Raw genomic sequence first — 70,470 nt, 5'->3', positions numbered from 1 at the left:
AGATTTTTGTGTGCAAACCATTTAGATTTTTACCCTCCAGATTTTCTGCCTTTCCTTCTGTCCTGAGACCTGAAACCTGGTTGGACAGCTACCAGCTATTAATAACCTGAGTGCAATGGTTACCTTAGACAAGGATACAGGTGTGATCAGAGGGCCCCTTTCCCAGCCTCTCCCCCTTCCCGGCATGCTTTGTACAATCCAAAAATGTTCCGAGAACACATGCAGTTCATTGTCTCCGGGGGGCCTGAGTAGCAAAAACCACAGAGAATAGCTCCAATGTAATTGACTGCTTACTTTGGGCTTGATCCCCCAGTCCAGCACACTTGCTTGTTTCCTCCTTTGATCTTTGGAGGGGCCTAGGAAGTGGGTTTGAACTTGGAGGCTTGGAAGAGCCATGTGAATCTGAAATACCTCCCACCCCCAACTCCAGAACCTCAGTCTCATCTGTGCCAACCCCTGCTCCTGGCCTCAGCCCCACATGGGCTGCCTGCAGTTGTGAATTTTCACTTTGGGATCTTTTTTTCTGTTTTTGTTTTGTTTTCCTCTCCCTCCAAAAAAGCTCAGTCACAGAACAGGCCAGGAGTCTTGCTCTTCGTGCTACCAATTCAATTACATCCCTCAGCTCCGGCGCCAGCTCTATTGTTCCCAGGACCTTTCTAGCTTTAATTAGAATATTTTTATTTTCCCTAGGAGAGAGAGGACTTGGCCAGGCTCAGGTTCAATAACCTTGCCAACGGCTAGAACCTGGAAGTACGCGCAGGGCTTATGAGGCCATTGGATGGAGTAGCCAGTGGGAGTCTGGGCAGAGGACACCGACTCAGGGTTCACACAGGGCCCCCCGTCTGCCTTTCCTACTCTCAGCCTGTCATGATGTTAAAAACATGAAAGCAGAAGCCCAGTAGGCAATGCCTTTGAAGAGGACATGCAAGCAAGCGCGTGCACACTGAAAGGCTTGAGGGACAAAGGAGTCATCACTCAGCCACAGGGATGGGTGTTCAAATGCACCCACATAAGAAGCACTGACAGGGAGAGCCTGGTGGGCAAGCCTGGCAGCCCAGGCACACAGTGGTTAGGCCAATAAAAGTATTGTGCCCATTCTGTGTGTAACTTCATCTTTCTTGAAGCCACATATTTAAAAGTGTCTGGTGGCTCATGCCCATAATCCTGACCCATCTCAACCCGTGGCTGGGTGGAGTGGTATCTGTCTGCCATTTCAATGATACTGGAAAGCACACAGGGAAGGAACTCAGTCCAAGCCAGGCTAGGCATAAAGTGAGAAGACGGACAAGGGTGGCTGGGCGCATAACACAAGCATAACTTGCTAGTCAAGTGCCATAGCCCCGAGTTCAAGCCCTAGTACTCCCAAAAAGTACAAGAATTGTCTGTCTGTTGGTGGCAAGTTCTGGAGCTTGAACTCCAGGTCCAGGTGCTGTTCCTGAGCTTTTAAACTCAAGTTCTGCCACTTGAGCCACAACTCCATGTCTAGCTTTTCTGGTGGTTAAGTGAAGACGGGAGTCTCATGGCCTCTTCTGCCTGGCCTGGCTTCCAACCACGATCCTCAGATCTCAGCCCCTGAGAAGTTAGGATGACAGGCGTGAGCCACTGGTGCCAGATTTACATTGCTTTGCTTTTTTTATTTTTAAATTATTGCTTCTCCTCTCCATATAGTTTTTCTCTGAGGTTGGATAAATGCTCGTGCCCAGGCTGGTTAGCAGGGAGGGAAAAGCGAGTATTCCATCCCACACTGCACAAGAGGGCTTCACCTTGAAGCCTCCCTTCCTTACGGACTCCTTTGGGGCTTCCTGCTCTGCAAAGCTTTTCAAAGAGCTGGTTATTTGCACACCTTGAGACTAGACAGGGCAGGTGACAAGAGCCCCTAGGAAACACGGCTGCTGGCACCTAGGAGAAGCGTATTCAGGGTCACCCTCAGGCTGGGAGCCCTCCTCCCTGCCTGGAAATGAACTCCCAGGCTGCCCTGCATCCAGCAGACAGAGCCCGGGAGTTTCAGGCTGCTGTAATTAAGCTCAAGTAAGGCCTGCCTGTTCCCAGGGCCCTAGATGCACTTGTCAAAACCACTTGGGTTTGAAACCTCCATATAAATTCCAAGCCTTGAAAGAAAAGCCTGGTGGTCTTTGAAGGCTCAAAGCTTCTGGGCATTTCTCATTTGTGTAATTCCTCTAGTGTTCTTGATCTAGATTTCAAAAGACCCAGTGGCTCAGAGTCTCAGACACACATTGGTTAGACACTGTTTATGCGGGTAATCGTTGACATGTCAGCACCTCTCCCCCACCCCACTCTGAGTCTCAGGTTCCTCATCTGGAAAGCGAGATTCTTGTGTCAAAGACCATGAGAGTCTTCCTTCTATCCAAGGACCCTGATTCTATTTGCTTCTCGATGGCGTGCACGTACATACACACACACACACACACACACACACACACACACACACACACACGTGTGCCAGTTCTTCATGCCAGTCCTGTCTCTGAGATGTTTTTTTTCTGCTCAAGGCTAATACTCCACCATTTGAGTCACAGCTCTACTTTCACGTTTTTGGTGGTTAATTGGAGATAAGCATCCCATAGGTTTCTCCACCTGTTCTGGTTCTGAGATCTCAGTTGTTGTGCTGGCACCCAGCTCTTCCTGACTTTTAACTGGCCCCTGACCATGTGGAGTAGAAACCCTTTTTAGTGAGCCTGCAGAGGGTGGGTCACGCGACCACTCAAGAAGGTCACCTTGCTACAGGTTTTGACAAAGTTTCAGTGTGTCCCCCCCCCACCGCGCCCCCTCCACACATGCACTCCTCGCTCCAGAGTTTCAGGAGGCTTTATAATTGGAAAGTGGTATGGGCCTTTAAGAGGTGGAGCCTATGGTGAGGTAATTACAACACTGGGCATGGCCTCAGAAAGGATTATGGGAGCCAAGACTCTATGGCTTCCCATCTACTTGTTAGCCCCCACTTGACAGTATCTACTTGTCAGCCCCTCATGAGAAACCAGAATGTATGACCTTCATCTTGACCTTGGGCTTTGAGCCCCTATAACTTTGAGCTAAGTAAAACCTTTTTGTGATAAAGTTAGGCTGCCTTGGACATTTGGTTCAAGTGACAAAAAAGCTGGCTCACAGGGATCCTAAAAGAGAGGCATAAGCCTATTATTGTTCCTTCCTCCTTCCTGCCACCTGGGAAGTAGTTGTGATGAAGGAGCTCCAGCAGCCCTATGGGACCATGGTGGAGGAGTTCACACATGTAGAGTGGCAGAGTCTCAGGAGAGAAATGAGCTCAACTCACTGACTGCTGCCTGGGAGCTTGCTTAATGTTAGAGGGAAATAAACTTCCTTCCTTAGGCTACTGCTGTTTGATGCCCTGTTTCTTTCTTTTTTTTTTTCTAGTCCTAATTGGTACCTGCTGCTGGATTAAATAAACCCATTCCCTTACAGGCCATGTGCCCAGAACATGCTAATCTCCCTGTAGGCATAAATAGCATGTTAATTTAAAGGCAACATGAAGAGATGGAGAATTTTTTAGCTGAGCAATCTGGTGCCTTGTTTAGGACAGGACTTAGAAGGCAGAAGAAGCTCCTTAATGGAGCTTCACCGAACTCCAGGTTGGCATATGATCCTGGGAAAGGTTTTTCCTTGGTTTTTCCTCTGTTTACAGGCCTGTGGAATGGGCACAGTCCATGGCATGTTGTGGCAGCCACATACAGCACCCACAGTGTTCATCGGGTGTCCATTTGATGAGTGCCTCTGGCCTCAGCCCTCAAAGCAACTCCTAGTCCTTATTTATTTATTTATTTATTTATTTTGCCAGTCTTGAGGTTTGAACTCTGAGCCTGAGCCCTGTCTCTAAGCTGCTTTCTTTCAAGACAAGCTCTCTACTACTTGAGCTACAGCACCACTTCCAGATTTTTTGTGTGTGGTTAATTGGAGATAAGAGTCTCACAGACTTTCCTGCCCAGGCTGGCTTTGAACCTCAGTCCTCAGATCTCAGCCTCCTGAGTTAGCTAGGACTATTAGCATGAGCCACCAGCGCAGGGCAGCAATTCTTCATCTTTCCACCAGCACACAGAACACTCCTCTGGTGAAAATGGCCCCAGTGATGCTTTACTGTCATTTTTGTAAATCTAGGCATTAAGGCTGGGCTGGCAGGGGCCAGGGACGCCAAGGGAAGTGACAGGACTGGCTGCTGCAACTCTGGTTCCTTAAAGGAAGATATCAGACTGCAGCGGGACCCATGATGCCCCCTCCTGCATCTCTGCCCCTGCAGCCTCATGGGTATTTTGGAGGGGTTCTTTGGACCCCCCCCAAGAAAACAGCAGCTGTCTTGGCCCTGACACGAGACAACAGAATCCCAGTGTGGGCAGAATCCCCAATATTTTCCTTCCCAGAAGAAAAGACTTCTTGGTTCTCTTTGCTCCTAAAAGTTCATTGCACTTTTCTGAAGATGCAAGCGGTGCAGAACTAGATGCAGAGGGGGAATGCCCAAGACGGAGTGGTGTGTGCATGCGTAAGCCCAAGTGCTACTGTCCTCCAGGGCCGCCTTCCCAGGAGGGGATGTTTGGGGTGTAGACTCCCCTGGGACAGCTGAAAGCAAAATAGCTCTGGGTTGGGACAGTCTGGGTGAGTGCCCGGCTCCTGGCTTAAGGACCTTCACATTATTGCCTGCTAAAGTTCCTGGTGGGTCGTGTGCATTGATCACCTTACTAGTTTGTCATTCATTCACTCTCTCATTCCATCATTCATTCAATTATTTGGTCACTCATTCATTGGTTTGTCCACTCATTCATTCATTTTTTTTCACTCATTTGCTCATTCAATCATTTGGTCACTTGCTGATTTATTCATAAAGTCACTCATTTCTCATGCATTAATGAATTCACTCATTCACTGGTTCATTCACTCATTTGCTCATCAAACCACTCAGTCACTCACGCATTCATTAGTTCACGCATTCATTTGTTTGCTTATTTTCCCATTCAGTCATCTGGTGATTCATTCATTTGTCCAATCATTCATTTGCTCATCCATTGATTGGTCCATTGATTGAGTCATTCATTCATTGTCACTGATGCATGGGTATCGCTCAGCTCTCCCCTGAACAGCAGAGAAGGGCAATGGTGGGAAGCTTCCTAGATGCCCTGTGGCCCCTCAGAGCCTTGTTGTCCTTATGTGTGCCATGTGGGGTAACAGATTAGATCATCTCAAAAATCAGAGGCAAAGAGAAGAAGGCCTTGAGTTCAAGTCCTAGCCCAGCGTTCTCACTGTGAGATGGAGACTTCTGTGTGCGTCTCTCACACATGAGATACACAGACAATGCACCATGCCTGGCATCGTGTGCCGGCCCTCTCACTGTTGGTGATGTGGTGGTTCCGGGAACAGCCGGATGCCAGCAATGTACCTGATCACCTGTATGCGGTCAACTGGCTGGCAGCCTTTTATTTCTGCCCCAACATCTTATTGCCCCAACTTGAGGAGAGTCTAATGTATCAGGATCCCATCAGTATTACCCATCTACCTCTGTCCACATACATGCATTCATCCATGCCTGACCATGCGTATCTGTGCACACCTTTCCATCTACCTACCTCCCTACAGATCCATCCTTCCATAGCCATTCATCCACCCATCCATCCATAGTCATCCATCCATCCATCTGTCCACACATCTCTTTCTATCTGAGCAATGGACAGATCATTTTAAATACCTTCTGCGGCACCTCTTTCTATGGCCTCTGAGCCAAGAATCTTGCTGTTAAATTTCCTTTCTGTGTCTTCTTGCCTTGCCCCTGCCAAGTTTTGGCTGATGAGTTAAACAGCACTTTTGTTGGCACTGTGTCTTCTATGAAGCCTGCCAGGCCTTTAGGTAGAGTGCCATTTTTCTTCTAGTGCAAGTTCTCCCTTTTGGTAATTTGCTGTGTGTCTGACCCTCCATAAGGAGGCAGGGTCTCCCACGTTTATCAAGCATCCTGGCTGCAGATGGGTTTTGCCCTAAATTAGTCTTTCACATACAGTTCTCTTTGTATTACACATGTGAGCAAGCCTGCTCACTTCATGGTTTCTGCCAGCAGAGGAAAGCCTGGGTCCCTAATAAATACTCCCTCCCGGTACAACCCCAGTGATCTCACCTCCGCCTGGTAGGGCACAGCTCCACAGGCTCCCATAATACTCTGAGCTGGCATTCACACAAAAGGCCTGAATACAACATTTAAGATACAAATCACCACAAGGACCTATGATTGTTCTGTTCCATTCCATGTTACGCTCTTCTATTTTAATCATTCTATTCCATTCCATTCCGTTCTGTTCTGTTCTATTTCATTTTGTTCCATTCCATATCCTTCTATTCCATTCCATTCCATCCCATTCCAATACTAACAAACAGAAAACATTAGTATGGAAAGGAGACAGAATGTGAGTGTTGATTTTCTCAACATGTCGCAGTGGAAAGAATTTTTTAAATTACAAGACAGACACTCAAGGTTAAGGGCTGGGAGTTTGGCCTAGTGGTAGCGTGCTTGCCTAGCAAGCACGAAGACCCAGGTTCAATTCTTCAGTACATAGAAAAAAGCTGGAATAGTGCTGAGGCTCAAGTGGTAGAACTCTAGCCTTGAGAACGCCCAAGGACAGTGCTCAGGCCCTGAGCTCAAGGCCAGGACTAGCAAAAAAATATTGTCAAATATTGTTATTTTATTTGTTTCAACTTAAGAACTGGGAAATCTAAGTGCATCTACTCCAGGTACATATGGATCTACGTGTTCAATATCCAACATGGTTTTGGTTGTGTGCTTCCATTTTTGTTTCATTTTGTTTTCTCTTTGGAGTTGACTCCTGTCTTAAAGGTTCCACTGAGCGTTCTGGGCTGTCTTTGGAATGAAGGCTCTTATTGGCTGATATTGGTTGTGCACCCTTCTGTGAACTAATCAAAAAGGCAGAGGCTGGGACTCTCTAACTGGCTATTTCTTGGTTTCATATTCACCACCCCAACAATCAGAAGCCCGGAGTGAGTCCTACCCTGATGGATTGGGTGGAGAATAGAGGATATATGACACCCCAGAGTAAAACTGAAGACCTTGAGTTCTGTTAGTACATGTGGTGGTGGGGGGGGGAGAGAGAGAGAGAGAGAGAGAGAGAGAGAGAGAGAGAGAGAGAGAGAGAGAGAGAGAGAGAGAGAGAGAGAGAGAGAGAGGAGCTATCATGGGAGATATCCAGTGATTTTTGTCTCCCTTGTCTCCATTCATTTATTTTCTTCTGCCTGTCTGCATTTTCGAAATTTCTACAGTGAACACGAATTGCTTGTGAGAAGAATTTTAAAGTTATTAAGAGAGAAACCCTAAGGTATTCAGAATGGAATTTGGACCCAGATGTGTTGTGGCTTTCTTCCAGGCTGATAATGGCTTTCTGTATTATCCCTTCCAGGTACAATTTGCATTTTAACCAGAGTCAAAATGCTGTGACTGCAAGGAGAGTGTAATGAAGGGATTTGAGGCACTGAGCAAGCCCTGGGCCCCCCCTCAGTTGCCCTTCATCTGCCTTTTCAGGGGCCACATGGGCACGAAATCCAGCTTCCCTCTGGGATTAAATCCTTGCTCCTCTGGCTGGAGAGTGCTCACCTGGGAGAGGGGATGAGAGCTGTGTAATCCCTTCCCTTACAGCACCGCCTGGAGAGTCACCAGATTACCCAGAGAAGGCTCAAATCTTTAAACAACGCTCCTACTTGCCTGCCAGGCCCTCTTCCAGTGGCTGCCAGGGGCTGGAACTGGAAACAGGGAAAAGTTGAAGCTGAAACAGTGCTGCCACTTGAACCTGTAAACTCATCACACCTCAGTGTCCCTCATGTGGAAAATGGAATGTGAGTACTTGGCATGCAGTCTACAGAGAGATCTGGCAGGTAACATGCAATAAAACAATTGATGTTTGTTGATCACGCTGCCTGTGTTTGCTCCTTGTCTTTTTTTTTTTTTTTTTTTTTTGCCAGTCCTGGGCTTGAGCTCAGGGCCTGAGCACTGTCCTTGGACTTTCTCAAGGCTAGAGCTCTACCACTTGAGCCTCAGCACCACTTCCGGCTTTTTGCTATGTATGTGGTACTGAGGAATCGAACCCGGGTCTTCGTGCATGCTAGGCAAGCACTTTAACCACTAGGCCAAACTCCCAGCCCCTGCTCCTTGTCTTCTGACGCAAGGCTTCCCAGTGGCAGAAACCACAGCCCTGGGCTCAGAGGCTCCATCTTGTAGACATACATTTACCTACAGAACTGTAATCATTGTGTAGTGCCCTGCAGAGACAGTACATTCACACACAGCAGACAGGTTACAGCCTAGGGTTTTATTTTTTAATTTTTTCATGTATTTTTTATTGTAATTATTAGAAGGGTTACATTATATTCGCCAGATAGACAGTGCATTAATTCACATACATTGATACCCTTTCTCGTGTCTTGGTCCCCATTTCCCTCCCCCCACCCCGCCCCTCATCTTGTTTTCCTCCCTTCCCTATCCGACTTCAAATAACCAAATACTCATATATACAATATATCAGATAACTATAACAGTATGAGATGATAACCAAGGGACAGCAAAAGAGATGAGAGATAACAGTACATTAAGGACAACAATCATTCATTATATGGCTTTTGTTTCTATATCCTGGAGGTCCTTTCATTTAGCATCATTCTATATGGCCTCATGAATCTACATTTAGTTCTATTGTAAATCTCTGCTAGGAGAGCCCAAGGTTTCTACTGATTAGGACAAATGAGGGAAACCACTGAGCCTATGTTCCTTTGAGTCTGGCTTACTTCACTTAATATGATTTTTTTCTAAGTCTTTCCATTTCCTTACAAATGGGGCGATGTCGTTCTTTCTGACAGCAGCATAGAATTCCATTGTGTACAAATACCACATCTTGTTGATCCAGCCTAGGGTTTTAAAGGGCTGTGTTACTTTTCCTATTTAAAAAAGATTGTGATGTCCAGTTATTGGCAATGCGAGGTTGTGAAAGGGACTCACCTAGAAAAGCTTCCCTCTTTTTGGCTGCACTCAGGACCAGGCATTTGCTGGGCAAACACTTTACCACTGAGCCATGGTGCTAGTCATCATTCTCAATCTCCTCCTCCTCCCCTGTTCCTCCTCCTCCTGCTCCTCCTTCTCCTCCTGCTCCTCCTCCTCCTGCTCCTCCCCTTCCTCCTCTTCCTCACTCTTCTGCTTTATTTTTCCATGCAGATCTCATGCTCTTTGCCCAACTTTGGATTGCAATTCTTACACCTAGCCCTCCCAAGTAACAGGTTTACAGACATTCACCACCATGTGAGCCCACTACAAAACTGTCTTCATTTACAGTAGGGGACTGACATGTCTCAGCATGGTTTGTCTGTCCATTGATCCAGCCAGCCATCCAGCCAGCCATCATATGTCCATCCATCTGTCCGTCCATCCATCCATCTATCCATCCATCCATCATTCATCCATCTACCAAGACTGGCACACTCCACTTGAGCTGCACCTCCCCTTCCAGCCCTCCCTGGGGTTGGTTTCAAACCACGATCCTCAGATCTCAGCCTCCTGAGCAACTAGAATGACAAGCCTGAGCCACCAGTGCCTGGCAACCTCACGTGTCCTTTTTATATCCTTTGAAGGGCATCCAAACCATAGATGAGGAACAGCAATCTGTCACCTAATCACAGGCCTGTCTGCTTCTCTGCCTGTGACATGACAACAGGCCAGTCTATCCCTCCCAGCCTCTGATACACCAGCTACTTCCACTGAGTGGACAGGCACTGGAGACCATGAACACTCAGCAATAGAGATTGCATCGGCACATCATTCACAAAGGGACACGTGTGCCCAGGCTCATTATCTATCTTTGTGGGTGGGAAGTGGGTCTAGCGGTGTGATGACACTTCGCTGGTTCGCCCACATTGTAGAGATTAAATCTGAATTTAGATCCCATCCTGTTCCCTAGAGACCATGTGTCACTAGCCACATTCCAACGTGATCCCGGATGGAAAGAATGTGCTGGAGAACCTTGGACTCCCGGGGAGGAAATCAGGGGCAGGCTGGATGGAGAAGGGAACCTGGGTGGGGCCTCCCAGCTGGGGGATGGCACCGAGTGCACACGGGCCATGCACACTGAGGGCTGAGTGAGGCGCGATGGACCAAGGATGGAAGGAGAAAGAATTGGAGAGAAGGCTGGCAGTGGATGGGGAGAAACAGTTTGGCAGTGCGGAGAGATGGGGCCACTGCAAGGAACCCCTTTTTGCTCTCAGCGAGCACTGGTGGCTCATACCTGTACTCCTAGCTTCTCAGGAAGCCTGAGATCCAGAGAATCTTGGTGCCAATGCAGGCAGAGAATTCAGTAAGACTTTGTGGCAATATCCAGCAAGAAGATGGGCTGGGACCAGGAGTTTGGCCTAGTGGTAGAGTGCTTGCCTAGCATGCATGAAGACCCGGATTTGATTCCTTGGTACCACATAGATAGAAAAAAGCCAGAAGTGGTGCCCCAGCCTGCAGGGTAGTCAACTAGAGCTCGAAGAGGAGTAGACCTGAATGAGAGACAAACCAGACACGAGAAAGGAGACCAAGACAGTGTTCTGATCAAGGTCTCAATCTTTATTTTTGTACAGCAGAATATATACGTTTAGCAGAAAGGTGACTGACGCAAGCAGGTTGCCTAGTGATATTGCTTAGTAACCATCTCTATACAACACATACCTGAAACAAACCTGGGGAGGGGGTCAGGAGGTGGTCAAACTGTTCTGCCAAACAGGACACATAAATCAAGTACTTTTTGCTTAACAGAAAATTGCAGTTGGGTCATCGTGGAAGGGGTAGTAGAAACAATAAGTGATTCTTTCAATTTACAGAGTCTAACAGTTACTAAGTTCATTCAGTTTATAGAAACTTATAGTTTCTGGATGTCATGGTAACAGCTATTTGGTTCCCAGCAAAGTGCTGCTGTGGCTCAAGTGGTAACGCTCTGGCCTTGAAAAGGTCCAAGGACAGTGCTCAGGCCCTAAGTTCAAGCCCCAGGACTAGCTAAAAAACAAAGGTTGTGTGGACAATGGGGGGATAGATTAGGTTGAATGCCATAAATGATACCTAACCGCAGGACTTTCATGAGTTTTTGATCCCAAGGCCCCAAATAAAATAAGGAGAGAAACTCAAAGTTCCAGGGGCATTTTAAACAGCTTACTGGGACGGTGGGAAAGCTGGGCGTTCGGTGTATAGACATATCCAATAGATGGGTATTTGTTATACTTGCCCTCTTTAATCCTCACTGATCCTCTTTTTTCCTCCTATTAATCCGTTCTCCCCACCCTGGGCCTCTCTCCCCTGCAGATCCTCGGAGTACAGCTATCTGCCTAGAATCCCCACCCTGCCAGCAGCCCCCATGCCCAGCCCCCAGCAGGACTCCAATCCCATATCTTCTTCCTCACCTGTGTGGGGGCATGATTAGTGAAGTTGAGGCCTTCGGTGTCTTCTTGAAGAAGCTTCTAGACCAGGAGGGACGCAGGAGCTTAGCATCTCTCCTAAATGTCAGCTTTGCCAGAGTTAATCACCTTACAGGGTCTCATGTTCTAGGAGGTAATAGAAGGCCAGCAATGTTTCTGTTTCCAGGATTTTTCCTTCTCCATTGTATTGGGGCTTGGCACAAACCTCCCTTCCTCTGCCGTCTGTTTAATTTGATTATTTATTCATTTATTTTAATACAATCTTCGACAAAATCTTCGACGAGGCCACTCAGCACCCGTGTGACTTTTATCCTTGCTCTGGGGATACCAAGACTGCTGTCATTCCCACTTTGTCCATGAGGACATGAAAGCTTGGATTACAGGGGTCCCCCCAGGCCCCTACCACACAGAGACGATGGAGCTGGGCTCTGACTCATGTCTGTCTAAAGCCCAGAGCCTGTACTTTGAAGCATTATGACTTCATTGTCCACTTGGCTAGCCAAGAATACCCCTTCCCCTGTCCCCAGATCACCCTTGGCAGTGACTTCTGGAATCTGTGTAAACATCCTGGGCCCCACATTAGAGAAATCGGACCCTGGGCAGGTCCTGTGTGCAGCCAACCTCTGATTTCCTCCAACTTCCCTGGTCAGCCCACTGCTGGCTGGTGTAAATAAAACTTTATTGGAACGGGGCCCTGCTCATTCTTTGATGTATTGTGTGTTTGCTGCTTGGAAATTAACAGCTACTCACTGTTCATGGGATGCAGTAAGGCTACCATACGTATCTCAGACCCTTAGAAAATATTTTCTGACTCCTAGAATCTTGGGTAAATATGACAGCCGAGGGTAATTCGTGACAGAGGAGATGGGGGGGGTGGCACATGCCTGGAAGCCCAGTTACCTGGGAGTCCAAGACAGAAGGATCACAGTTCATACAAGGGAATCACGTCTACATCCATGTGTGAGGGATGACGATGGGAATGACGGTTACCTATTCTGCAGTTGTAACACATACACTTATGTCTGAGGAATCATGAGCCATAGGGAACCCCAATAAATCAGAAAAAATAATCCCAACTCAGCCTGTGCCTGTGAATCCCCTTCCCTGGCAATCTCTAACAAAAACACCCTTCCTGCCAGAACCAGACTCACCCCCTCCCCCGCCCAGGATGTGTTCTAGGTCCGGTGGACTCTCTCCTCTCCAGTCTGCTGGAAATGCACCAGCATCCACTTGTCCCAAGTTCTGTCTGCCGCTTAGTGCTATGATGATGCTGCATAACAAACAAGCCCGGTTCCATTAAAGAAGCGTAATGAGCGTTCTAGGACCCAGCTAACACCTGGTTGGCTCGGCTGGTCTCAGCTAACCAGGGTTAGCTCACTGGCAGCTAGATAGCACTACCTCTTCTGCCTGTACCTCTCATCCTCCATCAGGCGGCCCTGTGGTGTGAAACCAGGGCTCAGCGCTTCTCATCTCTTCCAAGTCATGTGTGTGCATGTCTGTGCCCATTTGTAACAGACTGTGCTGTGGAGAGGAGCCCTGAAAGAGGGGCAAGCTCTCATGAGGACAGCTTACCCTCAGTCAAGGCTGAGGTCACTCCTAGGTCACTCTCCCCAGATGTAGAAGAGGCCAGCCAAGGCCACAGTCACCCCTGGTCATCCGATACACTCAGGTAAGGAAGCCCGGTGCAGGCCAGGAGGCTCAACAGCTGCTCACTGACAATGAGTGAAAGAAGACTGTGAGTTTGGGACTGTTTGTTAGGCAGCAAGAGCAGGCAGGTACATTGTGTGTGTGTGTGTGTGTGTGTGTGAAATGTCAACTGTAACAAGACTGTGCTGCTGAGAGGGAGCCGCCGGCAGTGACAACATTGCCGAGAGTGTGCCGAAGGGAGCGTGTACATCCCCGTGTGCAGTTCTCACCTAGACCTGCCAAGTGAGCAGCATTATAACGGGTACTGAGAAACCTCTCTCATCGGGAGGGCTGACACGGGCCCATGAATCAAGAAGAGGAGAAAAGCTCTGCAGCCCTCGTGGGGAAGACATTCTACCAAGGCAAGACAGACCACAAATGAAAGCCCTAAACCCATACATAGTGCAGGATGCTCAGTGGTAGAAGCGTGCATGGATGCACACGCACACGTGCACACACCAACGGTAAGATCCCAGAGAGGCTGGGAGAAGTGTGATTCCATACACAGCATCTTCTTCATGGGGCTCAGATCTCCACAGTCTTGGCTCACAGTCCAGTTTCTCTCCTGACGAAGACAGTTCAAACACAGAAGAGGGAGAGACCAGACCCACTGTGGGGTGGGGTGGGGGTGTCTGGTTATTCTTAGCAGGATGCTGGGGCACACAAAGGTTCTTTGGCGAGGCAGCCAGCTCCTTGGAGCTTCTAGAAGGAGCAGCCAGACCACAGACCTTCCTGTGGCCAAGTCTGGTTGGAAATTCTTTCCGCCTGAGGCATCAGGAATGTGGGGACACTGGGGGGGGGGGCTGGCAGCTCCTTTGTGGTCTGTGATGCTAGAACCGAGGTCAGGAGGAATGAGGGGCTGTTTGGAGCTGTGCAAGCAGAACCCTGGACCAGAGCTCCAGCCCCACTGCCATTGTCTGCCTGCTGGCATTGTCCAGAGAGTTGCTGACAAGGTATATGGACTTCTTTGCTGGAGCCTCCAACCCCTTCAGCTTTGGAAGGTTCTAGAAATGCTCCTCACTCCCTACCATCTAGGAGGGGAGTGAAGGCCCGGGTATGAAAAAAAGTAGGGAGTGAGCAATAGGCACTGTAGTGGGAATCCTGGGTTCAAATCCTGCCTCTGCCCTTCACAAGCTGTGTGGCACTGGATGGGTTAGTGTTGGTCCTGCCTCAATTTCCCCAGCCAATCATAATCCTTACAGGATCAGGGTAAGTGCAGTGAGGTTTAGTGAGTCCACTCATTTTTCTTTTTGGGACAGCCCCAATGATGGAAAGTGCTCATGAAATGTGCTCTTACATTCAGATCTAAGCACCCTCGGGTCCCAAGAAGGCTTTTTGTTCTAGAATTATCCACGCATTTCAGCAGTTGAAGGCCCTTGAGCATTTCAGCATGAAGAAACCCTTTGACCTCTGCTCCACCAAGAGAAACCGTGTAGCCCTTCCCAAGACCAGCCCTGGTCACTAACAAAGGGTCCAGAGGATGCTCATTGGCAGAGGCAGAATTTGAACACTGGAGAGTACTAATTGCCAGGAGAGAAGCCCCTTACTCTCCCTTCACCCACACTCCTGAGGTTTGAACTCAGGAGGCCTCAAGTTCTGTTGCTTGACTTTCTTGCTTATGGTGGGTACTCTACCACTTGAGCCATACCTCTAGTCTAGTTTTTTGCACTGATTAATTGGAGATGTGGTCCCATAGACTGGGCCTACTTTCAGGCCACAATTTTTCAGGTCTCAGCCTTGTGAATAACCAGGATTACAGGCATGAGCCACCTGACTCTTCCCTAGTTTCTCATCTCCTGGCTGTGACCTGAGTGAAGGGGCCTAGGTCTCACCCTCCATCAGCACGGAAGCCAAGGCGTCCTGGAATCATTGTGGAGTCACCGGGATTTTCTGGAGAAAGCGCCATGGAGGGGGGAGGGGGCCCCTTTAGAACCATAGCCCTTTGGCGGTTGGGAGGGAGGGGAATACACAAAGAACTGAAGGAAATCATTTGGAAAATTATTGAGTGCCAGAACCCCCAAACTAGAAACAGGATGTTTGAAATCATTTCAAGCATAAAGGTCACAATCTGCAATTGAAATGGCGCTACTTCGTGGCCTTTTTCCTTCGTTGTGGTTGAATGCTACCAATTAGATATGAGTGTGTGCGTGTGTGTGTGTGTGTGTGTGTGTGCGTGCATGTGTGCGTTGTTTTTCAAATAGCACACTGGGCTTCTCAATCAGGCCCTGAGCCCACAGGAGGGCTAAGCAAACGCTAGACTCCATTACACAGAGAAGCTTTCTTCTCTTTCTGGAAAAACATCAGCCTAAGGGATTGCCCACCTTTGCCAGTGCGCAGTAGTTTTACTGGAAAGAAAGAAATCATTGGGAAAAAAAATCCAACCTGGATGGGATTAAGCCAAACCTCACACCTAACCCAGGGTGTGTGTGTGTGTGTGTGTGTGTGTGTGTGTGTGTGTGTGTGTGTGTGAGAGAGAGAGAGAGAGAGAGAGAGAGAGAGAGAGAGAGAGAGAGAGAGAGAGAGAGAGCGAGCGAGCGAGCGCGTGCATGCACACATTCAGGAACATACCAGTACCCAGTACTAGGTTTTGAATTCAGAACCTGAGGATTGTCCCTGGGGATTTTTAAATTTTTTTTTCAAGGGGAGGGCTCTACCACTTGAACTGCATCTCCACTTCTAGCCTTTGGGTCATTCATTGGAGATAAGAGCCTCACAGACTTTCCTTCCTGGGTTGGCTTTGAACTCCGATCCTCAAATCTCAGCCTCCCGAGTAGCTGGGATGACAGGCGTGAGCCACCAGCACTTGGCTTCCTGCTCCATTTTTAATTAGGTTGTTTGTTTTCTTGATCTGGATTTTAAATTCAACCTAATTATAGTCATCTGAGGCTTAAGTATTCCCACGTGACGGGTGGCTCTGCCCCAGCCCACAGGCGCTGGGTGGGTCCAGACACAGTCCCAGCTTACCCCTGTGTTTCTGACCCTTAGCAGAGAGTCTGGGGCACCCCAGGTATTTAATAAATGTGCACTGGTGGAATTGGGACATACTATAGTTGGAAAAATAAGTCAGGCCTCTGTAATTCAGCCAAAGCCACCTTGAACTTGAGCCTGCTCAAAATACCCCAGCTGCAGAAAGATCATGGAGCATAAATGCATCCAGAAACACATCAGTTCCACTCTCTCCTTCCTTCCCTCTCCATCATCTTCCTCTCTCCCCCCTCTGTCTCCCTCTCCACTTCTCTTCTTCCTCCTCTCTTTTCTCTCCTCTCCTTCCTCTGTCTGCATGGTGGTTCATCTCAGTGGGCTCAAGCTAATCTTACAAGTAGCTCTAAATCTCCAAAGTTAGAACCATAGGACCCTATGAAGGAGAGCTGCCTCTCACCAAGGCCTGTTAGAAAACTCCCAGGGAAGTCCTCTGATTGGCTAAATTTTTGTCCTGTGACCAGTTCCTGGCCCAATCACAGTGTCCAAGGCAAGAGGCTCTAAGCCTGGCCCAGCTTTCCTCCCCATACTCTTCATTCAGACATAACTTGCTCCAGATACACAGGCTGGAAGGGCAGGGAGCAGCTCCTGTGAAAACGAGGTATGTTCTGGGCAAATAAAACAATTTGGGCCGGGCACTGATGGCTCATGCCTGTAACCCTAGCTACACAGGAGGCTGAGAGATAAGAATTGTGGCTCTAAACCAGCCTGGGGAAGGCAAGTTTGAAAGACTTATCTCTAACCATCAAAAAACAACAACAACAACAACAAAAAACATAGAAGTGGAGCTGTGGTTCAAGTGGTAGAGTGCTAACTTTGAGCAAAAGTAAAGCTCAAGGGCAGCACATAGGCCCTTGGACATGCCCCAGGACACGCACACACACACACACACACACACACACACACACGCACCAAGGAGAAGAGTTTTCAGCTCATGTAACAACCATTCAGTTGTTCTTTGAGCCACACCATGGGTATGCCATTGCCTTCTTGGGTCCTGCCAGAAGATAAAATGGGAATGGAAGGTTCCACGGAGTGAATTAGGTTCTCTCTAGACGACTCCTGTGTTAGGGAGACAAGGCAGAACCCAAGTGAGCCGATCCTGGAAGCTTCTACAAGGACAAGACTTGAACAAGCAGGCCGAGCAGCAGGTGTCTGGGCAGTGGCAGGTGGTGACCACGAGGCGAGGGGCCTGTGAGGGAGGAGGGACCATCGTCAGTGGAGATCCCTGGAAACCAAACAGGAAGCGGGCTGGAGGCCAGGCTTACTTCAGAAGGCCCGGACCCTCGAGGGGAGGAGGCTGAGCTGCCAGCCGTGGTGCCAGAAAGCCATGTGGGGCTGGAAGCAGGGGGCGTGATGGATCCTGGGCTGTGTGTGTTCCATGAGATGGTTGTGCGCACCGTCTGGAGGGGTGGCGAGGAGGTGGCAGCACGGTCCCCATATGTCACTGGTAGTTCCTGCTCCCGAGGAAAAGGGGTACACTGCAGCGGAGCTGCATAATCCTGCCCCAGCTGTCTGAGCACTTGCTCCCTTCCCTCCTAGCCCCAATTCCAGAGCCACGCTAGGCCAGGTTTCCGTGGACCCCCTGCTCAGCCCTGGTTCCATTACATAGGTCCTCTAACTTCTCCCCCCCCTGGCCTCAGTTTCCCCAACTGGGAAAAGCAGTTGCTAAAGGCTGTAAGGCTAAAAATGGCTGTGCTAGCCCCTGGCTGGTGAGCCCCACCCCCTCCCCTAAGCTCTGCATGAAGTGGAAAAGGCTTAAGCCAGGAAGAGACCTGGGGAGACGGCATTGAGCAGGACTCCTGGAACCCGATCAGACCAACGTCTGCCAACATCAGGTAAAAATCCTCCACCCCCAGGGCCCAAGGCTTGCTCTCTCTCCTCCTGGGAGACTGTGTTTCTAGACTGGAAAGTGCCAGAAGAAGCTGATTTCTAAGAGCATTTCCCCCAGAGGCCAGCCTGATATCTCCAGAGAAAATGAGGTCACTGAACGGCCTTTTAGGGGTCCAGGTGATTGACCCGTCACCCAGGCCTGACAGCCAAATCTTCCCTGTGGAAAGGACTCTCGTGTGGAGTTCCCAGGCCTGGGAACTTCAAGTTCCACAAGTTTGAGAAAGACTCTTGCTCCTTCTGACCCTTCCTTCCCTTAACCCTCCTACAGAGGCTGAAAAACAAAAAGCCACCCACCCTGAGAGGGACAAGAAGACCCAGATGGGTTGTCAGCAGGTTGTAGCCACATTGTGGCTTCAGATTAAGATAGGCACAAGAAACTCATAGGGGACTTGAATAATAGAAAGCAGTGAAAAGGGAGAAGAGACCTTTAGGAGAGGGTTTGATCTGACTAATAGATGCCCATTGGGTCTTTTATAGGGAGAATGACAGTAATGGTAGGAGGGTGGGTGGGTGGAGAAGCAGGGGGTCCAGGGTTAAATATAACAGTGAACCCTGTTGAAATTGTTTTAAAAAGGACGAGAGAGTGGCACGGATATGGGGGAAAAGGAATCTTGCTATACTGTTGGTGGGAATGTAAACTGGTACAATCACACGGGACAGCAGTCTAGAGGATCCTCAAAAAAAAAACTTCCCTGTGGCCCAGCCATCCCATTCCTGGGGGTCTAATTAGAACATCACAAGCCGGAATACCATAAAGACACCTGCACATCCATGCTCACCGCTGCACCATTCACAGCCGCCAAGTTGTGGAAACAGCCCTGCAATAGATGAGTGGATCCAAAACAGGTGGTACCTATGCACCAGGGAATTTTACACAGACAACGGAAAGCATGATAGCATGCCATTCACAGGGAAATGGACGGACTTAGAACAAATCATGAGACGTGAGGCAAGCCAAGCTCTGAAAGACAACCATCCCGTGTTTTCTCTCAAATGTGGAAGCGAGAGCTAAAATACACGGGGACGTGATAAATTATCCAGGTCTCTAGACATTCACACACAGTGAGACCAAAACGGGATACTCTTAGGAGAGGAACAGAAAGGCACGATGCCTCTGTGCATCTGATCATGCAAGCCAGTATTTCTCAAAATGAACTTCAGGAGGGCTTTTTCCCCCTTTTGTTTGGTGTTCTTTTTGTTCTGTTTATTCATGTATCTGTCTCTGGAGGTGTAAGGAGTGGCACAGAAATGGAGAGACAAAGGGTGAAGAAATGCATCCATGGTACTCACTAGATACTATGTTGCACATGAACTCTACAATTTATGGGTGGGACTGGGAGGGGAAAAGCGGGAGAGAGTGAGGGAAGGGGCGACATTGTCCCCAAAGAAATGTCCTTGTTACCTGACTTATGTAATTATAATCCCTCTGTACCTCACCTTTATAATAACATTTTAAAAAAACATTTAGAAAGTAAGGGAGAAGGGAGAGTGATGGAGGGGTGTGTCTGGTGAGGATACATTATAAGCAGACATGGGTGTCTCCTAATGAGAACCCCCTTGAACAATTAGTAGAAGCTGGCATTTATTTGTGTATTTATTTATTATTCTGTGCCAGTCCTAGAACTTTGAACTCAGGGCCTAGGTACTGTCCCTGTGCTTTTGTGCTCAAGGCTAGCATTCTACTACTTGAACCACAGCTCCAATTCTGGCTTTTTTTTTTGGCTGCTTACTTGGAGATGAGTCTCTTGAACATTCCTGTCCAGGCTGGCTTTGAACTGCGATCTGTAGATCTCAGCCTCTCAAATAGCTGGGATTACAGAAGTGAACCACGGAACCCACCTATCGATGTTGATTTTTGGATATCAGGGCACTGTACTTGAGCAAGAAAATTCAGGGGCAGCAGTCAGACCCTGAGTTCAAGCCCTGCGGTGAGCACCAGCCAGCACACTGCTATCAGACAGTACCTTATTTATGGTCCACGTCGTCACTGCCATTTATATCACAGGGGACCTGGGAAGTACCTGGGTGAAGCCACACTGTTAACTGGGCAGGCAGGCCTGCCTTTAGACAGGCTCTCCCCTCCCCTTTCGGCTCAGAGCTCAGTGGACAGAGGACCAGTCTGTAAACACTTAACGCTAGACACCCTAAAGAGACACCTGCTTCTTGTGCCTCTCATTATTACCACCCTGGCCAGCTCAGAGCACTGTGTATCTTTGCCTTGGGGCAGGGCTGCTAGGACTTGGGGGGTAGGGGCTCTGTGACCCCACCCCGGGGTCTGGGGCCGCCTGGCTTCTCTCACAGAGCTTCCCAGCCCCTCTGGCCACCATCAGACCCCAGAACACAGGCTTGCCTTATTCTCTCTGCCCACCAAGATGGACCCAGTCCAAAGTCTCGCTTGTAGACATTTTGGCTCCAGTGTGGGGTGTCACCACTGTGGCCAGCCAGCCACTCCCAGCGTCCTGTGATCTGGAGAAGCTGCCAAATCTGATCCCTAGTGGGGTTCGCTTATCTCGCAGGATCCCATGTCCTAAGTGCTGGCCCAAGCCCTGGTCCTCACCCGGCCTGGATGGATGGAGACAAACACCTCCTCCGTGAACCTGAAATACAAGAGGGTTTGGGTTCATGTGTTCCAGGCCCCGGCGGGGGAGGAGAGGCCATGGAGAGGCTTACATTTATGCTTGTTGTGGTGTGGCTGGGTCCAGGATGCCACTGTGATGTGGCAGTGTGTATGAGTCCGGGGCTTTTGTACTCAAGGCCAGTACTCTACCTCTTCATCTATGGCTCTGTCTCATAGACTGTGCTGCTCCAGCTGGCTTTGAACCATGAGCCTTAGATCTCAGCTTCCTGAGTAGCAAGGATTACGGGTGTGAGCCACCAGTGCCCAGACCTAAAGGTTTTTGAATACTGCATTATGCCATTTCCTACGTTCAAAGAACATTTTTCACAAATTCTGGCATCTGTGCGAATAGTAACTGCACTCCTCGGTGACTTTTACAAACAGCAGGCTTTCAAAACCAGCCTCCCCCTGTCTACAACGGGGACTTCACAGCCTGCAGCTCAGGCGTGACTGTTCTTCTGACTTAAGTGTGTGACTTTTGAACAGTCTCTCTGTGGCCGAAGCTGCATGAACTGTTTGGAGTCATACTTTTGGGGTTTGTCGTTCCGTGTGTGGCACTTACCTATGTGGTTATAAGAGCTATGGCTCATCCATCTTCACAGCTGTATGGTAGTCCACTGGCTGGATGATTCTTCACAAATGATCATCTCCAGTTTGGTTTTGTTATCCATAGTGTATTCTACTTACAGTGCAGGTAGGGTGGCCATTTATTTCAGCATCAATTTTTTTGCCCATATACATACACTAGTTAGAAAAGGATGCAGGATAATAGACAACCACGCCTATCCTCCATCTCCTTCTGGATGATAAAAATATGCCTATGGAGATGAAAGGCTTCTACAGTTGCAAGACCAGGCTTGGGAGTGCATGCCTATAATCCCGGCTACAAAGAAGATGGAGAAAGCAGGACGAAGGCTGGGGACAGCCACATCGCCCTGGATCCAGCTGACTTCAGAGCCTTTGATCACTAGCAGGCATCTGGCTTCCGACGTGGACTCACCTGCTGACCTCCTGAGAACCCGGCCCTGTAGAGGGGCGCTGTCTTCTGCCCCCCCCACACACACACCGCCTCTCCATCCCCTCCTTTTCCTTCAGCTACTCAGGAAATTAGAGCAAAGCCTATTTCCATATGCCGTGGTCGAATGACAGTGATGTATGGGGAATGATGGCTTTACGAACAGAGTTCCCAGGTGGCGTCCGATCTCAGGCTCCAAAATTCTCCTCCATCGCCCCGGCTTCATCTTTACCATTTGCTTCTGAGATTGTGTTGTTTCTTTTCCTGACTCTATGAGTCTGGTGACAGACTCTGAGCAGGGAATGGACTTGACTTCCGGTTAGCTGGTGGCTAATGAGAGATATGAGCCTCCTGGACTTCCTGCCCTGACTGCCTTTGAACCGGCATCCTCAGATCTCGGCCTTCTGAGTTGCTAGGATGACAGCACTGTAACCATTTCATTCTCTTGTCAATATAGGAAGGATTTTTAACCCTCAAACCCCACTTCACTCACACACACTCCCCCCCCCCATTTTTTGGCAGTACCAGTGTTCAGACTCAGGGTCTTGCATTTGCTAGGCAGGAGCTCTACCACTTGAAACCCAGACCTTTTTTGCTTTAGTTTGTCCTTTGGATAAGAGCTTTCCATCTTTTGCTTATACCAACCTCCAACTGTAGTTCCCCTACCTCTGCCTCTGGGGTAGGGATTACAGGCATATACTACTATACTCAGCTTGCTTTTGAGATATGGTTTCACTTTTTGTCCACCACACCCAGAGGCCCACGGCACACAGCTGATGATACTTGATGAATAGGAAGTTCAAGACGCCCAATTATATTTGAGTGGGTACAGCCCACCGGCAAGACTCAGACTAGTACTGAAAGTAGATGGATGTCCAAGCGCTGGTGATTCACACGTAATCCTCCTCAGGAACCTGAGCTCTGAGGGCTGTGGTTCAAAGCCAGCTGGGACAGTAAAGTCCATGAGACTATCTCCAATTAACTACTGACATTAACTACCAGAAATCGTGGTGCTGTGGCTAAAGTGGAAGAGCGCTAGCCTTGAGCAAATGAAGCTCAGAGACAGCAACCGGGATGGATGGATTGATCTCTCTCTCTCTCTCTCTCTCTCTCTCTCTCTCTCTCTCTCTCTCTCTCTCTCTCTCTCTCTCTCTCTCTCACACACACACACACACACACACACACACACACACACACTCAGTAAGAGTTGGGCTGGGTATCAGTGGCTCACACCTGTAATCCTAGCTACTCAGGAGGCTGAGGTCTGAGGATCTCAGTTCAAAGCCAGCCTAGGCAGGAAAGTCCATGAGACTCTTTTATTATCCACCAGGAAACCAGAAGTGTCGCTGTGGCTCAAGTAGTAGCGCCCTAGCCTTGAGCTGAAGAGCGCAGGGCCAGCGCCCAGGCCCAGAGTTCAAGGCCCAGAACTAAATGAAGAAATAAGTAGATAAAGTTAGCACCCCCCCCCCCCGAAGTTCACGCTCATCTCTCCCAGGGCTTTCTTGTATGTCCTGGAACGTGGTGACGGCAGAACCCAGGCCAGGGGCCTCTCAAGGACCACCCCCGCCGCCAGCATCCCCCTGGGCCCTGGGAAGAGACGCCGAGGCCCCCCGGAGAGTCGCGGGGGCCCAGCTTGAATGCACTTCTGCCTTGCGCAGGGATTGTCGCTCAGAAGCCAGCGTTCCCGGAGGTTGACAGTCGCCGGCCAGAGCGCCTGCCAGGAGCCCCCCCATGGAGACACCTCCACCCCCAGAGACCCGCCAGGGATCCCACGGGGGGAGGAGGACGACACAGGTTCCCAGCCGCCCGTGGTGGGCGCTCGGCCGGGCCGGCCGTCCCGTGTGGGTCCGGAACCCACCGTGCAGACGAGGAGACCGAGGCGCGGCGTCCGCGGCGTCCGCGGCGGGAGAGAGCGAGGGCGGCGGCGCGGAAGGAGTTAAGCGCAGGCAGCGCGGAGCCTGGCGAGGAGCGGAGCGCGCGGGGCCGGGCGCGCTGCTGGCGGCGGCGGCGGAGGCGGCCACGGGGGCGCGGGGGAAGCCGGGGCTGGAGACGCCGAGTCCCGGGCAGCGATCGGGGCAGGCTGCGGGCACCGCGAGCCACAGGCGATCCCGCGCCGAGCCGCGGCGCCGCTCGGGGCCGGGCGTCCCCGGGGCGGGGGCCTCGGTAGCGCGGGCACCGCAGTGTCGCCCGCAGCGCGCCCGGGCTCGCCGATCCCCGCGTCCGCCGCCGGCCCCGGCTCCGCGGCTCCGCGGCCCCGGCCACCCCCGGGGACCACGCGCGTGGTTCTCCCGGGAACTCGCCGCTCCGGGCCCGGCGCCGGCGCGCAGCCAGGGCGGCGGGCGCGATCGCCCGGCTCGGCTCCCGCGTCCCCGGATGGCACTGCAGCTGCCGGCGCGGCGCGCGGACCCCGGCGCCCGCCCGCGCCCGCCCGTGGAGCTCCGAGCGTCCGCCGACCCGCTGGTAAGGACGGGGGGCTCGGGCGGGGGGCTCCGTGCGGAGCTGGGCGGCTGCGAGGGGCCGCGCACCCCCAGATCCGCGCTTCCGGCCCCCGCTCCCATCCTGCAGGGATGTGGGGGCGCGCGATACCCCAGACCCAGCGCCGGAGAGGACCCGGCGTGGCCGCGGCCGCCTCCGGGCCAGCGACAAACTTTCCTCGGGTGCTCCGGGGACGGACACGCCGCTCCTCCCATCCGTGCCTGGGGCTCTGGGCATCCCGTTGTCCCCCAAAAGCAAGTCCTCCGTGACTGGGCCAGGGAGGAGCTGCGGGGGGGGGGAGTCGGGGGTCCCCGTGCTCTTGACTGATGCGGCTCCCCTTGTGGCAGTTCGGAGTTCGGAGGAGCCCCTGAGTTACAAGTTGGCTTTCCGGGGTGCTGGGTGCTGAGTACCGCCGGGCGCCGTGGCATCTGTGCGCTCTGCCGAGGCGCCCAGCCCCGTCCAGGGCATGTGGGGTGAGGAGAGAGACGGGGGGCCGCGCGGAGCCATAGGGCGGGGCCCCTTCCTCCGCGGCCGGACCCCAAGGGCTCCCGAAGCCGTGTAGCTCCCACGGGCTTTGCTCCCGGGCAGAACTAAAGGGGGTGCTGCGCTGCTCAGTGGGGCCATTCAAACTCCCACCCTCAGAGGCTCGATTCCCCCTCCCCTCTCCAGGCCCCAGGAGGTGCGTGGAGCTGGACACACAACTCGGGAGTTTGCTCCAGACCAGACGGGGCCCGCGGGTCCTCAGGTGCTCCCGGAGCACTGGGTGGTGCCACCCTTCCCGCCCCCCTTGTCCTGGGTACGTGGTCCTTAAGTACCTGGAACCCGGGGGGCCATGACTGAGGGCAGAGAGTTATCCCAGGCTCTGGTCCCCACCTTGTGGGGCCCGGGCCAGCCAGTGCCCCTCGGGCTGTGGGGTTCAGAGGCCCTGTCAGCCTTGCTTGCCGTGCGCGTCTGGGGCCAGGTTGGAATCTCTTTCCTAAGATTTCCAAACCTGGGACTCCCTTCCTGGTGTCAGAGGTCCGTGGAGGGGGGGGGGTGTGGAGGTGACTCCAGCTCTGGGTCAAGAGGGTAAACCTCACATCTGCCCTCATTCCTTGCGTGGCTTTGGGCAAAGGTCTTGGCGGTCCTGCGCTCTCGTGGCTGAGTCCATGCAGACTCTGTGCAGGGTGTCAAGGGGCAAGTGTGGACATCTGGGGTGGGATGGGGCGGGGTGATACAGTTTGGTGCTGGAGAGCCCCGCACCTCAGATCCATGAAAGTTTGGCCACAGGCTTCATTCTCTAATCCTCCAGGAAAAGCCAGACTTCGCCCAGGGCCTGGAGCATGCGCGCTGGCTGCCTTCCAGGACTTGGTGTAGTTAGGCAAAGTGTGGCAGGGCAGCAGGGCTCTCTGTGTAGAGGTCTGTGTGCGCACAGGGGGTGGGGGGGATTGTCCCCTCTGAAAGGCCAGCTCCGTTTCTCCCCAGCATCAGGTGACCAGTGATGGCAGGGCCCTTGTTCTCGCCAATCACCTGACACCTGCGGTCCCCACCCCCCTTCATCTTGCTCATAAAAGCACCCCTGGAGTAGCCGCTCAGTCTGGGAGGGCTGGAGGCCTCCGGCTGCTGTGTCGCCATGACAACAGGCGGTGAGGGTAAGCTGTCTCCATGGCTCCAACTTTGCAGTTGTCTAGAGAGACCCAGGGCCGAGGAGGACTTCCGTCCATTTTCCTTCCTCCTCCTGGCATCCAGACTGCCCGGTGGCTGGGCCGTGGAGGCTGCAGTTCCAGGCGGGAACAGCCATGCTGAGGAGATGAGGAGGGAGGAGCTGAGGCCTGGAAGAAAGTGGGGGCTGCAGTGCCTATGCTTAGCTTCTTTTGCTGGTTCTGAGTGGGGTGGGGGGAAGGATCCCCAGATCCCTGCTGACTCCCCAGTGGGGGGTGGGCAGAGCTCCCACTGATACGGAGGTGAGGGTGGGGGAAGGCTACAAATGGCTGTGCACTTGGTTGTGAGGTGGAGAGTTCGCTCATGTGGGGAAGAGGGGGGAGGCACAATGCATGTGGGTGGTTTGTGCAACCTGTTCCCCCCAGAGTATAGCTCACATGGGGTCTTGGAGTGTGTGCCATGCATGTGTGAGTGGTGTTCACACAACTTGGTTTCTGTGCTGTGTGCCTGCCTGCAAGTGTGTGTGAAGGCATGGTACGTGTGTGTGTGTGTGTGTGTGTGTGTGTGTGAGAGAGAGAGGGGGGGGGAGGGACCATGCGGGTGTGTGCTGGTCCGGAAGCAAGGCGTGCTGGGAGGGGTGTGTGTTGGAGAAGCTGTGTGTGTGTCTGCCAGGGGTGGTGGCAGTGTTTTAGTAGCTGTCTGGGCTGTCCACACGTGTCTCAGTGGGTGCTGCTGCTCGCTGTTGTACGCATGCGTGCCTGTGACTTCACACTTGGCACTTGTGTGCCCTGTGTGTTTGTGTGGTTTTGTGTGTACTTTGTGTGTCTCTGAAGTGTGTGTGCATTGCTCTGGGTGCCTGATGGCATGGCAGTGAGACTCTCCCACCTGTGCCCTGTGAGTGTCTGTGTGTGTGGGGGGGGGGGGAGGAATCAGGTCCTGGGAGTGTGTGATTGTGTGGGCACCTCAGGGAAGGAGTGGAAAGACCCCTGTGTGCTTTCTAGCAGAAGCGGGCCAGAGCCCCAGGGGCGGTGACGACGCGGCCTCTGGCTCTTTGGCTCTTCCCTGGGCACCCGTGGTTCTTCCGCTGGCTAGTTCCACAGGCATGTGACCAGCACCTGCATGCAGAACTCTGTGCTCATCCTTGCTCCCAAGCCCGGGGATTCCCTATCTCTCTTGCCTCCCCCTGGGCCCCCACATCCCTGCCCAGCCTGCAGTTCTCTCCCCAGAATCCTCCGCTCAACACAGTTGCTGACCCGACTCCCAGATGTTTAAAAGCTCAGGTATCATTTGTAGGCAGAAGGAACTGAAAATAGGCAGGCTGGGATGTGCCAAACAACCCGACAGCAGTGTTTCTAATTAGGAGCAACTTGTTTTCCTTAAATAAACAAATCAAGTGAGGGAAGAAATTGCTAGAGATTAATGGCTCCCCGGAGCAGGCCCAGATGTTGGGAGAGGAGAGCTGGGGTAGGGCGGGAGGGACTGGCACCCAGCGTCCTTCTAGATAGAGATGGGGAGCTGCTGGGTGGGGCCCTTTCCCGGGGGGTGGGGGCACAGTTGGTGGCTATTGATGCCCTGGGCTATGAGAAGTGGCCGTTCTTGACCTCAGGGGACCACATGAGGTACTGGTGACAATACTCCTGGGCTTAGCTCTTGGGGATCCATCTGAGTTTTTACTGGGGCTGGGAAGAGCTGTATTTAGGGTGCGATTACCCCTGAGCCTGGCTTGAGAATGAGCTGAGCCCAGCCTAGATGTGCGGAACTCCAGCGGGACATAAGCAGGTTAGCTAAACCATTGTTTCTTCTTTCCTGTCTCTGGCATTGGGACCTGGTCGTTATGCCCCACGAGTGTGGCGTAGCTAACTGAGGCGTTTGCCTGTAAAAGAACATCTTTGGTTCCTTCTCCTCCTTGATAATTTAAATATTAAATTATTAAATATTAAATATTGAGCACCAATATCACTTTCCATTACCATCCCGCACTTTCCTTGCTTTCTGCCCCTTCCAAAGTGAATAACAGTAGTGAATAATATTTATAGAGTGTGAACTAGAGCCAACACACAAAGCCAGGGGCTTCAAGTGTGTCATGTGTGTATGTGTGTGTGTGTGTATACACATGTGTGATACATGTGAGATAGATGATAGATGGAGGGTAGATGGATAGACAGATGGTGGGTAAGTAGAGAGAGAGTAGGTGGATGATAGATGGATAGACAGTAGATGATAGGTGAGTGGATAAATAAAAGGTAGATAAACAGATGATGGATGGATAGATAGACAAATGGATGGATAGGTAGATGTAGATGACAGAGGGGTGATAGACAGATAGATGGTGAAGCTGTCACTCGTAGCAACCCTACGAGACAGTTTCTGTCATCATCTCAGAGGCTCAGATCGGTGAATAGATTTCCCTGGGCCACACAGCCTGAAACAAACCCTTCCTGAGATGATGTGCACAGAGAACATGATGCTGAAGACCAGATCGTTTAAAAAACCAACTTAGCATGTATTCGTTGTACAAGGGAGGGGGCATTTCATTGAGGTGTTTCCGTGTTGAATGCCATGATGTCATATAGCGTCCTCTGTGCCTGCAGATATGTGTGCTAGAATTCAAGTCCCAGCTCATACCCAGCACCTGCCCCTTAGCTCACCTGGCCATTGTGTGGTCAGGCTGGGTCATGCCATAGGAGTGGGCAGTGTTTTGGAAGTGGGAAGACCTGCCTATGTGTTCATGAACCTTTCTACTCACCACCCACCCATGCACCCACCCATCCATCCACCATCTACCCACCTACCGATCTATCCATCCATCCATCCACCCATCCATCCATCTATCCTTCTATTCACTCACTCATCCATGTATCCAGCTATCCATCCATTCAATCATCAATCCATTCATCCACCTATTGATCCATCCACCCATCCATCCTTCCATCCATTAATCTTCCTATCTGTTTTTACGTATCTGTACCCATCCACACATCCATCTTTCCATTCATCCTTCCACCCACCCACCCACCCAACGATTCATCAATCCATGTATCACTCCACCTACCCATCCACCCATCTATCCATCTTCCCACCCATTATGCCACATACCTACCCACCACCTAACCTGTCACCCCCACTGACCCACCTGTCACCTATCCATCACCCATCCCCTCACATTTATTTAGCACCAGTATGGGCTGTTATCAGTGTTTGCACAGAGTCTATCAAGTGGTGTGTTCCACGCTGGACACAGGAATAGTGTGAGAATAATGTGTTCAAGGTTAGAACAGAGCAAAGCTGCCACAGGAAAAGTCAAGAGCCTTGGGATCACTGAGTAGCATGACCTGCCATTCTGGTTTGTCTGACACCAAGGAGGATTTTCTCAGATGCAGAATTGTCGGTGGTAAACCCAGGAGAATCTTACCTGAATCAGGACACGCTGGCTTCCCTAATCCCAGAAGCCAGGCTCGGAACCATGGAGGATTGAGAACTGGCCAGAATGGCTCACTTTACGCTTGTTTTTTAAATATTCTTGGCTGTGCCACACCCACTCATTTGCATGCAGTCATTTGAGAGGAGGGAGACTGAGGCAAAAAGTCACTGGCTGGTCTGAATCACTGGGGGTCAGGTGAAATGTCCAGAGGGTCAGGAAAGGCCGGCAGTTGCCAAGATTATGAATTGAAGAATTCTTAATGGAGAGATGGAGAGCCAGAGAGGAGACTTCTCGGGAGCTGCCTAGACAGAGGGAGGCAGGCGATAGCAGTCCATGAAATGGATGTCTGGGAGGACAAATGTCCCCTGCTGGCCCCAATTCCAAGAAATGCATGCTGGAAGCTGTGGACAGTGGAGCCCAGCCTGGCACAGTGTGTCCCAGCTCTAAATGTTCATGTGTCTGGCTTGGCTGTATTGTTTGCTGGTGCGTGCGTGTGTGTGTGTGTGTGTGTGTGTGTGTGTGTGTGTGTGCTTGAACTCAGGGCCCTGTGTGTTAGCCCTGAGTTCAAAGTTGGCACTCTACCACTTGAACCATAGTCCCACTTCCAGCTTTTGGGCCTTTAATTGGATCTAAGAGTCTCATGGGGCTTTCTGATTTCAAGCTGTGATCCTCAGATCTCAGCCCCCGGGGTAGCTAGGGTAACAGGCGGGCATTAGCCACGCGGTTGTTGATTTCTTTAATTTCCCCGTGGCCCTGTGATGTGAGGGGGAACTCTTGAGAGTGGCATGACAGGGTGCTGGTGAGTCCTGGCTCTCAGCTTCCTCTCCACCCCATCCTCCCCACCCTGGCCTCACTTTCCCATTATCCACAGAACAGGAGAAAGGGGGAGCTGGGTCGGAGCCTGAAGAACCTCTCCTGCTTGCCACAGCTCCAAAGCCTCCACCCTGCAGAGCCCTTCAAAGTAGCACCCAGCACCCTGATCCACGAACACCCCCGTGACAGTCAGGGCATCCAGGGGACCCTGTGTCATCTCTCTTTCTCGTGTCTCCACTGCCTGGCATTGTCAACAGAGGGTCCCTTTCTTCTCTCACTGAGTCCCTGGGACAGTCAGGGGTCTGAAAAGAATCCTTGTCCCTGCATGCTTTGATGCCAGCCCAAGGCTCAGGGAGGTTTCTCCACTTCCCCAGGGACGCACAGCCCATAGGTGACCGAGCTAAGATTTGAACCCAGGTCTGTCTGATTCCAAGGCTTACATCCCAGCCACTCTTCTCTGCTATGACACCACTGTCTACTGGGGAAGAGGTAACCACGGAGCAAGCTCCCCCTACCCTGGGGCAGGGGGGAAACTACAACCTTTCCCCTGGGGAAGAATAACCAGAGACAGCAATCCCGGTGAGCAGGGCGAGGTGAGGATGGAGGCTGAGCTTTGTGAAGACTGTGCCCCCCGCACTGGCTGGAGTTTCCCATCATCCTCCAGGCCCAGAGACCACCGTCCCAGTCCCCGGGTCCTTCCTCTCTGGAACTGCCTCCCCTGGAGACCACAGGTGTCCAAACCGGAAGCCACTTAACCTGGAAGCTCCCAGAGACAGACCGAGCCAGCGGAACTGGTGTAGCATCCCCAGCCTGGCTCTGAGCCGCTTCTCCCTCCCCTGCACGGCTGTTCCCTAGAGCTCGGTGACCTGATTTCCCAGGATGGTAACACGCAGAAGGAGCGAGCGAGTGAGCGAGGCGTGTGTGGGACGCTTGGAGAGAACTCAGAAGGTGTGGTGGGGGCAGGGAGAGCAGACGCAAGAGCTGACAGCCTGAGGACCTGGGCTCAGAGGAAGGGCTAGGAAACAAGTGGGCAGGGCAGGGCCGTGCACACCTGTAACCCCAGCTACTCCAGAGGCTGAGATCTGTCCAGACCACCTGGAGAATGTGGGCTGGTGGCGCAGGCACAGCACAGGGAAGATCTCAGGGATCCGAGCACGTCATGCTCTCAATCTCCCAGACCATCCAGCTTGGCCCCGTTCCTTTGTCAACACATTACTTCTTCTTTTTTAAATTGAGCAACCATGATGTGCCCAAAGCCCTGTCTATCATTACAACTTGGGAACCTGCTTCAAGGTTCATATGTACATGAGTTTAGGACATTTGAAAAGCGAAGTTGTCCATGAAAAAATAATAATGATACAATAAAAGCAAACTGGCATCTGAAGGATGAATCGGGTTAAGCAGGTGAAGAAAGATGGGAAGAAAAATGTCACAGGGATCAGCATGTGCAAAGGCCATGTGGTAGGGAGGAGAGAGACCCATAAAGCAAGGATGTGGGGATGCAGCAAGCTGGTGTCCAGGGACCCTAGACAGCCCTTGGGGTCTTTCAGGGTTCTGAGGTCTGGGGGAACTCTCCCAAGGAGCTTTAGTAGATGGATGGAGAGGATTCTGCTGAAGCCTCCCCAGGGCAGGGGCCGGCCAGCAGTGGCCCCACGGTTCATACCCATCTCATAATGCAGCTCCCAGTGGGCCCGGGGTGCCAGGGGCCTGGCAGAATGAAGCACCTTGCTTTCCATGCCCCTTATGTTTCTGGAATGCCCAGCTTCCTCCATGGCTGCCTAGGGACCCGGGGGCTGTTTTCACTTAGATTCAGGATGCCATTCATTCATTCATTCATTCATCTATGTTAGAGGAGCTTCCTCTCCCCTTTTCTTTTTCTTCCTTGCTTTTCTTTCTTTTCTTGAAAAACCCCAGCTGTGTTTTGATAAGATGGAATCAAAAGTGGCACCAGGAAAACACTACCGAATGCTCTGATTATTTTTTTAAATTTTCTCCTTATGGCATCAAGGCCGATTTTTGAACAATAATTATAGATTTCCTTTCCATGCAGCCTCCCTGCCTCTCTCCCTTCTTCTCTCCCTCCCCTGCCTCCAAGTCTTGGGCGGTTGTGAGCATACACCCTGTTTTCTAAATACCTACCTCTCCGTTTCTGGGTGTAGAACCTGGGAAGACCAAGGTTTCTAACCTTGGGCAGGGGGGGGGAAGGAGAGGGCTTCCAGAACTGAGATTCATAGCTGAGTGGTTTTCAGTCCTTCAAAGGATGGATTCTTCAGGTGACTTGAATATCATTACATTGCTTTATTTCCAGGCAGAGAGAGGAATGTGTTGGCTTATGTCACCAGCAGGCCAGCTTCAGGTGAGGTTGTATCCAGGAACCTGACGATATAGATATCTCCCCTCTCCACCCCCCCAACTGCCCTTCTCTCTCTCTCATCCTTTCCTCTTATCAGTTCTTTGGCTCTGCCCTCTGGTGGCTCCCCTGGTTGTCTGGGGAGCTCTTTCCTCCAGTGGCCGGGCACCCAGGCAGAGTGGGTCATGAAGGTCCTGAGAGACTTGGCCTACTGAGTCAACTCAGCAGACAGAGCACTCTTTGTGTTTCCTGAGGTGATTCCGGGTCTCTCTGACTTGAGGCTCCACCTCGGTGACTGTCTTGTGTAGGTTGGGTGGGGAATTCGCATAAGGGAACTCCTGTCTCCCCAGCTTTGTTAACTCCACCCTTCCCGGGCCTTGTGCACAGGAAACACCCTGTGCTGTGTCTGTGCCCATCTGGTTTGTGGTTGGAAGGCTAGCTGGGGTTTGTTTATTCTTTTGAACTCAGATAATTAACCAACTCCATCCTCCCGTGTCCCGAATGCTAGGATTACAGGCATACAGGACCAGGCTGAGTTCCACGTCTTCTTTTAAATCAAGTTATTCTCCTCCAGATCAAGGGCAGCTCTGTGGGGTGGGCCCCCTTCTATTCTAGGAGACCCCAGGGATCCAGATAGGAAAACAACACCGGTATCTTCTGTCTCGGCCTGGAGCCCCGATACTCAGGTGGTACAACCCGCCCTTCTTCCAGAATGTGATAAGACTGAGGGGTGGATTGCTACAGAAAGAAAGAAAGAAAGAAAGAAAGAAAGAAAGAAAGAAAGAAAGAAAGAAAGGAAGAAAGAAAGAAAGAAAATAGGAAAGAAAGAGTCAAGTAAAGTCCCCACATCCATGGGCTCCAGCAGACAGCAGATAAGCTGTCCAGGTGATCAGGTGACAGACTGGGCAGGGTTTGAGTCAGGACACGGGCCCTGGGGTGGGGCAGGCACTCAGGTCTGGGAGAGCTGGGGCTGCCCTGGCTGGCTCCCACCCTGACCCCTCTTCTCTAGACGATGGGAGAGAGGGGTCTGGCCTCTGCCCCTGGGCCTGAACCCTGGCTGGGAAGCATGACTTGCCATAGGTCCTGGAAGCTTGCTTCACACTGGATTGGGGTTGATTCTTGCTGGGGTTCTCAGGAGGCCGGGTAGCTGATGAGCCAGCCAGGATACAGTTCTCAGCTGGGCACTGTAGCTCGCATCTGTAATTCCAGCTACTGGGGGTGGGGGGAGTGGGGGGGGCAGAGGCAGGAGAATCACAAGTTCCAGGCCAATCAGGCAAAAGTAGCAAGATCGTGGCTCAAGAAAGGCAAAAGAGGGCTGAGATCATAGCTCCAGTAACAGAGGGCTTGCCTGACACTTGTGAGATGAAGGAAGGAGAGAGGGAGGGAAAAAGGGAGGGAGGGAGGGAGGGAGGGAGGAAGGAAGGAAGGAAGGAAGGAAGGAAGGATTTCTCAGTCTCTCTTTGCGTTCTTCTTGAGCTGGCTTCCATACAACCTCAGTTCTAATTGGAGGGACCCTTTGGTTTAGGCTTGCTGCGATTTCCTGAGTGTTCAACCATCTCGGGACACCCCAGTTCCAGGGGTACTGAGTGGGGTATTATGCGGCCCAGCCCTGAAGCCTGGTAAGGAGGCAGGAACCTGTAGCACAACAGCCTGGCCAACTTTACTGTTGGGGAGCTCAGGGAAGGCCCCTGGCTTGGCTGGGGGTGTCCAGGAGGGGCTCTGTCCAAGGGGTTGGGTTGACTGTGCCCACAGCATCTCCCCCTGCTGCACTAAGATCCCCAGGACCCCAGTTCCTTTCACCCCATGTAAAGGGTCAGAGCAACATGAGAAAAAGGGCACAGCAGAGGCGAGCATCCACCAAGCCCTCAGTGCGTCCCCAGCGGCTTTTCTCCTGCTCCGACCTGGGAGCCCTGGGGACCAGGCAGGTGGGGGAGGCGGGGTCTTGTCACTAGAACCCCACCAGGCTGCAAGGATGTAAGGAGATGGTCTCCAGGAGGGAAGAAGAGGCCGGAGCCTGGAGTTGGGATTCGTGAATCACTATAGAGACAGATCGGAGGGCGCCTGTGGTGGTCAGAGCAGTGCCTGGGAGGGACAGCGACGACCGAGAGAGCCCACAGCCACTGGTGCCCAACCATGTCCGTCATTCTTGCTGGGCAAATGTTCCCGTGCCAGCCACTCACGAACGTGGGGACATTGTGCCACAGCTGTTGGGCTGTCCCAGTCAGCAGAGTGGAAGAGGTCAGCTCTGGCCTTCCTTGTTGTCCTGACTGCTGACCCGGGTCAGCTCTGCATCTCACCCAGACAGGATCAAAGTTTCCTTGCAGTCCAGCCTCAGAGCACGGGCCTCAAGGCCATTGTGGGTGGCCTCCAGTCCTGGAGATCCAAGCTCGCTCACTCCACTTCCTGGAGTCCGTCCACTGGAGGCTGGCATGCTGAGACTACCCAACCCACCTTCTGCCCTTAGCCAAAGCATGAATCAGGAGCTAAGCCTAAAATCCCTGCCTTTTGCCTCCACCTCCATGCAGTCCTCCAGGAACCCCCCCCCCCCGAGAATGCCACATACACAGAAGCACCCCATAAATAGGTCAGCCAGGCACATGCCGGGCACTGCCTAGAGGCCTCAGCTCTGGATGTACCAACTCCCCGCTGGGCTCCTGGAGCTTTCGGAGATGAAAACCTGGTAATGGCCAATTAATTGCTCTCTTTGGCAAGACAATACTTCTGGTTTTCTGGAGTGTGCCTTGGCGTCCCCTGAGGTCAGACCAGCCCCTCTCAGACCAGTGTGCTCTCTGCTCTGTCTCTGGGCTCCCCCCCCTCCTGCCCTCAGAGATAAGAGGCCATTCATCACAGGCCCTGCTTTGATGGCCTCCTGGGTCCATCTCAAGGCGGCAGCCACTTGGGTGAGTTTCACAATGACAGCATTTAGCAGAGCCAAGGGAAAAAGAGTTTATTTGTCTGAGTCTGTGGGGGTGGGGCTGAGGTGGGGAGAGCAGGCAGGCCAGGGGTGAGGTGGGGAGAGCAGGCGGGCCAGCTGGCTCTGATTTCACAGATGTCAGAAGCTGCCCCCCATTGGCTCCATCTCCCCCACCCCCAGCAGTGGGGGAGGCGGGGGAGCCAAGAATTGCCAAGGAAGGAAACCTGAGAGCCCCACAGCAAGGCAGGCAGGGCAGAGAGGCAGGAGGACATGGGCTCAGCCGTCTGGCACAGGCCGAGGCTCCAGACATGGCCTCTCCAGGCTCCAGCCAGGCGCTGGCTGGGGTGGGAGCTTGGTGGTGGTGGTGTGGCCAGAGACATGTGGGTGGGGCGGATGCTGGGGCTTCAGAGTTAAGGCTGGATGGGCCTGGGGAGGGGCAGCCGAATGCAGGATGAGGATGAAAGAGCCCTCCGGGTGACAGGGCCCCAGGAAGAGGTGCACACTGGAATGCTCTGGGGTTGGGGTTCTAGTCAGATAGCATAAGGCTTTGTCACATAACCTTCAGGGGGTGCAGACACCCCAGGCTGGTTCAAAAGCCCAGTGTATGAGCTGAGGTTCCCACCATACGAACCTCACTTGCTAGCTGAGGCAAGGAATTCCATCCTTATGCCTCAGTTTCTCCATTTCTTAGTCCTGGTTTTGAGGCTTGAACTCAGGGCTTAGGCACCATCGTCCTTGAGCTCTTTTGCTCAAGCCTATTGCTCTACTTTGGAGCCACAGCTCTGGTTTTCTGATGGTTCACTGGAGAGAAGAGTTTCAGGGACTTTCCTGTCCAGGACTGGCTTTGAACTTGATCCTCAGATCTCAGCCTCCTGAGTAGCTGGGATTACAGGCATGAGCCACCATCACTTGGCTAGTTTCTCCATACTTAAAGTGGATGTAGTGCTAGGAGTTTCCTTGTAGAACCTCCTGGGATACCCCAGGATTTCTGATTCAAACCACTCAGAACTGTATTGGGTCATTTGATGTTTTCAAGACACGGATAGTCTGGGGTGTATTGAAAATCTCCTAGTTACTGCATGTTAGCAGTGTATCCTAGGTAAAAATCAACCACTGGGTGGGCGGGGGGGGGGGAGAAGAAGAAGAAGAAGAAGAAGAAGAAGAAGAAGAAGAAGAAGAAGAAGAAGAAGAAGAAGAAGAAGAAGAGGAAGAAGAAGAAGAAGAAGAGGAGGAGGAGGAGGAAGAGGAGGAAGAAGAAGAAGAAGAAGAAGAAGAAGAAGAAGAAGAAGAAGAAGAAGAAGAAGAAGAAGAAGAGGAAGAAGAAGAAGAAGAGGAAGCAGCAGCAGCAGCAACTGCTGCTTCTAAATGGAAGAATCAAGAAAGCAATGACGAGGGGACGTGGCCCCTGAAATAAAATTGCAAGCCTGCAAGCAAACAGGAGAATCCAAAAGAGAAGACAGACCAGAGGACGTCAGTAGAGCATGAGGAAGAGCTCACCTCCTTACTACAGAGCACATGAAAAAGCCCAGGCCACAGGATAAGAGGAGTTGAAATGGAGCGTCAGGAGTTGGAGGTAAAGCAGAGGAATTAGAACACACCATCCCGGGCACTGAGAAACACTCAGAAAACACTCAGAGAAGCATCGAAAGAACGAGCAGATTTGGCCCATTTAATTGGAGTAGAAGAAGGAAAAGAATTGGACATAAAAGGCATTAAGAACCTAGTCAAAAAGATATTAAGAGAGTGCATGAGTTTGGCCTAGTGGTAAAGTGCTTGCCTAGCATGCATGAAGACCGGGGTTCGATTCTTCAGTACCCCATATACATAGAAAAAGCTGGAAGTGGTGCTGAGGCTCAAGTGGTAGAGCTCTAGCCTTGAGAAAGCCCAAGGACAGTGCTCAGGCCCTGAGCTCAAGCCCAGGACTGGCAAAAAAAAAAAAAGATATTAACAGAAAATGTCCCCAGCCTCAAGCAAGAGACTCTCACCCATCTGATGGAGGCACACAGCGTCCTAGCACCAGAGAGGGAACACTGGGAGGACATCACTGCGAAAACTCTGGACTTAAAGAAACAAGGAGCTCATTTCAAAGGGAGCAAAATCCAAGAGGGAGCTCTATGACCATGCCAAGAAGATAACAGTTGTGGATTTCTCCACACAAACTCTGAATGCCAGGAGAGCCTGGAGAGGTGTTCATTTGAGTTCTGAATGATGATAGTGAGCTCCGAGGAAACGGTTGCTCACACTTGATGGAGAAACTAAAACCTTCCAGGACAAGCCGACTGCACAGCCATTGGCGGGGGACCAGTGACCACCTAGGAAGAGTGGGTGGGAACCGAGGGTGTGCACTCTGCCTCTCAGCAGCGATGATGCACCCCAAACCCCAGCTGCAACCATAGGGTGAGTGTGTGGCCAGGATCCTGGGCGGGAGTCTGAGAGCTGAACGGTGCGTCTCAGCTCTGTACCTACCCCAGGACCTCAGCCATGCTGTGTGCTTTTCCTGGGTCCCAGGATCCCTCACTTTCCCCATAGCTCAGAGGTGATGTGATTTTACTATCCGCCCATTTGGCGGGGCTGAGGCAAAAGGAAGGTTTGAAAGGGAACTAGGCCACGGGCCTTCGGACAAAGGTGGATGGGGGCCTACCTCACCCCCCGAAAATCAGAACCAATACTCTTCCTGATGTGCTAGATGTACCATATAAATACACAAAACATGCAGCCCCAAGCATCCATCAGAGAATAAGGGCCAAACCTATCATCTGGTTGTTGAATGGCTGGTTGACCGGCAAATGGCGTTCTGATTTACATGGCAGCCCTAGAGGGTCAACACTTACAGCAAGACATAGACTAGAACTAGAAGGCCTAGAAATACTAATTGAGTTGCTATTTATGAAGCAATTAGCAATCCATATGCATAGGTAGTGATGTGCTAGGGTTTGTTTTTGAAATATATATTGACCTTCTCCATGCACACACACACACACACACACACACACACACACACACACACACACACACATGCACGCACACAAATCTGCAGCAGTAAGCCACCTGCTGCTGCAGTTCAAATATGACACTATTTTCTAACTGTGTGGAGGTACCTCCTAGATGTTTACCAAAACACAAAGTGTTTCACATGCCCAGAATATAGATGTTTTTAAAAAAATTGCCTTTGGGTGGTGTGCTGGGTTGTCCGGTAGAGAGAAATGAAGGTGGTGGAGTTGGCTCCTTATCCGGAGGAGAGGGACACAGTGCTTGGGAAGCAGGGAGGCCTGGTCGCCTGCTGGCGCCGTCTCTGGCCACCAGACAACCTCAAACCAGCTTGCCTGTCGTCTTCCTCACCCTTCCCCAGCCCTAGCCAAACCAGTTAGCTCAGCACTTTGGGGAGCATCTGCCCACTAAAAATGGTAGTGACCATTTCCAATAAGACACGGGAAGCGGCTGGCACATAATAGGCTTTGTTTTGGTCAGTCATGGGGCTTCAACTCTGGTCCTGGATGCTGTCCCTGGGCTCTTCAGCTCAAGGCTAGCACTCTACCACTTTGAGCCACAGCACCACTTCTAGTTTTCTGGTGGTTCATTGGGATAAGAGTCTCATGAACTCTCCTACCTAGGCTAGCTTTGAACTGTAATCATCGGATATCTGCCTCCTGAGTAGCTAGGATGAGAGAAGTGAGCCACTGGCACCCTGGCTCAAGAATTGAATGTTTAAGAGCTAAAGAGAGTACTTGGATGACAGGTTTGTGTGGCTCATGTCTGTCATCCTAGCTCTTCCAGGGGCTGAGATCTGGAGGGTCACAGGTTGAGGCCAGCTCAGGGCTCTAAAATAACCAGAAAAGAAAGGAAGGAAGGAAGAGCCAGTATGATGGCTCATGCGATAGAGTGCCAGGCAGGATCTGAGTTAAAGCTCCAGTACCCCTCCCCGCAAAAACCTTCTGTATAAAAGCCAAGATGTTCAATATCTTGCTGCTTAATTAGGCCTCTGAGTTTGTGCCCGGGCCTGGCCTCCCACAGAGGTCAGAGCAGTCTGTTTCTGTCTTCTGTTCTATAATTGTGTTTTCTAGTTACAAAATGTTGGGCCAGTTACTTGCAATTAACAGAGAGAGACATGCAGGGTACATAGGCACAAATCACTTTCCCCATGGCTGGTGGGAGGCTCAGAGAGGACTCTCAGACACTCGGCCAGCGGCCTGGGCTGGGGCTGCGGCCTCACGATCCTCTCTCTTAGGCTCTGAGTAGGTCTCTGGGGCCCTCCACACAGGCCAGGATGGACCCCAAATCTCTTGAGCCTCAGCATGGGCTACACACAAAGTCCCTGGGTGGCCACTACAGCTCTGGGTCAATAATTTATGCTGAAGCTACAGTTTCACCCCACTGACCCCCTTCCTGGAGTGAGTGGAGAACTGGACACCTGGGGATCAAATTGCTCCCCTCCCCAGGGAGGAGGGGCGGAGGTGGTGGCTGCAGAACATGGAAAGGGCACCGAGGTGGAGTACAATGTCCAGACGTACCATGTGGCATGGCTACACCCAGACTGGCCACCATGTCCTTTCCCCCCACAGCCCCCTGGAACAGGCCCCTGCTGGCCCTGCAGCTCAGAACCCAGGGCCAAGCTAACAGCAGCCCAAAGGTCCCATGAGGGGCTGAGGCCCGTGCCAGCCCCTTCTGTACTGGTGACCTGAGGGGGGGCACTTTGTCTCTCTGAGTCTGCAGACCCATCTCTGGGACTCCATTGTCCACCTCCAAGACAAGAGACCTGGGGTCCCTCATGGGAATGGACATGGAGCCTGAGGTGGTGGGAAGGAGGGAGCGCATATTCTGTCTATGACGGATCCTCAGATGAGGGGGGGCAAAGTCACTGACGTGTCACTTTTGTCATGTTCCCTCCCCACTCACACACGCATTTGTTTATTTTTCTTTGAATCGGTTTTTTTAAAAATACATTTTCATTGATTGCTTTGATTTTCTTTCTTTTTTTTTACTGAAAATTGTTTATTTGGGGAGTTTAACTTACCTGCAAGTAGGAAATCAGCAGTGCCCCTCCTTAAATAAGTGTTTAAAATTACCATCATGGCCTGGGAGTTTAACCGAAGACCCGGGTTTAATGCCTTGGTACCACACTCATCGAAAATGCTGGAAGTGGTGCTGTGGCTCAAGTGGTAGAGCTCTAGCCTTGAGAAAGCCCAAGGACAGTGCTCAGGCCCTGAGTACTGAGGCTCTGGGCCTGAGATTGTGTCACAGAGACAGGGTAGAGAGTGACGAAGAGGCCTTGGGAATCAGCATGAAGAACAATGTCCTCTCTGTGGTGCAATCAGGGGTGTAGAAAGAGAATTTGGAGTGAATTCCTTCTCACTGTGATTGAATGGTTTTGGGGTTTGGGCTAAAATCAGGCCAAGATGACCTCTGAGCAAAATCGTCAAGCTGGGCCTGGATCTTGGTGTGTGAGTTCCGCTGGCTCTGTACCATGGGGTCAGTGGCTCTCCCTCTCTGCATCTCCACTCCCTCGTGTGTAGGTTGGACCTAGCACCTCAGCACCTGCCTTTAGTGCCCAGATAAGGACTCCACACAGGGCATGTGGGGACTCAGGCTTCCTGGTGGTGGGGGGGGGGGACCCAGCAGGAGGTAGAGAATGAACTCCTGGGACATTTCTCCCATTGCAGCCCACCAGTGCTTCTTTGCTTCCCAGCAAATCCCCCATCTTTCCCCGACAGTGTTGATTACCTTTGGGGATCCTGCCAAAGGAGAGTGCAGAAAGTAATCTGGGTGAATCCACCTACTTTGTCTTTCTCTGAATCAGAAACACGGTAGGATCAGGAGGACTTTGTAGAATACCCGCAGCTGGGGAGGCAGGGAGGTGTTGAGAGCAGGGGTCTACAGGTCCTTAGCTCCGCGGCCTGCCTGCCGTGTGTCCTCAGAGGCCAGGTCTCCTCTCTGGGCTTCGGCTCCATCACTTGCTCACTCCCTTGCTCACGTGCAGACAGGATGTCTGGCTCCAGCCCCCTCAGATGGTGAGGGAGACCGCATGTGGCGCATGGTATTCATTTCCTTGCTCTTTCTGGAGGAAGCAAAGAGTGCCAGAACTCTGACTCCACCTCCAGAACCCTCCACGATCTAAACTCTTCACTGTAAAACTTCCTTCCACTCCCAAAGTTCGTGCACTCCCCGAAGCCAAGGTCATACACACCTGTCACAGACGTGGGTTCAACTCCCATAACGTGTTTCATCTTGAGAATAGCCAAAACACAGCTCAAGCAGATGCTCTGAAAAGTCCTTTCCCCCAGCTCACAGACCTCCAGATCTGCCGGGGCCAACCGGCAGCAAACCAGGGTTCGCAGATTGGGGTTCCTGAAATAGGGGACAAGGACTAGGAAGAAAAAGAAGAGAGACAGACACACTAGGTCCGGGATGTCCGCAGTCCAGGCAAAAGACTGCCTAGACTGCCGCGTTTATTTTCCCCTCCCCCTTCTTCCCTCCTCCTCTCCCAGGGAACCTCCAGGTGTTACATTCATATGGTAATTCTCAGGTCATTTACATAGAATAGGGCCAGAAAGCAATAAGACAATATAGCCATCGTCTGATGCAAGTCAAGGTACAGTTTGATTCCACTCTGGCTCCCAACACAGATCCACCATCCACCAAGATCCAGAAGCTGGATATACCCATGGCGCATGCCTATAATCCTAACTCCTCAGGAGGCTGAGATTCTGAGTTCAAAGCCAGCAAAGGCAGGAAAGTCTGTGAGGCTGAGTACAAACTCCAGGCTTGACACAAACAAAAATTGTGTTGTTGTTGTTGTGTGCTTTTAAAGAAAGAGATACATTAGCATTTTACTTCAAATGTGATCTGATCCAGGCTCTAACAATGCCAGTCACTGGCTTTTAGTGTCTCCACATCCCTGCCTTTCCCTTAGGCTCTAGGCCCCAGGAACTCAGATTCATTTCCCACTCAGATCCCTCAGAAATGGGGACCCACCTGTGAAGTCTCATGAGTCCCGATTGGTGACCTGTCTGCTCCTGAACCAATCAGCAAGGCAGGCAAGGGAGATGGCTGTCTAATTGGCTGAAGTAGGGCAGGACCTAATCATGGAGCTGAGTGTAGCATCATGGACTGCTTGGAGGAATGTGGGCTCGGCTTGGAGGAATGTGGGCTCGGCAAGGCAGAAATACTGGGAGGAGAAGAGTGAAAGGAGACAGGCTGCAGGACCCTGAGGTGCCTGACCTTTTCCCAGAAAAAGAAGAAATAGATTTCCAAAGAAATCCAACCTCTCCTCGCCCCTCCCCCACGTCTGCACATTCGTTCCCGGTGCCATGTCGTTTGAAAATAACAAGGCTGAAGCTGGACTGATGAATGGAACCACATGTGGGCACTAATTTTGCCTAGAAGCTGTAGCTATTTCAGGCTTCTACCCATCCCTGGTCCAGCTTGAGGCCAAGGGCATGAGGCCAGAGCAGAGGCATGGGGCAGGAGGCAGAAACCCTGGGTTTCTGTAGTAGTGCCGTGGCACTACTTTGTGTTCAGCTCCCTATCTTGATGTCTCTTCCCAACTTCCCACCCTGTTCTCAGCCCTCACTTCCTCCACCCCTCCCTCCCTCTCAGGTCACAGTAGAGCCCCCCAACCCCCAAACCACACAGGATGCCCTGCAAAGAGGACAACCTTACACTTCAGAGTCCAGACCTCAGATGACTTTGGCCAGGCGGGTCCCCTTCACCGGGAGTCCACCCCCCACCCCGGGCCCTCTGGGACGGTGGCTGTGGATGACCTGTTGATTTGTTTCTGAGTACATTGAGCAAGGGGCAGAGAGCAGTAAACAGCAGGCCAGGAGAGATCTGGAACCTCTGGGTGGCCCAACCAACCAGCTCCTGTCCCCAGGCTGTGTGAGAGGCTGGGGTGGAGGTGGGGGAACCTTGGTTTTCCGTCCAGTCCCTGCTGCCTCAGCCTCCAGCCTGGTGCCTGGCAGGTACATAGCAGATGCTCAGTGAAACCACAGAGGTCCCACTCCAGGACCATCTCCTGGCTCTGCTCCGCCCAGGACCACAAAACTACATTGTCACATCCTTTGAATCCCTCCCACCCCCACCCCCATCCCCACCCCAAGTCTTTAGGTTGAGGAAGGATTCTCTGACAGATAGACAGAAATCTGTTGTCACCATCCTGTCATCACCTCTAAAGAAGTCATTCGAGCAGTCCAGTTGGGGTTGGTGGGCAGGTAGGGCAGGACAGAGCTCGGCAGGGCAGGGGATGGTGGGCAGGCAGGCAGGGGAGGGCAGGGCAGGCAGGACAGGGCAAGGCAGGGATGGAGGGAGGAAGAAGTCGTGGGCAGGCCGTTTCCCCAAGGTGGCTTCACACCGAACGAGGCTCACAGCGACTCTCTAGGCCTGGCTGGTAGGGCTGGACCACTAGGACGCTTGAACAAGATGCCCTCTGTGTGAGAAGGATAATCCAGCCCTGGAGGGGGGGCGTTGGAGGTGCTGGGGAGAATGCAGAATCCACTGAGCGGCAATGGCAGCCTCTTCGTGTGCACCCCCAGACAAAGTCACCCCGACACCATGTGCGTGGCCTCGTTCCAAGCCAAGGAAGCTTTCCCAGACATAGGCGCGCCCATGGATGCGTGCCTCTCAAGCCAGGATAGTCTTTCGGCATCAGCCTTCGTTGTGGGTGTGTTATGGGCTGGGTTTAACACAGCTGGGCTGGGACGGGCCATTCAGCGCTATGGTTCATGCTCACAGCACAGAGGGTGGGGACAGTGAAGAAGAGAGATGGCCATGGTAATGAGGATACTGGTGATCCTGATGGCGGCAATGTTATTGATGGCAGGGGTGGTGGTGGGGGGGACGTGAGGAGAATGACGAATGACAGCATCGTAATGCAATGATGGCAAACGGGGTGGTGACGATGGTGATAACAGTGACAACGTTGTTGACAAGAGCCCACTCACCAGCTTTCTCCTGAGCGCTTAGATTTGACTCACTGGTTCATGGGCCCCCTCTGTGTGAAGGCTCCGTAGTCACTGACCCTGTCCCTGGCTGGCTACCTGGTTCCAGACAAGTTATTTCCTCCCTCAGGGCCCCGTGTCGTGTCCTTGCCTGTCCAGTAGGGACAACATGGCAGCTCTGCATCCCAGCCTCACTCAACCTCTGCCTCCATGCAAGTGCTTGGGGCAAAAAGAAGCAGGTGGCTGACCCCGTCCCCCACACATTCTTCTCCCTGGGCCCTGCCCCTGGGTGAGGCCATTGAGGATCTCAGGGTGACTGGCTAGTGTGTCTGCTGAGGGAGATGAAGGACGCTGAAGCAAGGGGCCAGTGCCATTCTGATTCCCTTAGTCCACCACACATGGGGAGGGGGGCAGTGCACGGACACCCCCATCCCCAGCAGAGAAGCTCCCGGCCCCAAATGTCAGTGGTGGCCGGGCTGTGGTAGGAGGCCTGGCAGGGAGGCCACAGGAAACCTCCTAGTCTCCCCATCCCTCCTTCTCCTGCAGTCACATTATCTGGCTCTCTCAGGACTCAGGCCTTCTGAACAAATGCAAAAACAAGCCCTGAGTATCACACTCTCACAGGCTAGCAGGCAAAAGCAGAGGTGGCAGGCTGGGCCCCTGCCCCAGCTGGCATCCCGTCCCTCTAGGTGAGGATATGGGGGAGGGGCGAGGGGGACGGTGAAGTGTCCAGAGAAGGTGCTCCTTGTGTCAGAAGCCTCCTGTCCACAAGGCAGCCAGCTCAATGGGAAAGCTGCACATGGTCTGAGGCTGGTGTGTGGTTTTCATTCCATGCAGTTTGCCTGCAGTAAGTAAAACTCAGCCCCTGCAAGGTGCACTTGTGATATGTGAAATCCTCCAGAAGCAAGAGTCACAGAGGCCGGGCGGCAGAAGGCTAGCTACCAGGGGGCTGAGATCTGAGGATCACGGTTGGAAGCCCACCATGGCAGAAAAATCCCCATGAGACTCTCATGTGTCTCTGAGCTGCACCCAGAAAGAAACTTGAGAGTCACCTGCAACCAGTGTGGACCGGCCTGGTGGCCTGGCCTGGTGGCCTGGCCTCAGCTTTAGCAGTGGACAAATGGACATGAGTTCCCACCCCACCTCAGCTGCCTGCTCCCCTGAGACACGGCTGGATCCCCTGGATCTCCCATCCACCAGCCCTCCCCATCCCCCCCCCCCCCGCCACCCCCTGTAGGTCTGAGCCGCCCCCCTTAGACTCCATCACCCTGTGATAGAAGCCACTGGCAGCCTATCAGAGAAGCCTATGCAAATGAGCCCTCCTTGACTCAATAGCATTCTGGGAGGGGCAGGACGCTTCCAGAAGGCTTTCTCTTACCCAGGGCCTTTGGGGGTTCTCTTCTTGGGGAACAGAGTCAGCAGGGCCAGCTGCTTTGCAGATCAGGGGCTGGGAGCGGGGGTGACGGCAGATGAGGAGAGGGTGGGGACACATCCTGAGCCCTGGACCGCTCCTATCACACCGCTAGACATGGAGGGGGGACATTCTCAGTCCACTCCTCTGACCCCTTCGTGCCCAGCGTTGACAAGACGTGTCACCTTGACAGTCGGCAGAGGACCCAGGCCTTCTCAAGTCCATGAGTTTCCTTATCTCCCAAGAGAAGCTATTCAGAAACTGATAAATTCACTTAGAATCATTGTGCTTGTACATAGGGATATATGTGAGGTTTCCACTGACACCTGACACCGGAGCGTGAGCCAATCAGATCAGAGACCATCACCTCAAACACTTGTGACTTCTTTGTGATGGGGTAAAATATAGCTTGCTCTTTCCTTCCCTCCCTCTCTCCCTCCAGCTCTGTGTCTGTCTGTCTGTCTGTCTCTGTCTCTGTCTCTGTCTCTCTCTCTCTGTCTCTTTCTCTTTCTCTGTGTCTGTGTCTGTCTGTCTGTCTCTGTCTCTCTCTCTCCTCCCTCCCCTTCCCTTTCTCCCCTCCCTCCTCCCCTCTCTCTCCTTTCTCTCTCATCTTGGAGCTTGAACTCAGATCCTTGTCCTCTCATTTGTCTTTTCCAACTTCAAGGCTGGTACTCCACCACTTAAACTGTACCTCCACTTTGAGCTTTTTGCCAGTTTGTTGAAGATAAGAGACTTTCATAGACCTTCCTGGCTTGGGCTGACTTTAAACCACAATCCTCAGATCTCAGACTTCTGAGGAGCTAGGATGTCAGCCATGAGCCACGAATGCCTGGCTGTTAGCTGTTTTGAAGTAATTACTGTCTATCATAATCACCCTTTTAAATTGTTTTTTAAAAAACAAAAACCTTTTCTTGGTGGTCCTGAGGTTTGAACTCAGGATTTCACACTTGCTCAGCAGAGGCCTTCCCACATGAGCCATGCTTGGACCTGTAGTTTTCCTCATACCCAGAAGACTATTTTTCTAAAAAGTTCCAGGTTTGCAAGGATTGGCCAGAATTGTACCAAGATTTCCCTATACTCTGGACCTGCACTCGCTGAGCCAACACCCCCCACCAGAGGCACCTCTTTGAATCCAGGCACCCACCTGGACTCTTCATTTCCACGACCTGCTGCTGTGTGGCATTGCACATAGGACTTAACCCCTCCAGCAACATTATGAAAGCCACAAGAGGTAAACAATTGTCTGGGACAGGGCCACTCATCCAGTACATGCTCAATAAACATCAGCTTGGGTAACTATTAAGAAATCGTGTCTCCTATGGGGACTCACTCACCCTCCCACTTTCAGTGAAGCATGTGGATTGGCCCTGTTTTTTCGGCTGAGGAAACTGAGTCACGCAGAAGCCACTTGCTTAGAGCCCACCATGGAATCCAGCTTGGAGCTGGGCTAGCTCCCTGTAGGCCGGTCTGACTTTGACCCCTTTGGGACAATGGTCACAGCCAGCGAATGAGGCCATAAGGCTGGTTCATGGAACAGGAGGACATGGAATCGTGATATTTATTCATAATGGGCACCATATGGTCCCTCTGATGGTTATTTATTTTTAATTTCATTACATCATAGCAGATGGCTGGATGTCAAAGGCCAGGATGCTAATAGCATTTTTGCCTGCTCTTTATTTTCCTGAGCTTTTCACTCAAGGCGGGTGCTCTACCACTTGAATCATACACTTTTGACTTTGCTGCTGGTTAATTGGAGGTAAGAGTCTCCTGGGGGCTTTTTCTACCCCGACTGGCCTCAGTCGTGCATCCTCACATCTCAGCCTCCTGAGTAGCTAGGGTTACAGATGGAAACCACCAGTGCTTGGCTATGAGTTCCTTAAACCAGAAAGAGAAAGGGATCCTGGGCAGACAACCCTCATATTCCCAGTAAATGTGTAAACAAGGGAGACCTCTGCATGTACTATATGTGAACATAATAGTATATACTTGTATATATTTAACTCATCAACTAATATGTCCCCAGTCTAGAAGGGAAAAGGAGGTACAGAGAGGTCAATGGCCCCCTCAAAAGGCCTGGTGAGGCCTACCTTAGCACAGTGACTGTTCCACCCCTCCGCCCAGTTAGTGCCTCACGCCCTGCCAGCCTGGTGGTTTCTGGTATGGTTTTATTTTTCCCCAGGGTGAAACTGAACTGTCACCTCTGGAGTTTCCTGGAGACTCCACAGATGGTGGCCCTTCCCAGCGCTCTGACACCAAGCCATCAACAGCTTTTATTTGGCCCCGATTGGGAGATCGGGGAGTCATCGGATCCCTGGGGCCTGTCCCCTTCCACCCGGCCATGGCTGGAGCCTCAGGACTCGGGCCCCTTTCACCACAGGACAGGCAGTGCCCGGGCCATGTGCCTCTCATTTCCCTTCTCACAAGAGGCTCCACCCAGCACTGCTTTTCCTTGGCAGCTCAACCCATGAGGTGGGCACTGGTGCTAAAAATAGACTGTGTTGAGCTAGTCGGAGGCTTCTGCACACTGCACACCGCAAACACTGGAGCTGCAGACACCTGAAATACAGACTGCCAGCACCCAGAGCTGACAGTCTCACCACAGACGCCCTCTGCAGGAATCGGGGATGCCTCCACACCACTCAAGGGGGCATTGAGGCTCAGGCGTCAAGCACAGTGAAGAGGTGGAACAAGGGGGAGACAGAGACGGAGAGAAACAGAGTTGGGGGCGGGGCAGATATGGAAATAAGGGGTGTTTGAGATCTCTTTGAGGATGGTGGACTGTCCTGCCTAGGACTTCTGGTTCTAGAAACATCCAGCACTGTGCTCTCTCCATTCAATCCTCTCCTCCTGAGGTTTCTTGGGGTCCTACTGTGTGATCGAGGCTGGGGATAAAGCCGCAACTATGTGCAGTGCTGTCCCACCTACACGGGGCTCCGATTCCAAGATGCCACCAGTGGCCCTGCAGGATGGTACAGGTGACACAAGCCCATTCTTTGAATGAAGGGTGTCTCAGGCTCATTAGCGCCCCCTAAAGGACGGATTATGGACCTGACATGGAAGGAGAACAGAGAGCTTTAGATAGGAAAAAAAAACCCTCCTCCCCCCACCTCCCCGGGCCTTCAGGCTGCTGATGGGAGCATGGGAGAGGGGTAAGGAGCAGAGCTCTCCTTGAGATTTGCTGGAACCCAAGACACTCTCCCTGCACTGGACCCCCTCACCTCACAGAGGCCATTGGCATCTTCTCATCCTGATCCAGCTGAAGAAATGTTCTGCATCGACTGTCTTCGTACAGGGTCAGTGTGATCACGAATGCCAGTGGAATATGGTCAGGACGGCCAAGCTCCATGAGCCCTGTGTGCTTCTCCAGCTTTCTGACCTGTTTCTCTACAGTTCCTTCACCTGGAACCTTTGCATTGGCCAATCCAAGGACCCTGTTGTGGGGCAGTCCCTCCTGTAATCCCCCCAGGCAGTTACAGACCCTTTCTGCCTGGACTACCAATGCTCAGGAACCCACACACCAGAGGCCCAAGCCTCCTGAGGCCTGAAACCTAAGGCTGGGCACTTACTGCGTGTTTGTAGTTGCCACAATTACAAAGGGATACAAGGATTGATGCATGGCTGAGATATAGGCTTTATGGGCATCTGGTCCTAGATTGGCAACACAGCTGCCATTTATAAACTGCAACTCTCAACTGGTTATTTAACTGCAACATCTACTATGGGGTTTCTTGTTGTCTGCTGTAGTTACTGTTTACATTGCTTTCTCCCTTGGTTGACTGTGAATTCCCTGAATGTAGAGATTTGATTGTTTCTGCATTCCTAGCACACACACATAGTAGACAGCCAGCATGTGTTTTTAAGTTAATGGGGAAATGAATGGGTCAAGAGTTCGTTGGATCAATGAACTTAGTACAGTTCAGATATATATGTATTATGTATGTACGGATGGACAGAAGGATGGATAGATGGATGGATGGATGGATGGATGGATGGATGGATGGATGGACAGATGACTTGTTTTAATGGATAGATTGGTAGCTAAAGGGATGGATGAATGGCAGATGGGTAAGATGGCTTTACGAATGGTTGGAAAGGTAGACTGATGGATGAAAGAGAGATGGATGAGTGGATGGATATATACATGGCTTAACTTAATGAGTAAGTGGATAGGGGACTGAGGGACAGATGAATGACAGATGGATGGCTTCATGAATGGATGGACTGGTAGACTGAAGGATGAAGAACAGACACATAGGCTGTTTGGATGGATGGATGATGGATGGTTGGATGGATGGATGGATGGATGGATAGATGGATGGATGGATGGATTGACAAGGGTGTGGATTTGTGTCTGCTTTGTTCATTCATGTCTTTCAAGTTTCTGGTAGGTGATTGGTTCCTGGTAGGTCCTCAGTACAGAGTTCCTGAATGTGTTGATGGCAGACTATACCCTGAACTGCAATTAATCCCCCAAGCTGCTGTATGGGCTAGGAGGGGCAGTCACAAGGCTGAAGATGGCCATAACACCCCTTGCTGGTAGGACTAGGAAAAAACACTACCCCCTGGAGTTTGGCTACTTTGTATCCACAGGTTCAATATTAAGAGGAAATACTCAGGGAGAGGGGAAAAAAGCTCCATCTGTACTGAATACGCACAGGATGTTGTTTTCTTTCTGTTAGTCCCTAAGTTTTGACATTTACATACTACTAGATGCTGCAGGATGTGTGTGCAGGTTTGCGTAGTTTCTGTCAAACACTGTGCCGTGTGTATCAGGGCCTTGAACATCTGAGGACTTGGGGCCCATTCCCTAGGTATGTTGAGGATCACCCACAAGACCCCCAGTATGACTCAAGCCCCAAATTCTATTTTGCTCGAAGGAAAAGGCAGAGTTCTGAAGGACTCAGGTTTGGGCTGTGGTACAGTGGGGCTCCCAAGAGGTTTTGTGTCATGGATGGTCTCCTCTCTTTTATGGGCCTCAGCACTCCCCCCAAAAAAGAAAAATTGCTCAGGACCCCTTTAAAGTCTGTGCTTCCGTGAGGGGTTCTTCAGGTCTGCACCCTTCTGTTTTGCAGGTAGCCAGAAGCCTGACTGGATAAAGGCCTGGCTCCAGACTCTGGCTCCAGAACCCGGGTGCTCCAGGCTTGCTCCCCAGCTGTAAAGAGACAAGAATCAGTGTCCTCGGAGGACGAATCCCACAGGCCTGAGGAGCTGAGAAAGGGCTAAGAGTGACCTGTTGGTTTCCCAGAGTGACCCTGAAACTCTCCACCAGTTGCAATCTCCAGCGTTCTCTGGGAACTCAGAGGCCAAGAACAAGATGTAAGGGAAATGGGACCATTTGCTGTGTGCTTCCTTTCCTTCCCTCGCCCTCCCCAGAAGTTCAACTTGACCTCAGAAGCCAGTGAGCTTTGTCTTCAGCCAAGCCCTGGACCTGCCTCCTTCCTCTGGCCTGCACTATTCCCTTCTGTAGAGGAATTCAGACTCAAACTCTTGCAGGGGTTCCATCTGGAAGGGCAGCTTGGGAAACCAAGGCCCCTCCATCCTCTCCCCAGCATACCAGCTCAGCCCTAGCCAGCAAGTCCGGAATGACCCTGCTATGGCCAAGCTCTGGTTCAAATTCCAGCGGTACTTCCGCCGGAAACCCCTGCGCTTTTTCACCTTCCTGGCTCTCTACCTGACAGCTGGAAGCCTTGTTTTCCTGCACTCTGGATTCGGGGGTCAACCTGCTGTCTCACAGACCCAGGCCAGCCCCGTGGTGGGGGGCCCGGCAGAGGGCATCGCCGCTGATCTGCCCTTCCAAGGCGATTTGCATCTGGCCAGAGGTTTTCGGGATGTGGGGGAAGCTTCCAGCATTGCTCGCAGATATGGGCCCTCCTTCAAGAGCAAAGATACCAACGAGAGAGCCAAGATGGGTGACTATGGTGGGGCCTGGAGTCGAGCTCTCAAGGGAAGAGTGGTCCGGAAGGAGGAGGAGGAGCGAGGTAAGAGCAGGGTGAAGGGGGGAAGACATGGAGGGGGGAGTTGGAGGGGAAACAGTTGTCCATCTGCAGCAATGAACAGGAGCCAGCTATGCTACCATGACCACGCCCTGGCTAGCTCCCTGACAAGGAGAAAAGTGAAGCTCAGAGACACAGCTTGCACAAGGTCATACAGCTTGTGGCACAGAACCTTTCGATTGGAGCTCCAAACCTGTGAAGTGGTCTCAGGCCTTACCACCTCTGTAAACATTTTTTCCAGTTTCCTAACCTATATGACAATCCATACAACCACCCTTGGCTGAAAATGTCTGAGACAGGGTCCTGCTGTAGGCACCTCTGCAGGTGTTGAATTGTCACCATTCTTTGCATTGCTGTTACTTCTATGTTGTTCCTGTGTGACTGAGAAAACAGGATCCTGGATCCAGTTAACAGATGTGGAAAACAAGGCCTGAAGACATTGCCTGGGCCTTTGTCCATCTGACCAGCCTGCTGGGGTAGAAGCCATGACATAATCCATGACAGGATCACAGATGCAAGTTTCTAGAGTCCTGGGCAGGATGGGTGAGGAGACAGGGAAAAGGCCTCTCTGCCTGTCATGGGGGTGTATCAGGCTTTGCAGAGGGACCCCAGACTCCTTTCTTCTTCCCCTAGACAGTTCCCTGGATGTCCTAGCTCATCCCACCTCTTCTTTGGCCACAGCCCCAAGTCCCCAGAGTTCTTTTCTTTGCAGCATTTGTCACCATCTGAAATCATCATGTGCATGTGTGCCATGTGTATGTGCAAGTGTGCTTGTGTGTGGGTGAGTGGATCCCCACACCCCACCCCGCACCCCCCCCCCCATGACACAGCTTCAGGAGGTTTGGCTCTGCTTCTTCAGCACCAAGGACAGCTCCTGTGCACAGATGGCTCTTGATGCCCGTGGCACAGTGGATGGGGATGAATGAGTGAGTGAAGGACGCTGCCTCGGCCCAGAGGACCTCTGGGGCCAGCCTTGCCCACCCCCGCAGCACTGCCCCCTCCAGCTCAGCAAACAGTCCTCCTCTGTGTTCCCGGCTTTGGCCACTGAACACACAAGAGATGGCCTCTGGTCTTCTAGATTCTGTGGAGAACAGTTTCTTGAGCTGCAGCGCAGCAATGGCCCCTCACGGGTCCCAAGAGCCCTCTTCCCATGGGTTCTATGCCCTGAAGTTCAACACAACACAGGTGACCTCTATGCTGAACCTGCTCCGAGTTTTAAATTTCTTGTCAGAGTCCCTAAGCTATACGATGTCTCCACTATTTACAGAGCTGTTGCATTGCATAGAGTGTTATCTGTGGGTGATAATAATTACAATGTGTGTGTGGGGGGGGTGTGCATATGCATGCATACGTGCGCCAGTCCTGAAGCTTGAACTCAGGGCCTGGATGCAGTCCCTTGGCTTTTCTTTTTTCTTTTCTTTGGTTTTTCCCAAGGCTAGTGCTCTAACACATGAGCCACACCTCCACTTCTGTGTTTTTTGCTGGTTCATTAAAGAGTCTCCCAGACTTTTCAGCCTGGGCTGGCTTTGAACTGTGATCCTCACCTCTCAGCCTCCTGAGTAGCTAAGATGAATTGGCATCTGGTTGATTTTCATACATTAGAGTCACATCCCACAGTGTTGTGCCTTTGCTGCCATTAGCAGTCATAGCTGATCAACATTGGGCCGTGGGTTTGGGGTATCCCATTACCAGTGACTCACTGTCCCTTCCAGTGACCACAAACTCTCAGCCTTTGCTGTCCTATTTCACAGGTGGCAAAACTGAGACTCCCAGAGAAAACACTTACTCTGACATATACAGATAACCATTGGGAAAAACAGACAGGAAGCACTTAATTGTGACACTTGGAAGAGCTGAGTACACCATATTAGTTGTCCTCTCCCCCGCAGCCCAGCAGGTTGCGTATTCTACACGATGCAAAGAGAGATGAAAAGGCACCCTACCACGTAGCCTGAGCTCTCAAGGCTTTGAGCAGCAACCCTGGAATCAGGGAGTGTTCCTGACAAAGCACAAATGCAGCCTTTGTGTGGTGAACCTGTTCAAAGTGCAGTGAGCAAAGACAACACAGTACATTAGCTGTAATAAAAGCAAGACTCACCTCTGGCTTGAGGCTAACTGAGTATGTTGGGCTTGTTCCAAAGCTGGCAGAGCTGTCGAGGATGTAGAAAAGTCAGAATCTGTCCTGGCCCAGGGGCAGGGAAGGGAGGCACTGCATTCAGATCTGGCTAGCTCAGGGCAGGAGGTCTGGACCTCTACGTTTTAACGTGCTGGTCACCTTGCTTTGACCTATCTCAGAGTGACTCTGGAGCAACCAGAGCAAGCTTCCAATCTCAGCACTGCAATTTGCTGGCTGTGCAGCCCTGGGCGGATCTCTATGACAAAACAGATAACGAGAGAGACGATCACACAAGACAGATGTATTGTGTGCCCCTTACATGGCAGGCCCAGCTCGGAGTTCTGTCCACTCTTGTTTACCATAGGCTGCAGAACGGTCCTGACAGGGAGCTTATCAACCTTACCTCATCCCATAAATGAAAACGCAAGCCCAGAAAGGCTGAGTCATTAGTTAGATCACAAAGAACTCCTGGGGCATCTTCTCAGAGGCTCTCATCTGTAATCCTAGCTATTCAAGAGATCTGGAGGATGAAGGTTCAGAACCTACCTGGGCAGAAATGCCCAAGAAGAAACTATCTCCAATTTAACCAGCAAAAATCTGAGCTGGAGACATGGCTTATGCGGTAGAGCATCAGCCATGAGCAAGCAAGCTGAGCCAAGTGAGAGGCCCTGAGTTCAAGCCTTGGTACCAGCACCAAAAAAAAAACCCACATATCTACATCATAAGTTCTTTTGGAATGAGAAGAGACTTTATATAACTACAGGGTAGCGTTATACTGTATCACATTTCCCATGAAGACCAAGAAAACATTCACACCTTCAAGAAACTAAGTGTGGAGCTTACCGCTGAGTGGCAGTGGTCCTAATTTGAAACTGTGCTTTGGGTAAAATCATTACCCCGTGACACACTGTGCAGTACCTTTTCCCAGCACTGTGAATGGCTTGTTTCCTGGCCCACTGACCTGCATTTCTGGCCTGATATATGCAGGACGCTGTGGTACATCTATACAGATGACTGGGCAGACATTTTTCATGCTCACTGCAGAAAGACCAGGCCTCTCTGTAGGTCACCTGCCAGTCATCCCTAAGGGTGACATGGTCACTGAGACTGAGAGCCATCCAGGCCCAGTGTAGAAATGTAAACCTCCAGAGACTGCCATCCCTGGGCTGCCACCATCCTTTAGAGGGGTCTCAGCTTGGGCTGCTTGGGGCTCAGTTGTTGCTGGGAGACCCTAAGCCTGTGCCCGTGAATGTCTCCCTCCTGCTCCCTGTTGGTCTCCAGAGCCAGCAGCCTCACCCCTGGCCCTCCAATGCCCACCAATGCTGGACCAGCCCCAGCCCAGCTCATGGCTTCCATCTCCTGTTCATATTCAGAAATATTCACATTGGTGCCAAAGCTCAACAGGCCTCACAGCCCTTCCTTCCTTCCTAACCGCTTTGGCCCCAGCTGCTTCTGACATTTTTCCTCTTTCCAAAGCCAAGTACATGGGCTGTTACCTGGATGACACCCAGAGCCGGGCGCTGCGAGGTGTGTCCTTTTTTGACTACAAAAAAATGACCATCTTCCGTTGCCAGGACAACTGTGCAGAACGGTAGGACCTCAGACATGCCCCGTGGTTAACTCCTATCCCCTCCGGCCCCCTCACCCCAGCCGAGCTGTCCTTGATCTTGTGGCGGGAGGTCGTGCAGGAGGTGGAGCACAGGAATGTGAGGAAAGGGGCGGGGAGGGGAGTGCAAGGGCAGGTATGCATGTGCATATGTGTGAATGAGCAGGAGTGTCCAGAGCGTGTGGAGTTTGGCTTGTGCCATGGCCTAAGATCATGCCAGGAGTGAGTTAGCAGTGGGGTGTGTGTGTGTGTGTGTGTGTGTGTGTGTGTGTGTGTGTGCTCACACCAATACACTAGCACCTTTAAGGAACAAGGGGCCTTGTGTGCAGGAGATTGTGAATGTGTGTGCAAACATCCAGATTTGTGTGTGAGCCACGGGTACCCAGCCTGGGGGCTTCCGCCTTTGAAAGGAAGGACTGAATGTCTTGGGGAATGCACTTTAGAAGCACAGCCCTCCAGATCAGAGGCTCTCCTGGCCTCCTTGCTCTTCCCCTGGCTCAGCTCCGCCCGGGATGGAATGCTCTCCTTCCCTCCAGACCCACCCCCCTCCAGGGAAGGCAGCGGAGTTGCTCTTGCTTTGTGATAAGTGGATCCTGTTAAAGATGCTTGGGGTGAGGCCATGGGGTGGCCCTGCCATGCCACCCCATGAGTCAGGGGTCTGAGGAGTGAGGAGGTGTGAGTCAGGCTGGGTCTGTCTGTCTCGCCAGCATCTTGGTAAACACCCCCCAGGTGGTGACAGTCCATGGGAGGCTCCCCGTGGGGCTGTTTTGAAGAGCCATGCTGACTCTGGGGGTCACTTGGGGTGAGACAGTGCCCCAGCCCAGCCCCCACCTGCGCCTGTCACTGCTTAGGGATGTGCTGAGCACCGAATGGCCTTTTTAGGAAAGGATTCCACCGCTAGGAAAGGGGCCTGGGCTGGCTCGTTCTTTTTTTTTTAGGGGAAGGAATTTTTTTACTTGGCAGGAATGTGGGCTCAGTTTTGACATCTTGCAAGGAGCTCACAAGACTCCTGCCTCCTTCACTTCACCCCAGCTCCTTTGGGGGACATGGAGACCTCACCCCCCTCGGGGGGGTGGATATGCTTCGAAGGGAGGTTGGGGTCTGCAGAGGTGACTGTCTTCCAACCACAGAGGAACAAGAGGATGGGGAGGGTGTGGGGCACCCCAGAGACTGGTGTGAGCGTGTGTGTGTGTGTGTGTGTGTGTGTGTGTGTGTGTGTGTGTGTGTGAAAAAGCAACAGGAGAAAGAGAAAAAGGTAAACAGAGAGATGTGGTGTGGTGAAGGAGTATCAGGTGAAAGGAAGGAGTGGGGTGTCTCTGTGGGAAAATGTGTGTACACAGCAGATGCACGGGTCTCCCTGCCCCCCCTGGCCTTTCGTGGCAAACCTGTCCCTGTGGTATGCCCTGGCCCTGTTCCTGGCTCTCCTCACTGCCCTGGGTCAGTCTCCCCATCTCCTGGAGGCCCCTGTCAGCCTGGCCTCTATGGGTGGGTCTCCCTGGTCCCTTTTCTGAGGAGATATTCTTGTCTTAACCCCACCCTGGGCTGCCACGGCACCCGTTGCCCTGCCTAATGGCTGCCTCCTACAGGGGCTACCTGTATGCTGGGCTGGAGTTCGGCGCCGAGTGCTACTGCGGCCACAAGATCCAGGCAGCAAATGTGAGCGAGGCAGAGTGTGACATGGGGTGCAAGGGCGAGAGGGGCAGCCTGTGCGGCGGTGCCAACCGCCTCTCCGTCTACCGGCTGCAGCTGGCCCAGGAGTCGGCCCGCAGGTGTACGTGAGTTGGCCCTGATCCTCTGCTGCCTTGCATTGTACAACCCCCAGCCACCCCCATGTCTCCCTGCACCCTCCACAGCTCCCTGTCACTTAGAGGCTACCACTGGCCTCCCAGCCCTGCCTTGCTAAGCCGTGTTCAGCATCCCTACCTCCCCGTGACTCCTCCCGGGCTTTGCACGGGCTGACAGTTCACTGGTTGAGTGGGATCCCAAGGCATTATGGGAAGAAGTATTTGAGTGGGAACCCAGGCATGATGGGAAAAAGATTCATTTAAGCAAGAACCCAAGGCATTATGGGAAAACGCATTTGAATGGGAACCCAGCACATGATGGGAAAAAGATACATTTGAGTGAGAACCTAGAGCATTATGGGAAGAAGCACCATGTTGGGCCACTTGTTGTTTGCCATGTGTTAAGTCCACCATTTTCCCCCCATCTACCTAACTAAGTCCTAACTCTCCCTCAAAGACCCTCCAGCCTCCACACCCCTTCCAAGGAGGAGGAAGATGAAGAGGTCAGGAGCCTTCCCCGATAGGTGTTGTCCCACCGTTGTCCCCTTCCTGCAGGAGGTGGTATCTAAAAACAGTCTGTAACTGGCATGCCAGGCCCTGAACCTAGGCAATGGAGAATAATTATGTGTGTTTTTCCTGGCCTCAAAGTACTGGGGTATCTGAGAGAAAGCCACTGTAGTGAGAGAGGTCCGGATATGGCAGAGACAGATAAGGAGATTTGGCTGGGGTGTGTCATTAGCCTGACATTAGCCAGACTTCCCCTGTGGTTAATGTTCTGTTGGCTGGAGAATCTGGACATTCTCTCTCTCTCTCTCTCTCTCTCTCTCTCTCTCTCTCTCTCTCTCTCTCTCTCTCTCTCTCTCTCACACACACACACACACACACACACACACACACACACACACACACACACATCACTGGAATCTGCTATGACAGGTATTCTGTGCACATCTCTATGGGCAGGCTGGGAGGTTGCTGGGCCAGCTGGTGGCAGGGGCACAGCCAGCCAAGGCTGGTGGGATGCTGCTGTGCCCCTCAGAAGGCCCACCCCGTGTGAGCAGAAGCACTGTGAAGGGGCATTGTAGCATTCAAGAAAACCATCATGGCCTTGTATCCATGAGGCATTGTGGTCCTTCTTTCAGCAAGTGGGGACCTGGGCTCTGCATGCCACCATGTAAGTCTCAAGGCCTTGGCACCTGCCCCCTGGAGACTAAGGGGCACTCTCTCAGTTACTTCGGCTGGGATCAGAACGGAGGCAGCAGAGACAGGAAGACAGGAGGTGGTTACCAAGGGCGCTTGGGAACCATGGCAACATGGCATGTGGAAAGAGGATCCTAGGACCTCCTACCAACCCAAAGTGCTTGGTTGGCTCCAGAATGAACTAGACCTGGAGCGGAAGGGCTGAGCAGGGGACAAAGTACAGTCCCTGTGACAGAAAGCCACGTGCTCCAGCTGTGAGTCAGCAAAGGCCATGGGTGGAGTCCACGTTCAAGGCCCCTCCCTCGGCTGTGGCTCCATCTCACACAGCACAGGGAGAAGAAGGGGCTGGGTTGGACACCTGGGAGAGGCGCCAAGGAGGAAGGGAAGGAGGGCAGTTTCATCATAGGAGCCTTGACAGGTCCCTCGGAGAGGAGGGATGCGTACCCAGACTCAAGACAAGTGGCCAAGGAATTGGGTCAAAATCTAGGCAACCCTAGATGGCTGGTGATAAAGCCCCTGGGGGAATTTCAGGAAATAATTACCTGCATGATTAAGTTATTTACTTATTTTTGTCAGTTATAGGGCTTGAACTCAGAGCTTGGGCACTGTCTCTGAGCTCTTTTACTCAACGCTAGTGCTCTACCATGTTGAGCCACAGTGCCACTTCTGGTTTTCTAATGGTTAACTGGTGATAAGAGTCCCATGGACTTTCCTTCCCAGCTGGCTTTGAACCATGATCCTCAGACCTCAGCTTCCCAAATAGCTAGGATGACAGATGCAAGCCGCCAGCCCCTGGCTTAGCTGCCTGATTCCCGCCCCAGCCCCAAGGCCAAGATGCATCTCGGAAGTCAAGCAGGGATTTGAACCCAGATCTCTGGCTCCCAGATTGGATTGCTCACACTACAGGACTGGACACGCTTTGGCTCCTTGAACTGGATTCCGGAACCCAGCTCCTCTTTGGGGGAAGGGAGTTACTTGTTTGGAGTCCAGCTCCTCCCTCCTCTGACCCCTGACCCCACCTACCTTGGCCGCTGACTGTAAGCAATCTGAACTTTCCAGACCTTCACTGTGATGACTGGTGCCCTTGGCTTCCTGGACCTGGGATCTGGCATACACATCAGAACAAGCATGTCCTCTAGGCTGGTGGCATATGGCCCTAGCATGTGGTACAGCGAGCAGAGCAAAGGAAGGAACCCACCAGGAAGCCGGTATGGTGCAAACAATTCCATTTGTACAGTCATTAGCTGGAAGGAACACTGTCTCCTAATGCTGTTCCCTTGAGCGCCAGCACAGAACTCGGTCTGACTGCAAACAGGCTTCTTGTCTCCCAAGCACGGCATTGGTGGGTCATCGACCCCAGGTATGGAGCCAGTCTACAGATCCTCGAGGCCATGGAAGGTCCCAGCTGGAGCATTACAAGCCAGCGGAGGGAATGTCTGCACACAGGCAACTGCTGCTTCGCCTCGACACAGGCCCCATGCCTGGGCACTCTCGGATCTTGTTAGTAAATATACCCAGCTCGAGAGGAGAGGGGTTCTGCTAGCCACCTGAGGACGTGAAGAATGATAGAATGTCACACACTGGTTCATTTGCAAGATCCGGATAGCGAGATTCGTGAGACCTGTGCTGATCATTAGGTATCCTCTGTGCTTCCAGATACACACGAGGCTGAGATCTGGGGCTCCAAGTTTGAAGACAGCCAGGGCAGGGAAAAGTTGATGAGACTCTTATCTCCCACAAACCAGCCAAAAAGCTGAAAGTGAAGCTGTGATTCAAGTGGCAGAGTATCAGCCCTAAACAGAAAAGAGAGACTGTGAAGCCCTGAGTTCAAGTACCAACACACACACACACACACACACACACACACACACACACACACACACACACACACAGGAGCTCCACATTCTCACTCTGGTGGCTGTCCAAGGTGCTGGCTGCCCTGGGGAGAGGCAGAAACCTTTAATGAATGCAAAGCAGCGGCTCCCAGGACCCAGGCCAGCCTTCCTCTTCAGTGTTTATCACTCTGCCTTGATGAAGACATCATGAAACTTGCACTTAAAAACCTAGATGCCCAATTTGTGTGATGGACCTGATGCCTGATGGAAATGGAAAGGATTTTGCTCGACATTGGTGCTTTTAGCTCTTGGATACCTCATTCCAGCCTCAGCAGAGGGCCATGTGACGCCCAGGCAGGTCTGGAATCCTACACCATATCCTAGGTTTTTTTGTTGTTTTTCTTTAAGGGAATAGGGCCTTATGCTTTTTACTTGAGGCTGTGACCCTATTATTTCTGCCTTGTACACAGATGGGATGACAGGAACTTTTTATCCTGTCTTCAAACTTCCATCCTCCCATCTCTCTGTAACTCAAATGACATGTGTGCCCCACCATGCCAGACCTCTGAATTTTGCTATTTCATAACAAAACCTCCTGGGCTCTCTCTTCTGTGTGGGGCCAGTGTGGTGGCGATTAGAAGAACTGTTTCCTTCTGCATCCTAGAGGAAGGATGGTCTGCATTTCTCCCCTGACTGACACCCAGGAAGACAAGAAGCCTCTGCCCGATGTGGGCGGGCTGGGGTTTGGGTAGACCTTGCTTGTATGCACCCCCATTTCTGTCTGTGTCAACTGTGACCGCGTGCCTGGTTCTCTCAGAGCCTCTGGTATCTCTGCTGTAACATGGGGACAATTTGCAACCCTGCCTGTCCTACAAGGCCAGCCAATTCATGCAGTGGAACCTCCAACAGCCTGAGGGAGCCTTCCATGCTGTCTAACTACAGCAGGCTTGAATGCTCCTTGGATGGTGAGTGTCTTTGTGCAAGCCAGGCCCTGACTGTAGGAGGTGTGTGGCCATGCATGGCCTCCAGCTCACCCCTGGGCCTCTTCCCTGCATCTTTAATGCAGTCCAGCTTGTCCTAATTACCCCGGGGGCGGGTGGTGGCTTTCAAATCAGGAAGGACTCTTCCATGCCCACCTCCTGCTGACGCCTGCTGACATTTACCTCTGGCTTTGTGTGCGTGAAACAGCAGAACAAAGGTATTCTGGGACTCGGGAGACCTCTGCCGCTACTTCCAGACTGCGTGCTTCGGTGAAGAGTCAACTCATGCTCCTGCTGCTGGCCTCCTGCTGGTAAAAGGCCCAAGCTGCTCGGGTCATTGCTGTCCACAAAGAAGAGCTGACATCTGTGTGGCTTCTGCAAGCCTCCCACTCCTGCCACAGAGCCCGAGGGGGCTTCTGGGAAACTCACATTGTCAGCACGTGGAGAAACTGAACGACAGTGGCTCACGCCTGTCATCTCAGCAACTCAGGAGGCTGAGATCTGAGGATACGGTTCAAAGCCAGCCGGGGAAGTCCATGAGACTTCCAGAAAACCACCAGAAAACCAGGAGCGGCGCTGTGGCCCAAAGTGGTAGAGAACCAGCCTTGAGCAAAAGAGCCCAGAGCTCAGGCCCTGAGTTCAAGCCCCATGAATGACAAAAGAAAACAATGAAAAGTATCATTCATAGCCCCCAGCCCCAGAGTCCTGCGAAAGGGGCAGTCCCCTATGGCTTCCTTGGCACACACGTGCATTGGTGCCGACCCCTCTGTCCCCCTCCCTGCCCCCCCCACAGGCATATCAAACCCCAACTAGCCAGAAGCCCCTGCCATCGGCTCCTGAACTGTAACTTCCGAAACCCAAGCTTGCATGCGCCTGGCAAGGCTTTTCTGGAAGTGGATGGGCTCAGCATCCGGGACTTTGTGGATGGCACCTGTTTCACGCCCCCGACATCAGCAGTGTCCTTTGTGGCAGGAGGATTCCACTCCAGATCAGACGGGGGCTGGGGGAGAGGAAGCCCAACGGGACCCTGCAACACATTCCACAGGGCCTGCTTCTTTTTAGGTTTGTTTTGTTTGTGCGGTACTGAGATTTGAGCCCAGGGCCTCTCTGCTATCGGAGCTATACCTCTGGTCCTGTTGGCTTTTATTAATTTTTTTAATATACAATTTCATGCCTCCTGTTCCGGTTGACCTTTGCCCTCCATCAGCATGTCCTGTGCGCTAGGATTCCAGACTCTCCTCTTAAGGAAAGACAACTCCATCATCTAGTTTCACACGCACACACAGGCAGAGCTCCTCAGAGCTGGGATGAAGGGGGGGGGGCAGCAGAGGCCTCCCTCCCCTGCCCTACCCCCTTCCCATCTTCCTCCACACCCAGAGCTGGCTTTCGACACCAATACTTGCTGGGCTCTGCCTAAGACGTGACACAGCTTCAGGGAAACTGCTAAGGGCTGGGACTGTGGATTCATGGTAGAGCATGTGCAAGGGTCCTGGATTCTGTCTCCAGCACTGAGAGGAAAAACTCCATTAGAGAGTCAGCCATGGCTTCTGAATTTCCGATGCTTGCTAGTGTACAGCCGGGAGTTTGCAGGTTGAATTTTCTTGAGTCCTCATGCACCATCCCATGCAAACTGTAGGTGAGGGGCTCAGTTTGGGGCTGGTAGAGACCAGGATGTGATACTGGACCTTTTGCTCCCTTCCATTCTCAAGTGCTCAGAATGGGAAAGGGGAAAGGGGCTGGCGTGCTGAAGAACAATGTGGTTTGTTTCTTCTGCATCTGCCTGCTTCGGCTGGCTGTATAACCGTGGGCAAGTGGCTTGTCTTCTCTGAGCTTTCCCTCCCCACAGTGTCCTTTCAGCAGGGACTCGGCCTTGTCCTGGTTCTCACAGGTTCTTTCCCCTCTGGCTTCAGACGGCAGCGCGGTGTTCCGGGGCTGTTTTCGCAGGCCGGACAACCTCTCCCTGGCCTTGCCTGTAACAGTAGCCATGTCCAACATGTCAGTGGACAAGTGCGTGGATCTCTGCACGGAGAAGGTGTGCCTGGGCCTGGGGGGAGGGAGAGGGGGAGAGTCCTCTCACCACCCCGGGGTGGGGGGAGGCATCCAAAGGCTTCAGGATGCCCCCCATATATGCCAGGGTGAAGGACTGCTCCAGTCCCTAATCCTCTGGCTCCCTGCACATCTGATACAAAACGAGTGCTGTGTGCACAGTCTCTCTCCTGTGTAGTTCAGGCAAAGGAAGTCTGCACTGTTCCTGGAGATGCAGCCCCCACCCCCACCCCCTCCATCCTCTCAACCTGCCCCCCCCCCACCCTTGGTTGGATCCACAGACACAGAATCCACAGACAGGGAGCGCAGATGGTGCCTGGTGCCGTTTCTATAGTAACGGGACAACCCAGGAATCTATGGGATGTTTCCTTCCTACAAAAACTTCCTGTAGCACCGGTAGGAAAAAAGAAAAAATGTCCTTGGAATTTGAAAAAGAATTGAGTTGAGAGCCGGACACCACCGCCGGTGCTCGTGTCTGTCCTGGGGAGGCTGAGGTCTGAGGTCGGGGCTCACGGGTCCTCTCCCTGCCCCCCCCACCCCCAGGAGTTCCCGCTGGCGGCTCTGGCGGGCACCGCCTGCCACTGCGGCTTCCCCACCACGCGGTTCCCCCTGCACGAGCGGGAGGACGAGCAGCTGTGCGCGCAGAGGTGCAGCGCGGAGGAGGTGGAGAGCTGCGGGACCCCCAGCTACTTCATCGTGTACCAGACCCAGGTGCAAGGTCAGCCGCGGACGCGGGCGCGCCCAGGGCGCCCCAGGCGCGCGGGGGGCCTGTTGGGGTTCGTCCTGGGCGCGGGGTGGGGGCCCGGCCGGTCCCCTCTGCCCGGGGGTGGCTGACCCCTGCGCGTCCCCTGCGCCTTCCCAGACAACCGCTGCATGGACAGACGCTTCCTGCCCGCCAAGTCCAGGCAGCTCATCGCTCTGGCCAGCTTCCCCGGGGCCGGCAACACCTGGGCCCGCCACCTCATCGAGCTGGCCACGGGCTTCTACACCGGCAGCTACTACTTCGACGGCTCCCTGTACAATAAAGGTGAGGCCCGCGCGGTCCCCGGCCCCGGAGCCCAGGCCTCAAGGCTCCCCGGGTCGCACCAGCCACCGTGTCCTGCACCTCGCAGGTGCCCAGCCAATGCAGGAGTGGAGAACCGAGCCCCCCGACCCCGCACTCCCGGGGCCTCCGGGGGGTCAGGGGCCTCCTGCCTCCTCCCAGCCTCCCTCACCTCTGTCCTGGCAAGGGTTCAAGGGCGAACGGGACCACTGGCGAAGCGGGCGCACCATCTGCATCAAGACGCACGAGAGCGGCCAGAAGGAGATCGAGGCCTTCGACGCCGCCATCCTGCTCATCCGCAACCCCTACAAGGCGCTCATGGCCGAGTTCAACCGCAAGTACGGCGGCCACATTGGCTTCGCCGCACATGCGCACTGGAAGGGCAAAGGTAGGGCTCGAGGAGGGAGGGGGCGTGGCTGGAGCGCTGGGGGCGGCATGGGGGGGGGGGCTTTGGCATGGGCGGGGCTTCTGCAAGGCAGTGCTGGAGTGGGGGGGATGCAGGGGGCCCGGCCGGGCTGTCACCACATCCACCAGTATCAGCCCCTGGCATGGCGCAGGACACAGGACGCAGAGTGAGATTCCGGAGATGGAGCCCCAGCCTCCCACTTCCTACAAAAGCTGCTTAACCTCCCAGAGCTGAGACCCACCCCCCACCCTCTCCCCATAAAGGGGGAATTAAGCCTGCAGAGCGGCGAGGGAATGCAAGATCTTGCAGTCTCAGTCTCCTGAGTGCTGGGATTGTAGGCATGCCCCACCATGCCTGGCAAGAGTTAACTTCTGAACCCCCCCCACACACACACACAAGAATACCACCCATTTAATCGTTGGGACAAAACCAAAGTCACCCCATCTTGTTCTTGGTCCTTTCCAAGTAGAGCTGATTTGAAACCCCTTCCCCCCCCCACACACACATACACCCCACTTGGTTCTATCACATTAGTTTTATAACCTCCCTGGAGGTAGTCCAAAGCAAAATTTTATGTTATATGATTACACAAGGTGAATTGTTCTGGATCTGTTTAATGAAATAGAGACCGTGTTTAACGATTCCATAGGGGATGAGGGACAGTGCGGCTATTAATCAGACTCGGGTTCTTCCTGTCCCTGAGAAGCTGGAGCAGAGACTGACCAGCCTGTGCCCAGCCAGCTGGACACACCTGAGGGACAATTCCCAGAGCATCTGATACTCGTTATTGCCAGATCTGAGGCACTGATCAATTACCAGGAAGCCTGAGCTAATTGAGGGCTTTTGTTTTAATTTTTATACTTCTTTCCATTGAGGTAATTTTAGCAGCTTGGCTGATGGGGATGGGGGCGCCGAGTGGGTAAATACCTGAGGCTAAAACAGCTTGGAAGTCTGTTGTGCTTTGTGAGGGGCTCGGGCCCAAGTGATGGGGTGTTGGGGGGGGTCTCAGGAGAGGCTGGGGGCCAGCATGAGCCTGAGACACTGTAAAAGTAATCACCATTCATCCAGCCTCTTTCAGGCTCTGTGCAGGATCCCTGCGTGCAATCCACAAGACTTCCATAGGAAAGAGGTCTCAACAGGTTTGCCATTTGCCTTTAGGTAAACTGAGTCTCAGAGACACCAAATAACATCTCCAAGGTCACACAGTCAGGTGGAGAGGAATTGGGTCTTTGAACCTCTACCATCCGACTGCAGAATTGTCTAGGAGTATCTGCTTAGGAGGTGGAGATGGGATAGATCACAGTTCAAGGCCAACTTGGTCAAAAGTTAGCAAGACCTCCATCTCAACCACCAAGTTGGGAATGGTAGTGAACTCTGGTGAGGCCCACAGTCCAGGCCAGCCCAGGACAAAACAAAACAAAAATGCAAAGCTCTATCTAAAAAGATAAAGTCAAAAAAAGGCTTGGGGTGTGGATCAAATGGCAAGTGAGCATGAGGTCTTTAGCTCAAACCCCAGTACCACTGAAAAAGTTAAAAGTGGAGGTACAAGCCAGGAACCAATGGCTCGTGCCTGTAATTCCACAGGAAGGGGAGTTGAGACCTGAGGATCATGGGTTGAAGCCAACCTGGGCAGGAAAGTCCAAGAGACTCTTAGCTCCAGGTTACCACGGAAGAGTCAGAGTATGGCTGTGGTTCAGGTGGCCAATTGCTAGCTTTGAACCAAACAAAAAGCAAAAGCCTCAGGGAGGGCACCTAGTTCCTGAGTTCTTGCTCGCAGTCCAGCATCAGAGGGCAGGGGTGGGGGTCAAGGCACAGCTGATTGGATCAAGTGTTCGTGTTTTTTGTAAGACCACATTGTGTAGCCAGGATTGGCCTTGAACTCACTTTCTAGCCCTGCTTAGTCTCAAACTCAATCCCCTTACCTCTTCCTCCCGAGAGCCAGGATTATAAGCAGGCACCACCACACCTGACCTGGATCAGAGGCATTTAGGGAGTCATTGGGAGACTAGGAGCCCTGCTCAGTCTGCAGTAGACGTGGGAGTGGATTTGAGCTCTGCCTTAGACACCCACTGTGAGCTCTAGGCAAGTTGTGCCATGTCTGTGAACCTCACTTCCTCTGTCAGAAACACGGGGTGGGAATTCTTCCTGGCTGGGTGAGGACTCCATGTGAAGTGCTCAGCACACCGCTAACACCCAGCAGATGCCCAGCAGATAATGGGGTATCAGCCTGGTCCTCAGACAAAGCAGCCGTGCCCTTCCAGTGAGGTGTCTCCGTCTGTACCCAAGGCCTAGGTCAGCTGGAACTACCCAAGGGACCCCAGCCACCCTACACACAGACCGGAGAGCGCCACCTAGCGCCCCTTCCTCCCAGAGGTCAGGAGCAGCCACACAGCGGCCAGATCTATTTTGTGCTGAATGTCAAGCACCATCTGGGCCACCTGGGCTTTCCTCGAGACTGTGACTATAGCAGGGCAGCTGTCCTGAATCCCAGAGGTGCTGCAAGATGACAGAGGAGAGGGACACATTCTGAAAAGTAAAACCAACAGGTACTCTTGGTACAGTGCTCACAGTCACCCAGACACAGTGACTCTCAACCTGTTCTAACAACATGGGCTCCGTGAGTCCAACCCATTGTCAATAACGCAGTCAAGAACTTTTAAAAACAACTTCTCTGCCAGCATCAATATTTCCCGAGCAGTTGCTGGGTTCCGGGAGGGGCCTAGGGGAGCAGGAGTCACAACAAGTAACAGGAACTCGAGCTGCTGTTCCAATTTGGCAGCTGGAAATTCCAATGTAGTTCAATAGCCCTTCATGGAGCCCCTGCCGTGTGCAAGTGGATGAGCGACGAGGAGGGGTTTACAGCTGGTTGCAGGTGGCTGGAAACAAGCAGATCCCAGGATCAGGAAGCTCTTTTCTGCCTGTCTGGCCTCCACACCCTGGGCCTCCACACCCTGGGCCTCTCTGCCTCCTCGCTGGTGGGGAAAAACCAATAAGTAGCCCCCTCCTTTCAGGGCAGTTGATAAGATTGAAGATGAGAACTTGCCTCCATCATCCAAAAAGAATTAGGACTTATTTGTTTGGGGGGTTGGAACTCAGGACCTTGAACTTGCCAGTTAGCTGCACAGACACTCTACCACTTAAGCTACACTACCAGACCCCCTTTTTTTTTGGCAGGGGAGGGTGGGGGGGTGAGGGGGGGGTGGGGGGGTGGGGGGGTGGGGAGTGGTCATGGGGCTTGAATTCTGGCCTGGGCGTTGTCCCTGCGCTCTTCAGCTCAAGGCTCCCACCCTACCCTTGAGCCATAGCCCCATTTCCTCTTTTCTAATGATTAATTGGAGATAAAAGTCTCAGGGTTTTGTATTGCCTGGGCTGGCTTAGAACCAGGATCCTCAGATCGCAGCCTCCTGAATAGCTAGGATTACAGGTGTGAGCCACTGTGCCCCCCCCCTGCTTTTTTAACCCAGTTAGAGTAGCCTTTGTAGGTCAGGGTAGCATATTTTCTAGGTCAGAGTACTGTATATTATTGTGGTGGAGTGCCATATATATCTATGGTGGAATGCCACATATATCTATGCTGGGTGCCATAGATTTCGACATTTGGGGTACGTATGTTTCCATGTCGGGGTAGCACCCATTTCCACGTTAGAGGACATACGTGTTATTAGAGCACAGATGGCAGGGCTCTGCTTGGCTCGCAGTAAGCTCCAGGTGAACTTTCCTGCCTACGGAGGAGACGATGCGGCGGGGGGCGCGGGCACGGGAGGCTTGCGGCGTGTGGAAGGCGTGGGCTAGGTGTGTCCTTGGGGGTCGGGGTGGTTGTGGGCACCGTGCCAGGGTCGGGGCGGCCCTGCTGCCCCTCCATGCCTGCCCATCCGCCCGCCCCGTGTTCCCCGCAGAGTGGCCGGAGTTCGTGCGCAACTACGCGCCGTGGTGGGCCACGCACACGCTGGACTGGCTCAAGTTCGGCCGGAAGGTGCTGGTGGTGCACTTCGAGGACCTGAAGCGGGACCTGTTCGCGCAGCTGGGCCGCATGGTGCGCCTGCTGGGCGTGGCGGCGCGCGAGGACCGGCTGCTGTGCGTGGAGAGCCAGAAGGACGGCAACTTCAAGCGCTCGGGGCTGCGCAAGCTCGAGTTCGACCCCTACACGGCCGACATGCACCGGACCATCGCCGCCTACATCAAGATGGTGGACGCCGCGCTCCGGGGGCGCAACCTCACCGGGGTGCCCGACGACTACTGCCCGACATGATGCCCCCGGCTCCCGCCTCGCCCCGCGCTTCCCCGCATGACGCAGGGGGCTCCGGGACCCCGGACGTGGACCCTTGGTCTGTCCCCGCGTCCCTGCCTGCGCATCACTCTGGGGTCCACTGGTGGGAAGAGGGGGAGACACCGCTGGGCCCCTCCCCCATGGTGGTGACAGCGGTGGGGGAGGAGACGCTGTCACGAACACACGTGGGCGCCCTTCTCCACCCCACTCAGGAAGCGGTGGGACATGCATCGTGGGGCTGGGCACAGCGGGGACCCAGGTGCCCGGGAGGATTTCTTGGATCGGACCCTAGGAGGGCAGCAGGCTGGATGTGTTCCCCATGTAGGGCTGAGGAAGGGCCCTTCCTTCCCACCTAGTACCTGGGGGAGCAAGGGGAGAAATCTTGGGGTCTTCTGTCTTACTTCCAGGGTCCTCAAACATAAACAGGGACACTGCTCTTTATCGTGGGATCCAACATCCACTACCCTCTGCCCTCCTGCTCCCTCCCAGGGCACCAGAGGGCGCCGCCCCCATCCACAAACCCCCAACTACCTTCCCAGGCCCCAGGCCTCCCTTCCATGGCAGCCCAGCACCCCCTCTTCCCTCCAGAGCCCTTTGAGGAGAGGGGAGACAACCACCTCCTCGTTTCTGTCATCCGAGACACCAAACCAAAGGATTTCTGGGGACCCGAATCACCAATGTCCTGTTACAAAAAAGAAAAAAAGCATGGATTCAGGATCCCATCCGTGTAATGCCCCACCTCGGGTGCCTGTGGCTCCATCATGTACATACGAAAGCCATAGTCACAGCCTTTGCTCCTGTGGAGTGGTCCCTCCCCCCCATGTGGTCCTTCTAGGGTGCACGTGAAGGCCTAGCTAGCCAGGGGACTCTGGAGAAGGCAAGTGAGAAGAGATTTATTTTTTTAAGAGAAATATGACTAATACATTCGGGCCCTTGGATCTTAACCAAGCAAAGAGAAAGGACTCGGGCCTGAACCTGTGTCTCCTCTCCAGTGCCCTCATCTGTAGGGTTTGGGCCAGCCCAGGACTCAGCCAATGGGCTCTGAATGTATTTTGTAACCATGTTTCTCCCACCCACACCCCGGGGCTACTTTCTAGTCTTCTTTTATGGAGACCCCTGGCCTCCCTGCCCACTGGGAGGTGGACTCTCTAGCTCTCTCTCCCGGGAGAATCTTGGTCCAAGCCCTGGGACCTGGCCTTCTCTGCTGGGGTCCTTTAACCACAGCTTCTCCCTAGGGGTCCCTCAGGCCAGTGTCTATCATTAAAGGCGAGTTTTGTTGACAATTTGACCACGTGGTAGAGTGTTGTGAGGGGGGGGGCTTTGCAGGAGGGGCTATTTGGGGGGCCGGTGCCTGTGGGGATGAATTATATGGGGGCTGAAAGACATCTGAAGAGGAGCTTGAACTCCGCCTAGGTGCTGTCCCTGAGCTCTTCTAGCACTAGCACCCTACCACTTACAGCCACAGCTCCACTTCCAGGAAACTGGTGGTTGATTGGAGATAAGAGTCTTACAGTGTTTGAACCACGATCCTCACATCTCGAGCTTCCTGAGTAGCTAGGATTACAAGTGTAAGCCACCAGTACCTGGCCCTGCTTGGCTTTG

The 70,470-nt window shown here is 52.7% G+C and overlaps 1 protein-coding gene across 3 annotated transcripts; it reads left to right on the top strand.

Moving 5' to 3' along the window:
- The first annotated feature begins 23,934 nt into the window (after positions 1-23,934).
- Positions 23,935-70,156, top strand: Wscd2 (WSC domain sialate O sulfotransferase 2). 3 transcript variants are annotated; one of them, XM_090320342.1, is made up of 9 exons: positions 23,935-24,095; positions 50,666-51,571; positions 55,179-55,293; positions 56,895-57,079; positions 63,018-63,139; positions 63,697-63,871; positions 64,016-64,180; positions 64,383-64,583; positions 68,498-70,156. In XM_090320342.1, the coding sequence occupies exons 2-9, from the start codon at positions 51,187-51,189 to the stop codon at positions 68,848-68,850; spliced, it is 1,701 nt and encodes a 566-aa protein (XP_090176468.1). In that variant the 5' UTR covers positions 23,935-24,095; positions 50,666-51,186; the 3' UTR covers positions 68,851-70,156. The 3 variants fall into 3 exon arrangements, with proteins under 3 accessions (XP_090176468.1, XP_090176470.1, XP_090176469.1); XM_090320344.1 differs by lacking the exon at positions 23,935-24,095 and adding an exon at positions 25,678-25,741; XM_090320343.1 differs by lacking the exon at positions 23,935-24,095 and adding an exon at positions 46,628-46,821.
- Positions 70,157-70,470: the final 314 nt, after the last annotated feature.

The sequence above is a fragment of the Megascapheus bottae genome, chromosome 28 (assembly GCF_031878675.1).
Source record: "Megascapheus bottae isolate mThoBot1 chromosome 28, mThoBot2.hap1, whole genome shotgun sequence".
NCBI classification, from domain to species: Eukaryota; Metazoa; Chordata; class Mammalia; order Rodentia; family Geomyidae; genus Megascapheus; species Megascapheus bottae.
Note: the sequence above shows the minus strand (reverse complement) of the source record. Positions and strands in the feature narration are given on the sequence as shown.

Excerpts from the sequence above, each read along its gene's own strand:
- Wscd2 (XM_090320342.1), top strand. The coding sequence starts at position 51,187 with ATGGCCAAGCTCTGGTTCAAATTCCAGCGGTACTTCCGCCGGAAACCC. Across the intron at positions 55,294-56,894 it reads CAGGACAACTGTGCAGAACG|GGGCTACCTGTATGCTGGGC; the intron begins GTAGGACCTCAG and ends TGCCTCCTACAG. Across the intron at positions 64,584-68,497 it reads TGCGCACTGGAAGGGCAAAG|AGTGGCCGGAGTTCGTGCGC; the intron begins GTAGGGCTCGAG and ends TGTTCCCCGCAG.